The 71,633-nt window shown below is 42.8% G+C and overlaps 1 protein-coding gene across 2 annotated transcripts; it reads left to right on the top strand.

Moving 5' to 3' along the window:
- The first annotated feature begins 27,136 nt into the window (after positions 1 to 27,136).
- Gata6 (GATA binding protein 6) lies at positions 27,137 to 57,022 on the top strand. 2 transcript variants are annotated; one of them, XM_071602671.1, is made up of 7 exons: positions 27,137 to 27,206; positions 28,748 to 29,913; positions 34,439 to 34,605; positions 38,040 to 38,165; positions 39,056 to 39,143; positions 39,238 to 39,341; positions 55,694 to 57,022. In XM_071602671.1, exons 2-7 carry the CDS (start codon positions 28,785 to 28,787, stop codon positions 55,859 to 55,861), a joined length of 1,782 nt encoding a protein of 593 aa, XP_071458772.1. In that variant the 5' UTR covers positions 27,137 to 27,206; positions 28,748 to 28,784; the 3' UTR covers positions 55,862 to 57,022. The 2 variants fall into 2 exon arrangements, with proteins under 2 accessions (XP_071458772.1, XP_027791552.1); XM_027935751.2 differs by lacking the exon at positions 27,137 to 27,206 and adding an exon at positions 27,318 to 27,398.
- Positions 57,023 to 71,633: the final 14,611 nt, after the last annotated feature.

Here is a 71,633-nt window from a genome sequence, read left to right as displayed (position 1 = left end):
CCTGGGCAACAGAGACTCAATCTCAAAAAGAAAAAAAAAATGTAATAACCATTTTAAAATGTGCAGTATTTACAATATAGAGGATCCCCCCCTCTACCATTGGCAAATGTAATGTTGAAATGCATGTGATAAGGCAAAGAGTCTTATGATGGGGTAAGCACGTGTGTCTCCTCTTCAGGGATGGCCCTCCAATCCGGTTAATAACCCCTCCAGCCAAGGATCATGACCTTGAGCAAAGGAATCTGATAAAAAATGTTCAACAAGAGTCTCTGGGAAGAGCCAAACCAAAGACATACAGGTGGTCTCTTTGGAAAGAGCGATGCTCCATTAGTACCTAGGAATATGGGTGGAATGCCTACAACCTTGTCTTTCCAAATTCCTGGGTGAACTAGTGTTTCGGAATGTGACCTTGTTTGGAAACAAGGTCTTTGCAGATATAATCAGGGTGAGAGTGACTGGATTAAGTTGGTTCGAAATCTGATGACTGTATCTGTTTTTGTCTTTTCTTTTCCCAGTTCTGGAGATTAAATTCAGGGAAATGCTACTACTGAGCTTCCTGGCCAGGCCTTTCTTTTTTGAGATACTGTCGTGCTAAGTTGCTGAGGCTGGCCTCGAATTTGTAATCCTCTTGCTTCAGCCTCCTGAGTTGCTAGGATTATAGTTGTGTGCTACCATACCTGGCTGACTTGGTTCTTATAAGAAATTTGAGGGTTGGAGTGCAGCTCAGAGGTAGAGCACTTGCCTAGCATGCGTGAGGCCCTCAGTTCGATACGGGAGGTATGTTAGAGTAATATCCAAGCAGAGGCATAAAGTTTCAGTCCCAGGAGAGAAATGAAAATGAGGAAGCCAAGCCCTAGAGAATTTCAGGCAAATTCAGTGAAGTTAAAAACCATAGCTCAGGGGCTTCCCCAGAACTAACTTCCTTGGGAAGTAGCCCAGTGACTGGGTCAGATTGGTACATGCGTAAAAAAAAAGTCCCCAAGCACCTATGACCCAGGGGATGCATGTGAAGTAGTTTTATGGGATAATGTTTGGAATTTGGGCTCAAAATTAAGGGAACATTCATTTTTCTTTATAAAATGCCATAGGAAATTTTGGAAAACAGGAAAAGGAAGAAAAAACTCCCCACAATCCTCTAATTTGCATCTTGACTTTGAAAGAAAGATCGTAGGGTACAAACGCTTTCCCATTTTGCTATGTGATTTCTCATAAGTAAGTTTTTCTTTCTTTTCTTTTTCTTTGTGGTGCTGGGGACCTAACCCAGAGCCTTGTGTAGGGTGGGCAAGTGCTCCACCCCTGAACTATGCTCTAGCCCAAGCATAATGTCTAGTGGTCAAGTCCACAGAGGGTGACCTGTAATGAGCTGTTCTACTGCTGGAGGGTCCGGTTATGCCTGGGTTCTTCCTATCAAAATTCTCTTTAATATATCTTCCCAGCCTAAGATTTTATGATTTTTTTCTTTGGCAGAAAGCATTGCAAACCATTTCGCAAATTATCTTCTTTCTCTGTGTAAATCCTCTTAAGAAGTACCTTGTGCTACTTTTAGTCAGATGTCTGTTTATTTCCTCCATTAAAACCACAAATATGATTTTAAGAAAGTTCTAGCTAGCCTGGTGTGGTGGTGCACACCTGTAATCCCAGCAGCCCTGGAGGCTGAGGCAGGACGGTCTGGAGTTCAAGACCAGCCTCAGCAACTTGGTGAGGTCCTCAGCAACCCAGAGAGACTCCGTCTCTAAATAAAAAATAAAAAGGGCTGAGGATGTGGCACAGTGATCAAGTTCCTCTGGGTTCAATCCCTGGTACTAAAATTTTAAAAATGAATAAATAAAATAAAGTTCTATCTAGTTGCCTATCTTTGGTAGGTTTTCTTTTCAGTTGTACAAAAAAAAAAAAGCAAAATCGGTATGAATAATTCCTAGGTACCCTTCACTCAGATTCCCCCCAAAGCTAACAGAGTAATGATCTCAGTGCAATGATCTCAGCATAATGATCAAAACTGGGAAATTAAGCTTGATACAATACTCTTATCAGATTATAGACCTGATTTGGATTTCTCCAATTGTTCATTTTCCTGGATCCTTTTAGATATACATGACAGTAGAGTATATTTTGACATATTTCTACAAACATGGAGTGTATCTTATTCTAATTAGGACCTAGTCTCGTGGTTGTACATGATGCTCTAGAAATTAATGAAGGAATCACAGTCAGATTCTCTGTCCTTATTCTCCTTTAATCTAGTACAGTTACTCAATCTTTCTTTGTTTCTTACAACCTTGACACCTTGGAAAAGTATAGGTCAGTTATTTTATAAAGACAACTTGGGTTGTCTCCTATTTTCTCATGGATTTTTTTATGCCCTCACAGTGAGGTTGGATCTCTCCCAGAGCATCTGTATCAGGCGGTATGTGATATAGATTCATCTCATTACAAGTAATGTTTATTTTTATTTATTATTTTATTTTATTATTTATTTACTTATTTTGGGGACGGTATTGAACCCAGGGGCACTTAACTACTGAGCCACATCCCAAATTCCTTTTTATATCTTTATTTTGTGATAGGGTCTCACTTAGTTGCTTAGGGCCTCACTATGTTGCTGAGGCTGGCTTTGAATTTGCTATCCTCCTGTTTTAGCCTCCCAAACTTCTGGGATTACAGGAGTGCACCACTGTGCCCAGTTTAATGTTAATTTTTAATCATCTGGTTAAGTCCTTATCTTTCAGGTTTCTGGACTGTCAAGCTACTATTGTTTCCTTAGTAAGTATTATAGGACCCTTTTTTGTAACTATGTACAAATCTTGTTTTTTATCATTATTTCTCTCTCTCCTTCTCTCCCCACCCCCTGTTAGGGGGTCTTGTGGTTTCCTAGGCTGGTCTTAAACTTCTGAGCTCAACTGAACCTTGTGCCTCAGCCGCTCGAGAAGCTAAAACTACAGGTACATGCCACTAGACCCCACTGACTTCTCATCACATTTGGACTAATTTTTGCTTTCATCAGTGAATCTTCCCTGGATCAATTATTACAGTGATTTCTGGATGGTGGTTTTCTAATTTCACTGTAATATGTTTAGTAGGGGTACTATATCTTGAAAAGAAAAGAATATTAGTCTACTGTTCATTCTGTGTTGTTCCTGTTATCAAAACACATAGGGACCCTCAAAAGTGAGATGTCCAGACACAATGCATCCAGATGAAGGAGTCTCTGATTAACTTCTCTTGCAGTGCTGGACATCAAACCTAGGGCCTCGTACATACTAGACAAGACTCCGCCACTGAGTTATACCCCCAGCTCTTTGCCTTACTTTTCTTTTGCAGTACTGAGGAATGAATCCAGGTTTTCACATGGTGGGTGAGCATTCTACCACTAAGCTACCTTACTAGCCCTTTTTATTTTCTAAATTTTGAGATAGGGTCTCACTTAAGCTGGTCTTAAACTTCTGACCCTCCTGCCTTAGCCTCCTAAATAGCTGAGATTGCAGGCCTCTGCCACTTCATCTGGGTCTCTGTATTAACTCTTGATGTTCTGAGTCTTCCTGAGCAATTATAGATCGTTCTGCCAAAGAATCAGAGGTTCTTTTTAAATATGTCATTTATCCTTAATCATCACTGTTAAGCAATATGGAGGGCTAGGGTGTAGCGTACTTGCTTATAGCTTGTGCAAGGCCCTGGGTTATATCCCCAGCCCTGGAAAAAAAAAATGATATGGAAATAGTAATGCCACTTCCTCTCTACAGATGAATATACACTGTCCCAGGTCAGAACGGGCACAGCTGGGGCTAATTTTCAATGCCCAAAGATTTTAGTTCCTATCTGGGACTTCTCTAAAAATTACATTACTTCTATTTGTAAACAAATAACATGATATGTAAAAAAGATGTTTTTATTGATTGATTGATCAATCGATCTATCGATTGATTGATCGATTGTGGTGCTGGGGATCTGGCCATACAAGGATTCTTCCATTGAGCTATATCCTCAGACCCAAATGAAGCTTCTTGCAGATTTAAATTATGAAAAGCATTTCTATCTCAGGTTAAGCCAGGCACAGGGGAACATGCCTGTAATCCTAGTGACTCAGGAGGCTGAGACAGGAGGATCACCAGTTCAAAACCAGCCCTTGCAACTTAGTGAGACCCTCTCTCAAAATAAAAAATAAAAAGGGCTGGGGACATGTAGCTCAGTGGTTAAGTGTCCCGTGGGTTCAATTCCTGGTACATAAAAAAAAAAAAAAAAAACAAATCTCAGGCTGAAATTTTCTTTTGAATGGGGATTGAACCCAGAGGTCACTTAACCACTGAACCACATCCCCAGCCCTTTTTTTGTATTTTATTTAGAGATAGGATCTCACTGATTTGCTTAGGGCCTTGCTAAATTGCTGAGGCTGGCTTGAAACTTCTGATCCTCCTGCCTCAGCCTCCTGAGCCACTGGGATTACAGTGTATGCCTCTACATCTTGGCTTGACAAATCTTAAATATGAAATCTTCCATTCCTCTGGAGTGATTATGAGCTTCTGGTTAATTGAAGGTTGTCATATATAATAGGATCACAACTCTTCACAGAATCTAAACACAAAACTGAAGGAGAAGCATTTACTTCATTAAAATTGGACAGTATCTTACATCAGTATGAACAGCAACTATCATTGCACAGACTCATTAAAAGAGATGCAAATTAGCTGAGCTTTGTAAATTCATCTTTTATGTTAATTCGTTTTCTTGTCATTTATCCCCTTCTCCCTAAAATAGCATGGAGGAGAAAAAAATTAGGTTATTTGGAAGTTCTGGTGATTGGAATCTTGGATTTTAAAAAGCTACTATTAGACCCATTGTTAAATGAGCTCCTTTTCCTTAGCATAACAGCCCAATGGGGACAGCAGGCTTTCACACCCATGCACACAATTCAGACTCATTTTGAACTCTATTCTCAGTGCAACACCCCTTCCTGGTTGTTGTTGTTTTGCTTTTAAGTCTTTTGCTCCCAGTGTGTGTCCCAGGCCTGGCACCAAGTAGGCACGGGATAAATATTTGCCAACTGATCCACTGACCCACTGATAGCCAGACTGACTTCACACCCAAAATGAGTGCCCAGCCTGGGCTGTCCTCAATTCCCTGAAGTGTTTTGCTCATTTCAAAAAATAATATCTGCTTGTAAAACAAACTCTGGCTGGGGATGTGGCTCATTGGTAGAGGGCCTGCCTAGGATGCATGATGCCCTGGCTTTGATACCCAGCAATGAAAACAACAAACCCCAAACAAAAACAAAAACAAACCAGAAAATCAGTAGGAATGATGGTAGAAGGAATCGGACATTATTACCTTATGCACATATATGAGTTCATGACCTGTGTAACTCTCATCATGTACAACAGACGAATAAGAAGTTATAATCCATTTATGTATGATGTGTCAAAATGCATTCTACTGTTGTGTATAACTGATTAAAACAAATTTTAAAAAAACAGAAAAATTACATATAAAAAACAAAGCACAAGACAAGCATTTCCCCATTCACTAAATATTCTTCAAAACCATGCTTTTAAGATCAATAGAATGATATTCTATGAATTTGCTATATATAACCATTCCCATGTTGTGGAATATATAAATTCTTTCTGATTTGTTATCACTAAAATCAGATTGTAACATTACACAAAAACACTCTATTAAAGCTGATTATCAAGTTACTTTGCAAAAAGGTGATATCCATTCAAGTACACTTTGTAGTGGCCCATATATTGCACATGTTGACAGTTGAGAAATGAGGCTTTACAAACAATCCCTTCTATTTAAGCAGCCTCTAGTATGATAAGAGTGAACTAACCTTTTCCTCCAGACTTAACTCTGGGCGCTTGTGCAGGGAAGGGTAAATCACAGGTGAGTAGATCATTCAGAAAGATTACCTTGAAACCTCAACCTAAATTTAGACCAGAGCATTAGCCAAGAAAGCATTCACCCTTTTAAAGAAGCCTATGACAATGAAATCTACCATTCTGTATGAATAATGTGCGCCAATTAAAAAAAATTGGACTTTAGCTTCAAGTCACCTAGAACAATCTTTCAGTTATCAATAAAATAATAAATTTGATATATAAAAAGCTCATGAGATAAAGCCAAGAACCTTTGCCAAACTAGACCTCTAGAACTTCATAGACCTAAGAACAGATTCCCAAAACTGAACTATTAATAACACAAACAAGTAATATCATTATAAGCAGGTTGATGTCACTTAGTGCATGACTCCACATTAAAACCTATTTTCTCATAAAACAAAAAACCTGTTTTTTTCTTCCAGTGCCATGGTGCACACCTGTAATCCTGGCAATTCAGGAGGCTGAGGCAGGAGGCTCACAAAGTTGAGGCCAGCCTGGGCAATTTAGCGAGATCCTGTCTCAAAATGACTCAAAATGAAAATAAATTAAAAGGGCTGGGGATGTACTCTGTGGTAAAATGCCCCTAGTTCAATCCCCAGTGAGAGAGAGAGAGAGAGAGAGAGAGAGAGAGAGAAAGAAAAATTATATTCTGGTACTTGTCTTTTCCTGCCAATATATATTCTGCCACAGAGCCTGACAAACTATAGATGTCAGAATGGGCTTCATTAAATCCTATTGCAGGTGCTCTGCTTCACCTGAGCTCTAAACCCAGCAGATATACATCTCCTTATTTAGTCAGCATTTAAAATGACTGCAAGCCTTTACAAATATCTAAAGTGGTATTATTGCAGTAGACTGGCTTAACTATTTGAAATTTAACTATTAATAGGACAATTTATTTCTAGGCTTTTAGTTGAGCAAAGAGCTAGCTGTATTACTTGGCACCCTGGGGAAAGATAGAACCCTGGGCTCTGAGCCAGTCCCTCAGTGGGAAACCACCACATTAGAAAGTGGGATTTGGGGAGGATGGGAAGAGTGAGATGGAAAGCGGCCCTCACACGGGACAATTTTGCTAAGAAGCCTGAGTAACTGGCCCTTTCTTTATTTTACTTTTGTGTTGTCATTGATTGTCAGGCATCCAACTGTAGCATATTTTCTAATCACAAGGCCATTTATTATGTCTTACAGATTAATGGCTGGCGAGTGAACACTGTAACCCCCATAAGTTAAAAAGAGAAGGAAGGTCTGGGGGTGTAGCTCAGTGGTCAAACTTTTGCCTAGCATATGTGATGACATGGGTTTGATCCTTAGTGCACCGAGAGAGAGAGAGAGAGAGAGAGAGAGAGAGAGAGAGAGAGAGAGAGAGAGAGAGAAGAAAACACTCCAGAGAGTTAGGCAAACTTACTTTTATTAATGTGAGGGTAGTCATAGTAAAGAAAGCAATGTTGATTTCACTTTCTTTATACATTTCTTTGATAGTTTTATGGTTAACTTTGCTAAAGAAAAAAATAAAAAGTTTGTGTATGGTACTGGGGATTGAACTCAGAGTTGGTTTTTTTCCTGCTCTTTTTATTGGTTTTGGGACAGGGTCTTACTGAATTGCTGAGGCTGGCCTTGAACTTGTGATCCTCCTGCTTCATCCTCCCCAGTCACTGGGATTGCAGGTGTGTGCTACTATACCTGACTAACCTGGCAAGTTCTTGATGTAAATTACCTGAAAAGACATTGTTAACAAGTGGGTTCAAAAGCCACCATGGTTTCCTCCCAAAGCATGCTGGGAAGTCAGTGGGCACCAAAGCTACTTTCACAGGGAACAAAGAATAAGTCATGCTTCCAGTGCTCTTCTACAAGGAAGTGGAGCCGAGAAGAAGGTAGAAGACTTCTAAATGACCCAGGAAAAGAGACATGCTTCTATTGACATTTTCCTTTTAGTGGCAGATCCTGAAGTTCTCAGCAGTACTGCAAATTTATGTGGTTGGGATTTGAGACAAGGAGTGGGGTGTTTATGGTCCAGGTTCCTAGGGGATAAGGATAGAGTGTACTCTTGGGATGGGTGAGCAGAAATAGAATCTTTCCATTCCTTCTTCTCCTCTCCATACTGTGTGCTGCCCCTGGTAATCTAGTTTTCTTAACTTTGCCAAACAATACCTTTTTGCAGTGGTCAAGGCTGGGGACAACCAGGAGAGCTGGTTTGGTGGACTTTGTTGGTTATCTATTGTTCCCCTTCAGCCATCTTGATGAACCAACATTTTAATTTTAGTTTACTTCATTGCCCATGTACTTTTCGGGAGGAGATCTCAACCTGACCTCAAACCAATCAGCCCATTCCATTTCTGAGTTAAGGTCATTGGCTCAAGGGTGGATATACAACTTACAAGGTCCAGTCAAGGTGAATCTCAGAATTCCTCCTTGGGATCCTAGGACCAAGGTTTTTCCCTCTCCTCCTCTGGATACCAGGATGTGAGGGAATAATCATGATCCTTTTGCTACCCGGGAAAAGCAACCTAAAGAGGAAGTCAGAATATGGGAGAAGCACATGTATGGATGGGGCAGAGATGGGAACAGGTGCTCTTAGAGAAGCTGACGTAAGGGTATGCCATTCTGAACTGCCAGTCACAAGAATGTCCACATGACATTTATACACAATGGAGTATTACTCTGCATTAAAAAATGACAAAATCATAGAATTTACAGGGAAATGGATGGCATTAGAGCAGATTATGCTAAGTGAAGCTAGCCAATCCCTAAAAAACAAATGCCAAATGTCTTCTTTGATATAAGGAGAGTAACTAAGAACAGAGTAGGGTCGAAGAGCATGAGAAGAAGATTAACATTAAACAGGGATGAGAGGTGGGAGGGAAAGGGAGAGAGAAGGGAAAATGCATGGAAATGGAAGGAGACCCTCAGAGTTATACAAAAGTACATACAAGAGGAAGTGAGGGGAAGGGGAAAAATAATACAAGGGGGACAAACGAATGTCAGTAGAGGGGGCAGAGAGAGAAGAGGGGAGGGGAGGGGAGGGGAGGGGGGATAGTAGAGGATAGGAAAGACAGCAGAATACAACAGACACTAGTATGGCAATATGTAAATCAATGGATGTGTAACTGATTTGATTCTGCAATTTGTATACGGGGTAAAAATGGGAGTTCATAACCCACTTGAATCAAAGTGTGAAATATGATATATCAAGAACTATGTAATGTTTTGAACAGCCAACAATAAAAAAATTAAAAAAAAAAAAAAAAAAAAAGAATGTCCACATGAATGTCCTTATTGTTTAACCTAACTAGAGAAAATTTTCTCTGTCTTGAAACCAAAAAAATATTCTGACCTTTAACAGAAGATTGGAAGTGTCTTCCCACATCCATCCCTGGGGGCCATGTCTTCCATCAGACACCATGTTATGAATGGGAGTCAACTGTGCACATTCATCTAGAATGCAGATTAAATAGGACAGGCACACTTGCGGTGGATGATAGTAGGAAACAATACTGTTCAGGCATCGAAGACTGTAGAGGGAGGGCAGGAAGGACAGTATTTGGGGTTCTAACCATCATTTATCCCTTTCTGTCTATGGGAAAATCTGTTTCACATAAGCAACATACTGGTGCTGGGGATTGAACTCAGAGTTGCTTTTTCCCCTGCTCATAAGCAACTTAGAATGAACTTTTGGGGATTCTCTGGAAAGAAGTGAGAGACTATTCTTGACATTGTGGAACAGAAGTACAGGTGAAGTCAGGTGGGTCTGGGCAGCATGATAGGTCCCTACCTGGAGTGCATCTTAGTAGGTTGAATATTTTGTTCTGACAATTGAAGAAAAAGAACTCTGTAGTTCAGAGATTTTGCCCATGCCATTCTTACAGTGTCCTACATTTCACCTTGTATGACAGTGTGTTTGTCTGGGCCTCTTTGCCCTGTATTTGGGTGTGGATGATTTTCCTCATATAGGTCACCAGTTCTCAGACTGCACACTTCCCCTACAAATGAGAAGAAATCTGGATTGCCTTGAACAAAACAATGGAAAATATGATAGGTTGGTTTGTTTGTTTGTTTTGGCTGCAATGCTGGGGAGAGACCCAGTGTTGGGCATGCTAAGCTAGTACTTTTCACTGAGCTATAATACCCCCAGTCCTTCTTTTATTTATTTTTAGCTTTAGTTTTTTTGGTACTGGGGATTGAACTCAGGGGCACTCGACCTCTGAACCACATCCCAAGCCCTATTTTGTATTTTATTTAGAGACAGGGTCTCACTGACTTGCTTAGGGCTTTGCTTTTGCTGAGGCTGGCTTTGAATTGGAGCTCCTCCTGCCTCAGCCTCCTCAGCTGCTGGGATTATAGGAGTGTGCCACTACACAGGCTCTTCTTTTATTTTGACACAAGGTCTCATTAAGTTGCCCAGGCTGGCCGCAAACTCCAGAATCTCCTTTCTGCCTCAGCCTCCTGACTTGTTGAGATAACAGATGTGTGCCACTGCTCCCAGACTAAGTGACCATATTCTATGTATTTAATTTTTTATTCGTATTAGGAATTGAACTCAGGGGTGCTCTTCCATTGAGCTATATCTCCAGCCCTTTTTATTTTTATTTTGAGACAGAGTCACTAAGTTGCTGACCTCATACTTATGCTCCTGCCTCAGCCTCCTGAGTTGCTGGGATTATAGGTGTGCCCCACTACACCCGGCTGAGTGATGGTATTCTTAAACTGAGTTCAGCAAAAGCGAAAGAAGTTTGACTTTTCACTTGATTGAGCCCTTCAGAGCAACCCTTGATTTTCTTGTACTTTTCCTTCTTTTGATGTCACCTCATCCTTTTTCATTTTTTGGTAGGTACCAGCGATAATCTGATTTCTTTATGCTATAACCAATGGCCAAAAGGAGGTCACTCTTGAGACTGAAAATTGCTCCTTAATATTAGAATGATGAGAGCAAATGAGGAGTGGGTGTCGAGCACTGAAAACAGACGTTATCTCTGTGCTGCATGTACATGGTGCTAACGATATTTTTGATGATTAAATTCTTACTCCTTGGTCCTATTTGCCCTTAATTCTTCTTTTAAGGTGCTCATTCTAATAGGCTTACTAAATGATTGAGTAATGCAAAATGCTCAATACAGACAATGTAATATTTTAAAAAATGGCTGAATTAAGGAGAGAAAAATGTGCAGCATATATTCTTTTTTAAAAAATTTATTCTGATTTATTATACATGATGGCAGAGTGCAATTCCTTTTACATTACACATATAGAGCACAATTTTTCAAGACACTGAGTGTATGCAAAGTATTTTCACGCCATTCGTGTCTTCATGCATGTACTTAGGGTAATGATGTCTAACTCATTCCACCATCATTCCTACCCCTTTTTCCCCTCCTTCCCCTCCCTCCCCTCTGCCCTATTTAGACTTTGTCTATTCCTCCCATGCTTCCCCTCCCAAGCTCATTATGAATCAGCCTCCTTATATCAGAAACATTTGGCTTTTAGTTTTTTTGGGATTGGTTAAGTTCACTTAATATGATTTCTCCAACTCCATCCATTTACCTGCAAATGCCATGATTTTATTCTCTTTTATTGCTGAGAATATTCCATTGTATATATATGCCACATATCCCTTATCCATTCATCTACTGAAGGGCATCTAGGTTGGTTCCACAGTTTAGCTATTGTGAATTGTGCTGCTATAAACATTGATGTGGCTATGTCCCTGTGGTATGCTGATTTTAAATCCTCTGGGTATAAACTGAGGAGTGGGATAGCTGGGTCAGAGTGGTTCCATTCCCAGTTTTCCAAGGAATCTCTATACTGCTTTCCATATTGGCTGCACCAATTTGCAGTCCCTCTAGCAATGTATAAGTATGCCTTTTCCTCACATCCTCGCCAACACTTGTTTTTATTCTTAATAGCTGCCATTCTGACTGGAGTGAGATGATATCTTTTTGAGTAGTTTTGATTTGCATTTCTCTAAATGTTAGAGATATTGAAAGTTTTTTTCATATGTTTGTTGATTGATTGTATATCCTCTTCTGAGAAGTGTCTGTTCAGTTCTTTGGCCCACTTATTGATTGGGTTATTTGTTTTCTTGCTGCTAAGATTTTTGAGTTCTTTATATATCCTAGAGATCAGTGCTCTATCTGATGTGCTTGTGGTATAGATTTGCTCCCATTCTGTAGGTTCTCTGTTCACCTCACTGATTGTTTCTTTTGCTGAAAAGAAGCTTTTTAGTTTGAATCCATCCCATTTATTTATTTTGGTTTTAATTCTTGCACTACAGGAGTTTTATTAAGACAGTTGGGGCCTAATCTGACATGATGGAGATTTGGGCGCCTACTTTTTCTTCCATTAGGTGCAAGGTCTTTGGTTTAATTCCTAGGTCCTTGATCCACTTTGAGTTGAGTTTTGTGCATGGTGAGAGATAGAGGTTTAATTTCATTTTATTACACATGGATTTCCAGTTTTCCCAGCACCATTTGTTGAAGAAGCTATCTTTTCTCCAATGTATGTTTTTGGCGCCTTTGTCTAATATAAGATAACTGAAGTTATGTGGGTTAGAATCTGTGTCCTCTATTCTGTACCATCGGTCTATAGGTCTATTTTGGTGCCAATACCATGCTGTTTTAGTTACTATTGCTCTGTAGTATAGTTCTAGTTCTGGAATAGTAATGCCACCAGTTTCATTCTTCTTGCTAAGGATTGCTTTAGCTATTCTGGGTCTCTTATTTTTCCAGATGAATTTCATGATTGCTTTTTCTATTTCTATGTGGAATGTCATTGGGATCTTGATTGGGATTGCAATGAATCTGTATAATGCTTTTGGTAGTATGGTCATTTTGACAATATTAATTCTGCCCATCCAAGAACAAGGTAGATCTTTCCATCTTCTAAGGTCTTCTTTGATTTCTTTCTTTAGCATGCTGTAGCTTTCATTGTAGAGGTCTTTCACCTCTTTTGTTAAATATATTCCCAGGTATTTTTATTTTATTTTTTGAGGATATTATAAATGGGATGGTTTTCCTAGTTTCACTTTCAGCAGATTTGTCACTGATCTACAGAAATGCCTTTGGTTTATGGGTGTTGATTTTATATCCAGCTACTTTGCTGAATTCATTTAGCTTGCCTTGCATGCACAAGGCCATGCGTATGATCCCTAGTATCGCAAAAAAAAAAAAAAAAAAAAAAAAAGTGGAAGCCTGAGGAGTAAAGGAAAATCCCTTCTGCAATAATAGCTCCTTTAAAGATCCATCATACAGTGCCTGGGACCAGGAAATTTCCACAGATAATTTTGTCTGCACTAGTATTATTAAATCTGAAAATGACATGTAAGAGAGCATTTGATAATAAGCTCTGCTCACTATGGATTCCTTCCAAGAGCCGATGTTCAAACTTTCCACTTTAGGATTTTATTTGAGAGGATGAGGAAGAAGGAAGTTGAAACTTAAAGAGATCATTGTCAGTTGGGTGCTGTGGCCTACGCCTGTAATCCCAGTGACTCAGGAAGTTGAGGCAAGAGGATCACAAGTTCAAGGCTAGCCACACAACTTAGGTCCTCAGCACCTTAGTGAGATCCTGTCTCAAAAACTAAAAAACAAGCTGGGGATGTAGCTAAATGGTAGAGCACCCTTGGGTTCAACACCTAAATGCAGCACTAGGAAAAGAGAGAGAGAGAGAGAGAGAGAGAGAGAGAGAGAGAGAGAGAGAGAGAGAGAGAGGTCATTGTCTTTAGTTTGGAAGGGTATGTTATGGATAATTCCAGAATTTATGCAATTTATGCTTTGGACTTGAAGCATTATCGGAAACTGTCAACATTAAAATGGTCAACAATTTATTCCACTGGCATTTAGTGAATTCCATGTGCCAAACACTGTGTCAGTGGGAATGCAAAGATGAATGAGATATGATGGGCGCCCCTCAGATCTCACACACTTGGGTAGCAAATGGACATATTTGCCCATTTTTATGATTGGTTTTAGGCAGTTGGTAGTTTCCTACTTCTGCATCCTCATCCCTGAGATGGAGACCGAGGTGTGGTGGTGCAGGTTTGTAATCCTAGCTGCTCAGGAGGTTATAGTCAAGAGGTTTACAAGTTTGAGACCAGTGACACCTTGTCTGAAACTAAAGGTTTGGAGATGTACCTTAGTGATAGAGTGCTTGCCTAGCATATGTGAGGCCCTGAGTCGGTGGAGCATACCTTCTTCTACTCCCACTCTCTGCTCTGTTACTGCTTATTGTATGGTCATTGACAAGTAAGGTTTTTTTTTTTTTTTTTGCCGGGCAAGGGGGGACTGAGTATTGATCCCAGAGGCACTTTACCACTAAGTTATATCCCCAGTCTTTTTTATTTTGAGACAGGTTCTTGCTAAAATGATGAGGCTGGCCTTGAACTTGCAATCTTCCTGCTTCCCTAGTTGCTGGGAATACAGGCATGACCGATCATGCCCAGCAACAAGTACCCAGTACTGCAATGAAGAAAGATGTAAATGGCTGGGTGTGGTGGTGCACGCCTCTAATCGGAGCAATGCCAAGCAATGCTGGAGGCTGAGGCAGGAGGATCACAAGTTGAAGGCCAGCCTCAGCACACACCAAAAAAAGTAAATAAATGAAAGTAGAGAGATAAAGTGGCAAAGGGATTAACCTCAGGCTAGTCACGAAGAGACCTGAGTTAGATGAGGTGACTTGCTCTCTGGCCAAGCTGATGAATTCTTCAGGCTTTTATTTCTTCCTTGGACCCTCAGGATAACAGTAGTACTACCTTAGATTACATTACAAGAATGACATTGAAATAATCCATGTGAAGAGCTTGGCTCATAGAAAACACCTGGGAAATTTTAGCTGCTGTCACTACTACTATTAGTATTACTATCTCTTAAGTATTCAGAAAAAAAATCCCACATTTGAAATAATTGGCACACTTGCCATTGTGAGGACAGCACATTGGAAGGAAGATAAAATGTTTTCATTTTCGAATCAGGTCAGGCATCATGGAGTTATTGTCTAATGCAGATCCAGCTCTGCAGTGAGCATCCATTATTTAAAGATGGCAAGGAGACTATATGTATTTGTGATCCTCATTATTTGAGTTCTATATTTGCAAATTCTCCTACTTGCCAAAATTTATTAGTAACCTTCAATCAAAACTTAGGTGCTTTCATGGTCATTCTGAGATGTGTGCAGAGCAGTAAAAATTTGAGTTGACCAAGAAGCTTGTTGCCACCAGGACTCTCTCTGCCTTCTCCTTTCATTTCTCCTACTGTGAACAGGTGTGGTTTTCAAAGTCTCTGGGGTGCCATACTCCTTGCATTTTTTTTTTTTGTTGTGATTTTGCTGTTTGAAATGGCTCCTGAGTATAGTATGGAAGTGCTGTCTAGCTTTCCAAAGTGCAAGAAACCTGGGATATGCCTTATGGAGAAAATTCAAGCATTCGTGAAGCTTCATGCAGGAATGATTTCAGGGTTGGGGGTGTGGCTCAGTGGTAGAGCACTTGACTAGCGTGCACAGCAGGCATGAGGCCTGGGTTGAATCCCCAGCACCTAAAAAAAAAAAAAAAAGGAATACATTACAGGTTTTTTTTTTTTTTTTTGGCTATGTGTCCAAGTGTTAATGAAGCAAGGTTGATGAAAATGTAGTGACAGAGGCTTGAAGAAATTAACTCTGTACTTTCCTTAGACACAATGTCTCAGTATTGACTGAGTCAGTGGGGTACAGGGAACCAGGGATTCTATGTAGGAGTGGCAAGAGTACTACTCTCTGGAGCGTCTGGGAGGTATTGAGTTCTGGACGGATGGACAGAGAGAGACCCCCAAAGACCACAGTAATGTCATCCCCATTACCAAAAACACATTAAATGCTCGAATGTTCAGGATGTACAGGACCTTGTACTAGCTGTTGCCCACCAGACCCCCTGAGCTGTCTATCAGGAAGAAAACAAAGAAATCAACGCATTGATTACTGCTGGCTGTTGGGTTAGCAAGAGGGAAATGATCAGAGACACGCACATAGAGCCTTCAAAGACATTGATAATATTTTATTTCTTAAATTGGATGATGGCTACACTTTGTTTCAGTATCATAGACCACACATCATAGTCAGATAGACTCATATATATATTCATATTTATTAATATAGTTTCAGGCTGTTACATGAGACAGAAATGACTTCCAACTTGTTTTGATAACAATTACTTTGATCTGAGACAAAGTGATCCTCTTTAAAGCTCCATGGTCTCTGAGACCGAAACTCTCTATTTTGCTGTCATTTGGTGCAACATGTGGCTGTTGTCCCCTCGTAGTACATGACTGCTTCAGTACCTGCCATCGCATCTAAATTCTATCCCACAGTTTGAGAAACAGAGTCAGGCATGGTGGTGTACGCCTGTAATCTCAGCAGCTCAGGAGGCTTAGGTAGGAGGATTGAAAGTTGGAGGCCAGCTTCAGCAACTCCACTCAGTGAGAACCTGTCTCAAAATAAAATAAGGAAAAAAAAAAAAAAAGAAAAGAAAAGAAGGGCCCAGAAGGTAGCTCAGTGGTTGAGCATTTGCCTAACATGTGCCGGGGTTGAAATCACAGCACCCTCACCCCCTACATGAAAAAGAAAGAACGAACAAATGAATGAACAGGTGGGACAGTGAGGAGGATTGGGGTGAGAATCAGGCCTCAGGAGATAGAGAGAGGGACTTCCAAAGTAGAGGTGACGACTCATCAGTCAAGTCTGAATGCCAGGTAGATTTACTTGCTGCTCCAACATCAGGGTCCTGCACTCAAATCTCTGCTTTCTGGGAGGCCTGCATAGTCCAGGGAAGAGATGGCCAGGGACTGGAGAGATAAACAAAAGTAAGGTAAACAAAAGTAAGCAACAGTGGCTTGGGATTGATTTGTCAATGGCCTGGGTGTGCAGAGCAGGGCTGCTGGTAAGTGAGAATTACTATTAGCGGCAGTCTTCGTTTGTTTTCTGTGGCTATAACTGAATGCTGGAGATGCAATACTTTTTAATAAATAAAAGTTTGTCTGGCTCAGGGTTCTGGAGGCTGGGAGGTATAAGAACTCAGGCTTGCATCTGCTAAGGGACCCTGCAGATGACATCTGACACAAGGTTGTCACATGTCCAGACAAGAGCCAGCCGCTAGCTCTGTTCTCTTTTGCATGAGCTCATGGAATCCTAATTACCCCTCAAAGCCCCACCTCTGAAACTCATCAACATATGCATTTTGGGATCAAGTTTCCAACAGGTAAATTTCGATACACACCCAAACCATAGCTGATGGCACATCCAGGAGGCTGGTGATGTTTCTAGGTCAGAGAAGTGAGGGGCAAGTTTACGGAGAATGTTCCATGAGTTCTCATGGCCATGCATGAGTCTTCACATATGTGAATGAGGCCCTAAGAAACTCAGTACCAAAAAGAAAAGAAAAATTCCAGCTTTGTAGAGCTTACACTCTAGTATTCTGTACTAGTTTTATTAGTTTTGGGTCCACTCTAATGCCTAAAATCTCACTTTCATTTGCTTTGAGAGATTCAGTCATTACTTGGCCCTCGTACTACCCAACAGTGATCTCTTTGTTGGAAAAGGTTTTCATCCTTGAGGCCCATCTTCTAGTGAATGTACTCAGGGATAATTTCCTTCCTCATTGGCAATTCTCAGGACCACCTTCCTACCTCACAGTTTTGAACCCTTGATGCCTTCCCTATTCTCCTTACTTCCCTCTCCTTAACAAATGACCTGAAATAGAAGAAGTTCATGTTTTTGCTGGGTGTGGTGTCACATGCCTATAATCCCAGTGGTCTGGGAGGCTGAGGCAGGAGGATCTCAAGTTCAAACACAGCCTCAGCAATTTAGAGAGGCCCTAAGCAACTAAGCGAGCCTGGTCTCAAAATTCAAAAAATGAAAAGGGCTAGGGATGTGGCTCGGGTGGTTAGGTGCCTCTGGGTTCAATCCCAGGTACAACCCCCCCCCCAAAAAAAAAACCCAAAACCAAAAACAAGAAAAAGAAAAGAAATTTATGTTTTTACCTATCAAATATTTCAAATGGCCTGCCAATCCTATGAATCAGCTACTGTTACTACCACCCTCTTTTTTACAGATGAGGAAAATGAGAAGTAGGGAGATTAAGGATTTGCATAAGGTTGCATAAACTAAAGAGGGACAGGGAGATGCATGGCTGAGATTTGAACTCATGCCTGCAGGCTGCCTATTTCATTGATGCCAGAGAATGTTGAGGGTTTTTTTGGTTTGTTTTGTTTTTTGTGGTGCTGGGGATGGAACCCAGCACCACTGAGCCACGCCCCCAATCAGAATGTTGAGCTCTGACAAGAAAGATGCCTTTGAAATGGAAAGGTGGACAGCTTTACTAGTGTATCCACAGGGTGGTTTTTGGCTGGACTTTGCTGGGCCCAAGCTCCAAGGTGGTCAGTCTTTTAAAAGGATGGAATATTCACACTGTTTTTGTTGGATAATTGCATGCCTTTAATTTGTGGTAGTATAAACAGAGTAGTAATCTAGCTTAGAAGTAGCCAGAAAAAGTTATTGGATATTATTTGCTTAGGTAGAAATGAATAATATTATGATCAGGAAAAGGTAACTTTGTAATATATTCTAATGAGCATCTCCTGACCAGACAGGTTTAAAAAAAAATGCCTTGTGGAAGAGGTGACAACTGCTTCCTTCCCTGATTAATATACTTGTTCCCTTAGATATTATGACAGTTAACATCTTAAGGGGAGATTGTAATTTTTTTTAAATTTACAGACTTGAAACAGTGATATCTCTCTCTCTCTCTCTCTCTCTCACACACACACACACACACACACACACACACACACACAGATAAATGCTACTACTTAAGGTGTCTACCTTAATAAGAAAATTCTTCTCCTTCTTTTGGTGGTTCTGGGGATTGAACTCAGGGCCTTGCATGTGCTAAACATGCATTCTACCACTGAGCTACAGACCGGAAAATTCTAATACTTCAAGATACATGCAAATGTCAACTCATGCAAAAGAATGACTTACTTAGTAAATATGAAGTTCTCATATAGGATCCATATTGAGAATAAAGTTGTCCATCCTTGGTGGTGGCTTTTGGTCAGTGTAATGTGATTTAGTGTATTTCTATATGTACAAGCACAGGATAAATTATTTAAGATAGCATTTTCCATCAGGAGATATTTCAGTGGCTTGAAAACGTGAGTCTAAGTTAACTGTTCGGCCTTTGGAGATGAATCATTCCATTTGTTTGGCCCACTGGTAGAGTATTTAGATTAATGACTAAGTTTGTATTTAACCTGACAGAAACCAAAGAGCCAGATCAGATAGATGCACATGGTCTTCCTGAAACCCTGACAGAGGACAGAGTATGGGAAGGAGCATCCGAGTCATTAGTTTGTGATGAATGTTTGCAGAAAGTAATATTTCTGCCATTTTATGGATGGAGCAACTGAGGCACAAGAGGTTAAGTGCCTTGCCCTAGATCACAGGCGGTTTGGTAGATCCAGCAAAATCCAGCACTCATGCAGGCCCTGATTTTGCACTTGATTTTAAACATTTGTAAATGTTGCAAGTTACAGTTCTTGTATTTGCCCACAGGTAGGTTATAAACTAGATGCTGACAATCTGCCTAGGGGAAGGAAGCTACCAAGGTTTGCTGTGGAGAACAGCAAATAGGAGCTCAGGCTTCCTGTCCCATGAGCATGACCCTCCTGGACCGGCTGGCTCTTTGCTGATCCCCAGTGGCTTCTGTCCATGAGGATTCAATCAGCCTCAGGGGCCGGCTGGCCAGGGTGGGGGGCAGGAGGACTGTGACTCTGGGAGAGCTGCAAGTATTCAAGGTCTTGAACTTTATCAGGTTTGAATGTGTGATTGTGAAAGTAAAGAGCAGAGAAATGACAGCACTCTGTAAATCAAACGTAGAGAAGATCAAGACTGTCAAAGAGAGAAAAACAGGCTCTGTGCACAAACCCGGCTGGAAATCTACAGCGGGGAGAAGACTTTTATGTTCCCTCCAGATTTTGCTTTCTGGAAAACAAATCTCTTTCTCTGTCGTTTTTTCTAGAGAAACAGTATTCTTTGTTATGTTTCACAGATTTCTCTTTTAAAGTATTCATTGTTGAGGTTTAGATCTTGTTTTAGAAGACAAAGTAGAAGGAGAGGAGGAAGAAACCAGAAAGAAAAATAAGATGGAAAATATCTGAAGTGGTCTAGACTTTTCCCTATCAATAATGTGTTCTGGCTCAGAGGGTGTAGCTTCGTGGTAGAACATTTGCCTAGTATGGAAAAGGCCCTGGGTTCAATCACCAGCACCAAACAATAAATTAAATAAATAAGTTAGGATCAGATCAATTTACTTAGTTCTTTTTCTTCTTTTTTCCCCCTAATGTCAAATGCTAGTCATCAAGGCTGCCCTCCTTAATGACTTTCAGTTAATTCCATCCTATCTACTCCCAGTGAAGGTACTGCAGAGGGCTGGGATTCTTCTGTTGGAGCAAGAAGAAGCCTCAAGATTACTATCTTTGTCCTATGGAAGACACTGGAGTCTGCTGCTGGTATTTGCCAGAAACAGCAAGGAATGTTTCCTTGTTTCCTCTTCAAAGGAAGCAAAAACAAGTAAAGGACTTATGCCCCCACCCCTGTGCTTTCCTACCAGAATGTAATAAATGAAACCTTCACTACTGCTACTCAGAGGAGGCTTAAAGTCTCGTGGATGGTGGGTCCCAAAATTAAATAGGCACTCGAAGAAGTTCTTTCCCAGGAACTATTTTAACTCAGGGAATAGTTAGGTTATACGTGACATTGCATTGGGCATAGCATGCAACTCTATTAGTCATAACAGATCCCACTAATACAGTGTTTACTATGTGCCAGGTACTGTGAGTGCCTTCCATTGAAGACATTTTTTTTTTTTTTAAATCTTGTCAACAATCCTGTGAAAGAGGTACTTTAATTATCCTCATTTTACAGAGGAGGAAACTGTGGTACAAAAAATTAGGCAACTTGATTACCACAAAGCAAGTGGTAACATTCAAACCCAGGTAGGCTGGCCCAGAGTCCTGTGCTGATCCAGTGGCACCTAGAAATTTCATCAATACATGAGCCAGAGTGAATGCCATCTTTTCAAAACCACCATGAAGCCTAGAAAAAAATCAGTACTCGAGTGTTTTTCTAGCCTTCCATCTTGGAAGCTGTCTGTGGAACTTTGCCTAATAGGCTTTATAGAGGTGCCAACCTTCTAGACTGTAAACACTTCAAAACTAGGACCTACCTCTTATTTTTTTTCTTCATGCAGTGCATACTCAGTGAATGTCAGGCAAGTGGCAGGAAGCTGGGGGCCTTTATAATGGTAGACAAGTCTTCCGTCCTAATTCTCTGCATATTTGCAACATAGCTGAAAAGAGAGGTCATATTTCTGAGTGTCCAATGTAGCAACTTTTAAGAATTTCTTGGGTACTTTTTCCTTCTAAGATCAACTCAAAGAGGGGTATATGCAATGTAACAAATCTCCAAAAGCTCATTTCCTCTACTTTTCTGCTTCTCTTTAGCAATTACTGGTGCTTCTTTGAAAACAAAAATGAAAACAAAAACACTACCAAATGGCAAGGAAGATCTCTGAGCCAAGAGCTCTGGGGCAGTGGTAGCTGGACCCTGACCTTAGACTTGGCATGACTGTAGCAAATTCCAAGAAGGGCCCAGTTCCTACCTGCCTAGGGTGTTGGGAATTTCTGTCTCTTTCACCTTCTTAGGAATATAAATGGTACTTTTTCTTCTGATGCCCTGATTGTTCCCATCCCTAGAAGCTGTATTAGGGGTACAGATTAGATAAAGGGGATGATTGTGGAGTTCACCTTATTTGGAGGGGACCAGGAGAGAAGAGGGGCATCTTTAACTTCCTGTCTCAGCATGAGGTGACAGACATCCTGGATTGCCTTTTGGAATTAAAAGTCCTGTCTCCAACATTTTCCAGAGAACTGTTTTGGAGAGTAGAGGAGTGGGAAGGAGTCACTGGCAGGGACCCCAAGGGGTCTCAGCTGCACCTCCATGCTCCCCTAACTTCTCATCTGTCCTATTTCAAGGAGGCAGAATAGGCTTCTGCTTTTAGTGGCCTGGAGTATGGGGGAATTCTCCATCTACAGAAAGGGAGGAGAAAATATCAAAAATACTGGAATCTGATTCCCCAAGTCCACTTTCAGAGTCCTTGAATCAGGAAACTTAACTGGATATTCCCTCCCTTTGGTGAGGAAAGCCATTGCTCCAGGAGCAGGGCCTCCACCCAGCTGGCAGCCCCAGGCTTTATGTAGCCATGCCAGTGGTAATTAATAATGATAATAAATACCACACTTCATAACCAAACCCAACCTGAGCATGACTGAATGATTGGACCTCTGCCTCCCACCTGCACGCTGTTAGCCTGCGAGTCCACACCCTTAGTCTCCGGCGAATCCAACTGCCCAGTTCCACCCACAAGGTCCTGCGTGGGGTTCAAAGGACAACCTGTTCACCACCACCGCGAGATGCGGGGCACCATAGTGCTCCTACGCAGAACCCCAGGGAGTGGGATGGGGACTTAGGGGGTGCTCTGGCTTTGTCTTTACTTAATTTTGGAACATAATCAAAATAGGACAGTAATTTAGGGCCCGATAACCTCGCTTTAGTTTTTCAGCCAAATGCAGGAGGGGAGGACGTTTGATTCAACAACCCCAGCTCGGACCTGGAGTCCGCAGCTCCCAGGGGACCCCAATGTCCGTCCCGCCCCCAAGTCCTGGCATTCCTGATCGAGGTGGCCCGGGCGTCTCCACTCCCCCTCCTCCAGCGGCCACTAGTCCCCCTGGGCCTACCCGAGCTCTGCGGTCGCCGAAGTCGGGATCGCAGGGTCTCTGGACTCAAGCAGGCCGCGGGGAGGGAGGCCGGCGCCGGTGTGGAATTTCTTTATCGGACTTTGAGAGCTGCAAGCTTCTCCTTCGCTTCTTTAAGCGATCACAGAAAGACACCTTTCGATCTTTTGTCAGACATCTTGGCCCTTAATAGCTAAATTTATTTGGTTTAAGCGGCCACGGGAGAAGCAGGGAGGGAAGATCTTTCGTCGGTCATTGGGTGGCCTAGATAACAAGCTTTAAGGGAGAGGGGAAGAAGAAAGTAAAAAGGTTAATGGATGCGGGGTGGGCGAGCGGCGCCCAGCGTGGGGCTTTTATAGCGACCCTCCCCGGGTCGCCCCCTTATCGCGGCCCTAACTTACCCGCAGCGTATGAAGTACATTAAGTCACGTAAACAGCGCGCGGAGAGGAATGCCACCGCGGTGACCTTTCGTGCGCCGCTGCAGTGAGCCCACCTCCGCGCCGTGCTGGCGGCCGCCGGCGGCGCGCGGGGTCGGCCCCGGGCAGCGCCGGGAGAGGGGCCGCCGGGTCCCGCGCACCCTGGGACGTGATTCCCACCGCCTTGGGGACCTCGGCGTTGGGTCTGCGTGGTCTTTACCCCAAGCCACACGCGGCGAAGGGGGGGGGGGCGGGGAGCCGGGACAGGGAGTTGGGGCGACCTTCGCGCTTCCGCCACCACCTGACATTTCTAGAATATGTTGGATTTTTTTTTTTTTTTTGAGAATTAAAAATAAAAGGAGGGAAGGAAAAGAGGAAAGAAACAAAAGGAAGGAAGAGAGGGAGAGAGAAGAAAGAATAAGATCAGAAGGAAGGAAGGGAGGTAAGAAGGGAGCAACGAAGGAAAAGAGAACTCTTTGCCTGTGGGGACTCTGGCCTGCGCTAGACTGAAGGTCGCTGAGAGTAGGGGGACAAGCCGTCCGGACCCGGCGACTGGCGCCTGACGCTGGGGGTTGGGGGCGCGCCAAGGTGACCCTGTGTCTTTGGACGAAAAGCGTCCCAGGGACAAAATGGATTATGGCATAAGCGATAGGCCCCATAAAACCGGTTTAAAAAAAATCTTTAGTTAGAACCATGTTTTCTTTTCTCTCTCTCTTTTTTTCCCCTCTCTTTTTCTTTCTGAAAAGGCGCTGGAACGACAATGAAATGACAATATAAGGCACTTGATTTTGCGGGGGTAAAGGTGACGCAAGTCTTTGCCTGGGTCTCGCCGCTCCTCCGGAAGCAGCGCACCACAAAGTCCCCAAACACCCCTTCCGTTTTGGCAGCAGAGCCCCCGCCCCCTGCCCAATTGGCTCTTGTGTTCTGGTTGGATTCGAATCGCGTCTAGTGGCGTGGCGCGGCCCAAATAAATCAGCCCTCGGGACAGGCCGCGCCCCAGGGCCAGCCCTCTCCAAGGGTGAGGAGTAAGGCTCGTTTTTTGGAATGGTCGCTTTTGGGGTCTAAATAGTCTTGAGATAAACGGTTTCGTTCAATATTAGCAGGTTCCTAAAGAGGAGACAGGAGAAGCGAAAAGAAAAAAATATATTTTTTTTTAAAGAAAAAGAAAATAGGAGGAAAAAAACAACAAGAAAAAAGAAATTCTTAAGAGAATTATCTGTTTATGTGGGCACTATTGGGTTTTATACAGCTCTTGGGTTCCTCCTTAGTTTGGGGTGTGCCTCTTTCCTCTGCACCCCGGATTCTGCTGACATTTCAGACCGGATTAGAGGAATCTCAGTGCCCGGGGCCTGGAGCCCATGGGGGCTGTCTCGGAAAACCCGCCTCTGTCGGTGGGTGTTTGTCCCCAGCGCCAAAGTCTTTGCCTCGGAAAAAGGCAAATTGGGGCGGCCAGACAACCTGGTTTTCTGTCTTAATCGACTGTTCAGGTTTAATAGTTTTGTTTTATTTTAAAAATAACTTATATGGAAAGCATTTCTTTATCCATTCCCTCGTTTGATTGGAAAACCAATGTTTATTATAAAGAGGTATAACTTGTGGCCTGAAAAGGAACAATTACTTATTTTTCCCTTTGGTTTGGGCATTCTTAAGTGATGGGGAATATTAAGGTAAAAATGCTGGGTTCTCTCTTGAACCCTTACAGCAGTCCGAACATTGTTGAATTGGTCAATATCCGTCCAGCAGCTCACCTCTGTCGCATGGGCGCCGAGGTCAGTGCGCCCTCCTAATGCTGCGGGGGAGCTGCAAGAAAGGCAGGACAGTGGGGGTTAGCTATCTCCCAGGAAATCCACACCGATATCATCATATTTGCAAATATAAAGAATCATAGAGGATAGGTAGGAATCAAGCTCGTGCCAGGGCTTGATCTCCTCCGGGGCTCAGCTTGGAGGCCATTCACAGCATGGATGCAAACCTAACCAAAGCATTTATTTTTTTTAGCAAGCATGGACTTTAAAAAAAATTTACTTTTAATAGTAAATCTGAGAAACATTTCAAAAACAATTGGACTCAAAGGAAAATAAATGTCCAGAACATTAAAATAACCGCTCACAAAAGAACTCTGCAAAACCCAGTCCATTTGGTCGGAACTCAGCAAAGAACCGAGTGCAAGACATCTGAAGCCATGGTGGGAATTGAGCGGCCGGCCAACGTTACTCCGGTAGTTGCATTCGATCGAACTCAGGTTAAACTTTAAAGGCCCTGGATCCTGCTCCGGTCACCAATCTCTCCATTCCAGAGTTTTCTACCTTCAGCGTTTCCGAAATGTGGCCACGCTGAAACTGGGAGCCGAAGTAGTGATTGGGGGAGGCAAAGAGGAATGTAATAAAAGTGACTAAATTGAACGAGAACGGTTTATGGACCTTCTCTGTAGCAATTTAAAATTCAGAAGTGTTTAGCAACAGTTTACAACGAAGAATTTAAAAAATGGAGAATTTTACCCAACTTCCTAGAGTCCGCGCCCCCCCCTCCGGGTCAACGCGAAACTCTTTTCCCCTCCCCCGTCCCCTAGGGATCCACAGGTTCACCACTCACTGTTATATTGCCAGGAAACCTACCCTTCGCAACCAGATCTCACAATCAATCGAAACCATATTTTACAATGCACCTATCTATCCCTGTTCAACTCTGATTAGGTTCCTCTTCCTTCCCCAATGAAAAACAAAACAAAACAAAAACACACAGCCCAAACGCTTTCAGGGAGACTGACCTTTGGAAAATCATTTATTTTGATTTACCTCGGGGGTTTGTGTAAAAATCCAATCCCACAAGACAACTCCTTCTGCTTAGTTAAATGCTCTCTCCGCAGCCTTCTGGGGTCACGCCTGTCGGAAGAAATCCGTTTTGTGAGCGAAAGGGAGCGAGACATATATCACGGCTCCTGCCGCGGACGAGCCTGCGGCCGTGCGACTCGCTGCTGACAGATCGGCACTGATAACCCAGCGATGTTCATTTCCAGTCCCTTGGCTGAGGACCGTATCAGTTTGTACATAGTTGTGATAATCTTTTGGAGGGAGAGAAGGTGTGTGTGTGCCTGCGCGTGTGTGAGGATGGGGGTGGGGAACCAATATTTTGCGCTGTGTCCAGGGAAGGTACCACCCCACCCCCTTTCCAACTACTTATTTGCAACCTACCTGATGCCCAGGAAAAGCTCTGAGTAAACATGACAACAAAACTGAACGTGCGCTCTAGGACACGACTGGAAGGGAACCCCTCTTCCATCCTGCGCATCGCACAGCCTAACCTTGCCGTACTTGACAACTCCAGGGTTAAAAGTTCCCTAAGGTTGGCTAGAGAGTATCGTCGAAAACTTCCCGAAACTTCTCAGGAATTTAGTATATATTTTAAGAACTGGGGAGAGGTAGGGAGTTGGACATCCAGGCCCCTTCTTTCTCAAGTCCTAGGAGCCCGGATCCCCAAAGGCCACTACGACCTGAGCTCTAGCATCCCGAAATAGGGTCGGGGAAAGTTTAAGGTCAGTTACACACAACTGCGGAGCAAAAACTTATTTAACGTGGAGGGAGGAGTGAGGAGCGCCAGAGAAGCAAAGCACTTTCCCGGCTCATTTTGGGGGGGCGCTGACCCAGGAGCTGGCGCGCCCCTCCCTCAGCGGTGGCGGCGCGAGACAGGTTCTCCGTGCCAAGGTTCCCTCCCCTACTCCAGGGTGTGTGTGTGTGTGTGTGTGTGTGTGTGTGTAACTGGGGGCGCGAGAGGGTGCTCTGTGGCAGGATGGGTGTGGGTCGCCAGCCAGGTCAGGCGTTCTGTCGCCTCCGCCCCTCCCCCGGCTCCCTAGGCTCGGCGCCCCCTGGGTGGAATCTCCCCAGCTACGGGGACGGTGCTAGCCACTCAGCCCACGCCCGTAGGCTGCGCGGCGCTTATTGTCTGCCGGGGCGGCGCGCTCCCCTCCCCCCTCCCCTCCCTCTTTTCTCTCCTCCCCTCGATCCCTCCTCCTCCTCCTCCTCCTCCTCTTCACCTCCGCGCCCAGCTGCTTCCAGAGCGCAGTTCCGACCCACAGCCTGGCACCCTTCGGCGAGCGCTGTTTGTTTAGGGCTCGGTGAGTCCAATCAGGAGCGCAGGCTGCAGTTTTCCGGCAGAGCAGTAAGAGGCGCCTCCTCTCTCCTTTTTATTCACCAGCAGCGCCGCGCAGACCCCGGACTCGTGCTCTCTCACCGGCGCCCTCGGCCTCTCTCCGAGCCCGGGAGCACCCTCCGCCGCGGCCGTTCTCCATGCTCAGCGCTCGCCCGAGGTTCGGCTGCTTCCTCCTTTGCTTGTTGTCTCCCTACTTTCCTCCCTTCTACCCCTACCAGTCGCGGGCCTCTCGGCCTCCGGCCCTCTCCCGCCCGCGGTCGGCTCCGAGGGTGTCTCCCTCCTCCTCTCTGGGAGGGCTGCAGCGGCTCCCAGGTTCCCGGGACACCACGGACCAACTTCTGGTGTCTTTTCCTCTCCCCTAAGTACTTATCTGCGCGCAGCCTTATCTCCGAGTTATCTCAGTGCAAAGGGGCGGGAGCCGGTAGTCAGGCTGGTAGAGAAACTTCTTTCTGGCTATCTTACCCGGGTCTGTGTGTGGGCATTATAATTTTTAGTGTGGTTATCTCTGATGAGCCGAAGCGATTTGGAAAAGCAGCCTCGAGGAGGCCCGCCTGGCAGCTTTTTGCTTCCTTCCCCACCCCCTCTAAGTCTCCCTGTCATTCTTCCTGCTCTCCCCTTTGGGGTGGCCTCGACTGCGGGGCGGTCTCCCGCCCCCTCCCTTGCGTTTTCCCCTCCTTTTCTCGGCTCTCTGCTCCACCCCGCTACGTCCTATTCCGGAACGGTCTGGCCTTTCCCTGGCTGGGGATAACCGCGGGGTGGGCCCGGGTGGCCCGGCCGGCGTGAGATCGCGCGCTGGTGGCTGCAGACGCGGGCTGTGGCTAAGGTGTGCGGGCCCGCAGGGACGCCTGTGGGGCGTGAGGCTCCTGCCCCATAGTTTTTCCTTACTATTCCTGCCAGGAAGATCTTGAACTGCCATCCCAGCCCTGGCACCCCAGTTTCCCTATGCTGAGTGCATTTCTCTGGGGTTTGTGTTGGGTCTAGTCGGCACGGTTCGGAAAGCTCTGGGGACAAGCGGCGGTTTCGTTTTCAGGAGCAGGTTGCCTTCCTTGAGCTAGCGATTTCCACTTGGAGAACAGGGAGGCATTCCCGGAGAAGGGCACCCTGAGTGAGGCGGGATGAGACACGCAAAGCTACTATTCTTTTGTGTGTCATCAGCCCGGAGGGAGCCACTCTGGGGCGGAAGGAAAACCTCGGCCAGTTTGGCGGTCACTCCTAGCATCTGGCGCGCGTGCAGAGGAAGGATGCTGCGGAGAGGGTGGGCAGAGAGGGCTAGGGGGACCAAAGCCATGCGGGTGAAAGAAGGAGGGTATCCTTGGAGGACCCTGTGGCTGCTGCGCAGGCTCCATTCTCCTCCCTCCTCGACGCCGGGGTCCAGAGTAGAAAGGGACCTTTGAGGGATCTAGAAGAGCTAGAAGAAGGAGTGGAGGTGAGGTGGTGCACTGCCTAAACCTTTAGTAAGGCCTCTTTATCTCTTTTACCGTCCCTGCCCTCCCAACCCCGCCTCAGGAGCTAAAAGCTAGCTAGAAGCAGCGCCGGACCGTGGATGGCCTTGACTGACGGCGGCTGGTGTCTGCCGAAGCGCTTTGGAGCCGCGACTGCGGACGCGGGCGACTCCGGGACCTTTCCATCGCGGGACCTCTCCACGCCGCCTTCCCCCATCTCTTCCTCGTCCTCGTCCTCCTGCTCCCGCGGCGGGGATCGTGGCCCCGGCGGCGCCAGCAACTGCAGGACGCCACAACTCGACACACAGGCGGTGGCGGGACCTCCGGCCCGCTCGTTGCTGCTCAGCCCCTACGCCTCGCACCCTTTCGGGGCTCCCCACGGACCTTCGGCTCCCGGGGTCGCTGGCCCCGGGAGTGCCTTGTCGAGCTGGGAGGACCTGTTGCTCTTCACTGACCTCGACCAGGCCGCGACCGCCAGCAAGTTGCTGTGGTCCAGCCGTGGCGCCAAGCTGAGCCCCTTTACACCCGAGCAGCCCGAGGAGATGTACCAGACCCTCGCCGCCCTCTCCAGCCAGGGACCCGCCGCTTATGATGGCGCGCCCGGGGGCTTCGTACATTCTGCAGCAGCTGCAGCTGCAGCCGCGGCGGCAGCCAGTTCCCCAGTCTACGTGCCCACCACCCGCGTGGGTTCCATGCTGCCAGGCCTACCGTACCTGCAAGGCGCGGGCAGCGGGCCCTCCAACCATGCGGGTAGCACGGGGGCGCACCCTGGCTGGCCCCAGGCCTCAGCCGACAGTCCCCCATACGGCAGCGGAGGCGGCGCGGCGGGCGGTGGGGCCGGGGGCCCTGGCAGCGCCGGCTCCGCCTCGGCGCATGCCTCTGCGCGCTTCCCCTACTCGCCGAGCCCTCCCATGGCCAACGGCGCAGCGCGGGAGCCTGGGGGCTACACTGCAGCGGGCAGCGGGGGAGCCGGCAGCGTGAGCGGCGGCGGCGGGGGCAGCCTGGCGGCCATGGGCGGCCGGGAGCACCAGTACAGCTCGCTGACGGCGGCGCGGCCGCTGAACGGGACGTACCACCATCACCACCACCACCATCCGAGTCCTTACTCGCCCTACATGGGAGCGCCATTGACGCCTGCCTGGCCGGCTGGACCCTTTGAGACTCCGGTGCTGCACAGCCTGCAGAGCCGCGCCGGAGCTCCGCTCCCGGTGCCTCGGGGCCCCAGTACAGGTAAGGGTCGCGCCGCAGTGTGGGGGTGCGTGACCGAGGTGCTGGAACACAAGGGGGTCTGGAGCAGCTACTTGACTGGTGTCCCGGAATGGATTTGCAGGACTGTGGCAGAATGACCAGAGACTAGTGTTTTTTATTGTGCGAACTATCCCAGTTTCTTTCTAGGAAAAAGACTAACTTGCACTTATGTGTCTCTGAGTCTTGCAGAAGTTGGGGGGTCTTTGATGAATATTGAGTGGGCAATTGGGAAAAATTGAAGTTGGGAGGGAACTGCCAGAGCCTTGCCTTGAGTTTTACCGCATACCCCAGTTTGGACAAACGGAATAGTGAGATTCTGCTCTGGGGTAAGTTTGGAGGAAATGTTAGGTGCTTGATTTACTCTCTCCCCAAATACACACGTATTTATGTACAAGCACTGGTGTGGTGTATTTTCCTCTTGGGAATGGGGATTGAATCCAGGGGCGCTTTACCACTAAGCTACACTCCCTGCCCGCTTAAAAATATTATTTAAAAATAACATTGCTTAGTTGCTGAGGCTGGCCTCAAACCTGGCTGCCCTCCTGCCTAAGCCTCCCAAGTGGCTGGGATTACAGGCCTACACTATGGGACTAGGGAAGAAGGTATTTAAACAAGTTCCAGGAGAGTAAAGGAACCCGGGATCCAGTGGACATTCCTGCCCCCTCAAGTGAGAGGAAAAAGATGAGAGGACACCTAGATTAGACAGCCTTGTGACTTTATACTGATGGTCGGCTAGTGGATATGTGTTAGGGTGGGTGGGGGTCTGGGGCTGCTACTTCCACGTGGCCAGGCTGGGATCCAGGGATCCAGGAGCAGGGCCACCTATTTTATTCTTCCTCCAGAGTTTAGCCCACCATTTTTGCAGTTGTTCCATTCATATTCTCATTCCTGTGTCTGGGGACCATTTTAGGATAAAGTGGGAAAACAAAATTGTCAAATACGGAGAAATAGAGAAATACCTTATTTTGGAAAGTGTTTGGTTCTGCCCTAGCAGGAGAAGGTCTGAGTCAGATTGTTTGACTGCTTTTCTCAGCCCCAGCATTCTGAGTCCTTGGTGCATTCACGGGTCTTTGATTTCACCTGTTGTTTCTAAAGAAAAGCAGAACTTTTACTGTTTGTTGGAGGTGAGTTGTGGGGAGAACTCAGCAACAGAAGTGACAAGAAAGGAGGCATATCAGTCCAAAGTGTCCTATCTTGGTGTCTTTTGTGCCCCAAGTCTGGGCTTCTCCTAGGAGCTTCCATTTAAGGATATGGAGGACTTTTAGGGATTCTAATTAGGTAAAAAGGGGCCTGAAAGTGAAAGAAGGGATTTGAACAGCCCCCCTTGTAACATTAGGGACAGGGCAAGACTTTTTGGTAACAAGTGCTTTCTCTCTCTTTCTCTTTTCCTTGAGGTGCTGGAGATTGAACCCGCAGCCTCAAACATGCCGGGCAAGCACTGCTCTCCTCTAAACCACATCCCCAGCCTTTTTTTTTTTTTTAAACATATAGGCTTTTTCATTTTAATTTAATTAATTTGCCAGGTACTGGGATTGAACCCAGAGCCTGGCACTGCCAGGCTAGTGCTGTACCACTGCACATCCCCAGCCACTCTTTTCACTTCTTTCAAGACTGACCTAACTTCTCCAGTCCTGCAACGATGGCCCTAGGGACCATCTTTACCAACAGTATGCGGAGCAGAGGCAGAGGACTCTGCTGAGATTTGCCCTGTTGGGTTAGGTCTTGAGAGATCCAAAGATTGTCACCCTTTCTTCCAAAGAGGAACCCATGTTTGGCTCCCAGAAACAGAGAGACTGCATGTAAGGGATCTTCAAAGAATGAGAAGCGGGTGGTGGTTAGGTTGTGAAGCTGCGGTCCTGTTGAGAAAGCGGTAACTGCAGTTTGAGCAGGATCCTGCAACTCTGCCTGTTGATTGACATACCCTAACTTGATCTCCAGATTCCTTTCCCCCAGGCTTCTAACAGGTCTCGTCAAGGTGGGGGGGGGGCGGGGGGAGAGAGAGAGAGAGAGAGAGAGAAAGAGAACACAAACACTCTAGTCTTCAGATGTTGACAATAACTTGATTCTGTATGAAAAATCATTTTTAGAGTATAATGTGGTCGCAGGCAAGTTAGAGGTTTCTTTTGGTTTTAAACTTAGCCTATTCTTTTCCTAATTTTTACACCTTCTGGGCTTGACACTATAAAGAAATCTGCAGACAGAATGTTTAAAAAAAAAATCAGGGTTGGAGGTGAAGGGATTTGAAACACCCAGATTTTGCAGTCTTCTAAGAAAGTAGGAAGCATCAGGGACCAAGTCAGTATTTGAGGTGAGAGGGTGAGTGGCCCTAACTTTGCTTGTCCTCACAGGTGTTCTAATGCCAGCTTCTATCTAGATTTCCTGTTCTCTTTTAATTGACTTGAGCAAACATCAGGGCTAAAACCTGAGTGCTGAGCTTTATCAAGCTGTACAGTTTAGAGGCTTTTGGAAACCCACTCCCCCTACACCTTTCCCTGATTGTTGGTGGATGGGTTGGGCTCATTCTGGGATGAGCTCTGAGTACTCACAGCCCCTCATTCCCTGGTTCTCAATTCCCCAGAACTGTGCTCCATTTGCTGGGTGATGGAATCTGTCACTTCCCAAGAGCATCTCAAACAGCCATCTCAGGAGAGCAGATGCAAGCTTCCAGCACAATTAGATTTTTGCAAAATTTAGGCAGTGTCCCGCCTCTCATTTAGAGTTAGAAAAGTCTACCTGCCTGGGTGTGAGTAAGAGGTAGAAAGGGAAGGAAAGAGAGAAATTTTATTTAATTTAAAAAGCAAATTTCCTAGATTTTATTTTTCCAAAAAGGACTTTAAATTTTTGTTTTTGGATTTTCAGGTAACTAAAGAGGTCTACCTGGGGAGTTCACACTCTTTTCCAGGGAATCTGTTTTTATTGTTCCCAGGAGAGGGGAAGAGGCCAGGCACCTAGCAAGTCGGGTTTTCCAGGGAATGCTCCACTCTTCTATGGAGAGGGGCTCTGATAGGTAACATTTTAAAGTCAACAACAAAGACAAATACCTTGTTTAACTTCAGCGTCCTTGAAGTCCTGAGGATTTTACTGATTACCGCAGTCAATAGTGGCTTTTAGGGCGGAGAAGAATAAATCTTTGTGATGTGTTGTAAGTTGCAGTATCCCAACGACAACTTTGAACTCGGCTGGTGTAGGATGCTAGTTTAAACCTAAGAAATAACTTGAAATGAGGAAGGCCACTTGTTTTGTAGGGTAAATATTACTAATGGATTAAAGCATTTTAATGCTAAAGTCATGCTCAAATGTCTTTACTGCACAATCGCTGGTAGAAGCAAACTATCAGCTGCAGGAGAATGAGAAGGAATAGAAAGGTTTGCTAGCACACTTCATCTTCAAATAAAACCTCAAGTGTAATATTTATTTACTTTAAACAGTAATTCAGAAACATGCTTCACGAATGCAAAATTAGAACATTTGAACCCTCTATAACATAAAGAGCCCTAAACAGTAGGAAACATTTGTTTTTCAAGAGTATATTTAGTAAGTACTTATCTAATTTTAGAGGATATTTATTATTTCATATTTAACCTTCTCAAAGGGAAGTAATAAATGTACAACCATTTACCCTTAATTCAGATTTGTTTTTAATTAGCAGATCTAGGGTACTGCAAATTCCAAAATCCAATCAATGATTAATTAATGTAAAGTAATCACATTTAGAATAGATTGCATAAATTAAAATTTTAGTGTAGAAAAAAAGGTGGTTTTATTTATCGCTGAGAAGTTCTTAGTAGTTTCTCAACCAGTATTGACCTTTTGTAAAAAAAATTTCAGAATGGAATAAAAATATTTTAGCGTTTGATCTTTGTGGCAAGTGAATAAAACTTTTATCTCAGCGCCTTTCCCCCCTTGAGAAGACCTGAGTTACTTTCTCAGTGACGTTAAGTGTCTTCAGAACGGTACTTGTACTTTAACTCATCTATTTTTTATTGGGGAAAAGCCGTGTAAGAAGGAAAGGTTGTAGACTTAGAAAATACTTTAAAAATTACTTGATAAATATAAGGCAGCGTGTCCTGGGGCATTTGTGGGTTGCAGCAGGGGTGAGTAATCATTGTTAACACTGCGTCTTGCTCGGTTTAGCAAGCGGGAAATTGTAATTATGATGAATTTTAGTTTTAAAAATCGAGGGGACAGCCTGAGAGTTAGGGGTCAGGCTGACCTTCCTGTAGCTCATCTCAGACTCTAGCACTGCCCACGACTTTCCCGGGAATTTCTACCGGGGGCACCGCGAGGGTACAGAAGTGTGGGACTAATGGTCAGCAAATCCACGGCGACACCATCAAGTTCCCGGCTTGGCCGCCGAGGGGAAAAGCGCGATCCCCAAGGGCGCAGGCGGGGATGGCGGCAGCGCACCTCCCGCGCTGGATGTGGGGTCCCGGGGGCGTTCGGGTGTTTGGGGAGGCGCGGGCCCCGCGCGGCCTCACGGTGCTTCTTGTCCCCGCTCTCGCCGCAGACCTGCTGGAGGACCTGCCCGATAGCCGCGAGTGCGTGAACTGCGGCTCCATCCAGACGCCGCTGTGGCGGCGGGACGGCACCGGCCACTACCTGTGCAACGCCTGCGGCCTCTACAGCAAGATGAACGGCCTCAGCCGGCCCCTCATCAAGCCGCAGAAGCGCGTGGTGAGTGTGAGCGCCGGGCGCGCCCCGCGGGGACAGGTGCGGACTCTGAGGCGGGAGCCGAGCGCACAGTCCCATACGCACCAGTCACTCCCCGGCCTCCAACCCTCGCCCGCCGGCGCCCCCGCGGAGGTGACCCCGAAGCCACCAGGGAAGCCAAGACAGGCTTTCCTCCTTTGCCTATTGAAAACGACATTTCTAAATGGCAAGAAAGGAAGGTGCTGCTAGTTTTTTTTTTTTTTTAAGTGCAAAAAGTATTTACATATCTCGCTACTTGCCAAAGCAGCGAATTAATTCTCGAGGGATACACAAGACATTGGGAATGGCTAACAAAGGGGGTGGAAAACGGAGTAGACCTACCCAGGCCAGGAGAAGGAAGCTTGGATCTGGTTTGGATTTTATTCTGGGGAGACCATGCTCTCTTCCAACACCCCCTCCGCCAGTATCCGCCTCCCTCTGCTCCTTACAGAGCGCTCTGGCTCCCTTTTACTTTGTTCTTTCTACCTCTTTACCCGTCTGCCGCTCATCCTGGGAAAAAGGTTTATCCCTCTAGGTTCCTGATGTCTTTGGATTGCCCTGTACTCCAGTGAAAATTGATTTACCCAATCCTTGGTAATTTTGAAAAAACAAAACAAAACAAAAAAACCTACCCATACATAGTACTTGAGAATATGTATGTTCTCAGATTAAGGATTTTCACCAAATGTGATCACGTTTTAATCATCTTTTAAAGTATGGCGATGCCTGATTTTCTTCAGGCATTAATCTCGCATTGTCATTGTTATGCGTGCGTAGTAAGAGAGGGTATACATTATTATAGTGATCAGAGAAAATAAATTAAATCTTCCAGGAACCCCACTTTAAGGCTAACATTTGTTTAGCCCAAATGCTCAATAGTATAAATGCCTTTAAAAGTAAAATATTTTACAGTTAGATGTCAGTCATCTTAAGTATCCAAGTAATTTATTTAATTGTTATACTCTAATTAGCAGAACAAATGCTACACATGTTGTTTGTGTTAAATAGATTAGAGTGAAATTGCATCACAATGTAAGTCTGACACCTTAAAGAGAAGTAATTAGCTTTACGGTTGGTTTGTTTTTAATGCATTTAAAATAAAGTGGCTGGCATTAATTTAATGAGTGTATGTGCCTTAAACTTGTTAAAGCCTCCCACAGCTTAGAATTTTAAGGGGTCCCTTTCAGTGTGTGACTCTCTAAGGTTATTTTTCTTATATGCATCCTATTTAAAATGTAGTCACTGGAAAATATTCCAAGGAAGTTCCTTGTTTTCACATATTAGACAACACATGAACAATGAAACTATTATTAATTCTGTAAAGCTACATTGAGCTAAGCACTAGTTGAGCTCTGAAGGGTAACATTTTGTCAAGATTGAGAAAAAAAAAAACCTTGTTAAGAGTAGCCAATTTGGGTTCTAGTTGAAGTATGAATTTGATCTAGTGACTTTCCTATGTAGATAGTGCCATTTATTTTTGCACATGTAGCAGTAAAAATAACTGTTACTAGCAAGAAACCCGTTTTTAACATTTTTGAATCGGTTTTCTTGCTTTGTGGCAGGTGTTTTGATGGTAACCAAGGTCAGCCTGTATGCTTTGTAAATGAGTTATAAATGATACCAATTGTAGGGTGTGTCATTATCAATTAGTTCTCCTTATGGGCTTCTTATATATGGTTTTGATGGATCTGACTTCATTCTCAGAAACAGAATGTTGAACCCAAGTTTGTTTAGCCAGCAATACAGAACCAATCACTGTGAATTTGAACTTGCAATACATTGCAAAATAAGAGATTTATGGTGTAACTTGAATTCCTTGTCAGTGAGGAATATAACTGAGATCACTTGTTACAAGGAACTTTTATAACCCATTCACCTTCATTTCACATGTTTATGAGGACTGGCTTCACTTATGATCTGCAGTTGACAGTCATAAAGTTCTTTGTTATAATGGCAAATTCTGATAACAAGTTTGCTTCACATTGGCTCCAAATTCCACTGGAAACTGTCATAAATGGCCTGTTTGTAAAGTGAATCTTGCCATCCTTCGTTTACTGATTCACATTTATGGAGAAAAAAATAGTGCTTGCCTAGAAAATGGTTTTCTTTTAACCATAAAGCAGCTCCAATGTGTAAGGTTTTGTAATGTTCTCAACGTTCAAACAAAGCAATTCCCTATAGTTTTCCTATCCGCCAAATATGATCATTTTAACCATATTCTAAGAAGTCAGTGCTATCAGTGCTAATTTTTATAGTGCTAAAAGGCTCACTAGTATCTGTTTTTACAAAATAACTGTAAAGAATGTTACTAAAGTAATACAGCAGGATGCAAAATGTAAATGCTAAATTAAATGTCATTATTTAAATTTTCCAGCAGAGAGTTAGACATCTCTGTTTTCTAATCTGGGAATATTTGATACAAGCTCAATTAATATTTTTGTTGTCCATTGTTTAAAAGAAGATTAAAAGAAGAAATTACACAGTATTTCTAGCTCCCCAAATCTTGTTAAGCTTCAAGAGTAATTTAAGACAAGTTTTAATGGCATTTTAAATTTGATAATTGAAAAACAAATGTTATGTTTTGTCATTCTGGGGAGGAGATTATACTAGTTTAAATTCTCCTTTATAATTCATTTGTAGTAATTTAGAGGAAATGGAGCATATTTCTTTCCAAACGTTTTAGACTTTTTTGCTAAGATCTGCTTTTGTTCATGTATACAGGTCTTTTTAAAGTTTCTGGTTGATTTCCCTACACATGAATGAAAAATTGACTTGGTTATCTCAGTTTTTCAGGTGGACACTATCCAAAGCCATTTAGTACATGTAGCTGCTTTGTGATTGTATTTCATGACTGATGTCTCAACCTATGATAGTAGAGCATGACTCTCCATGGTGGGGGGGGACTCTCACCTTAATGTCCAGTTGTATTGATACTTTTGGTGCATTTCAGAATATAACTCTTACTTGGCAACTTTTAGGAAGTCTTCTAGTTTCCCTTTAAAAAACAGCAGTAAGTGGAAAACTAAATTCTTGGAGAGGCAACTACTGTTGAAACTCTCTGTGTGTGATGCTGGGGAGAGCTTTGCATGGAGTAATTGTGTGACTGCTTCCCAGTTATTCATTCTGTAGTTTACAAGGACAGGCTGGAAGAGCAAATCGAAGGTATGGCATCTAGCACCCTGTGCAAACCTAGTTTCTTGGTTCAGGGAACTCAACCTAATTATATTCCAAAATTTTTTCTCAAGTGATATTTCATTTATAAATATCATTATAAATATTCATTAATACATTAGGAACATGCAGAGCAAAGATGGGCATGATATACAGGTGTATATATGGGACACACATTACAGTTAAAATTCCTCAACGTCATGTATATATTTCCATATTTCCACTTACTTTCTTTTGTTCTTTTATAGCCTTCATCACGGCGGTTGGGGCTGTCCTGTGCCAACTGTCACACCACAACCACCACCTTATGGCGCAGAAATGCTGAGGGTGAACCTGTGTGCAACGCTTGTGGACTCTACATGAAACTCCATGGGGTACGCCCTTTATTCTGTATATCCCTTTAGTCTGGTTTCCATTACAAAACATAATCAGCAAATGAAAGGTGCCAAAGTGAGAAATTTGAATGTGTAGATAGATGTACCTCTTTGAATCTAAGAGGCTTTCAATTACAATATGTACCAGTAAAAAACAAATTGCTGCCTGTTAATCACGAACACTCATCATGAGACACATTCCAATTTTAGAAATATGAAAATGTGAAATGTGCATTTTAAGAGTTGATGACGTGTTAGTAACTGTTTAAGCTTGTGAGCGAGAAAGCCAATGAGAAATGCACAATAACTAGTTTACATCTTAAATTTTTTAATGCAACCAGAGACATTTGTACAAAGGAGGAATACACTTGATATTTTAGTTAGAATGACTTTGTCCTTCATTTTCAAGGACTACACAAAATATTACCTCAATCACACAAAGAAAAATGACTTACCTTGTAGGAGGAAGAGTACATGCTCTCTTTTTAAAATAAAAAACCCAATAAATTTCTATTGTATAATTAACAACATCATTTCAAACAATAATCTTTAAGTTGAAACAATTAAATTCTCCTTGGTATCCTCCCCCCCATTCCAGCATTTTGCGAAGCTGGGGATCAAACCCTTGTGCCAGGATGTAGGCAGGCACTCCATCACTGAGCTGTCTACCAGTGGGCTTCATCCCTTAGCCCAGTCATCCCCTTTTCTCTGAAGGAATCTTTACATTTGATGGGGAAAGTGTAGTCTTGTGTTCTTGGATCTATGGAGTATATACAAAAATGGTTGATGCCAAGTTCTTTTGCATGAAGGCTTTTAGTACCAATGTTGGGTGTTTAGTTTGGTTTTCCTTCCATATAATACTTATTAAGGCCTATGTGGACATTTTTTAGGTGCCTCGACCACTTGCTATGAAAAAAGAGGGGATTCAAACCAGGAAACGAAAACCTAAAAACATAAATAAGTCAAAGACTTGCTCTGGTAAATATAATAAAATGCCCTTTGATTGTAAAGTATTTGCCTACTGTCACAGTAAGTATGTGTGTGTTTATAAAGTTCATTTTGACTCTTGCAGGTAATAGTAATAATTCTGTTCCCATGACTCCAACTTCCACCTCTTCTAACTCAGACGATTGCAGCAAAAATACTTCCCCTCCAACACAACCAACAGCCTCAGGGGTAAGTGTTAAAACAGAATAGACTCCTTCAACTTCGTGGGTTGCTCTCTAGTAAATTATCTCAAACTTTATCTTATCTGGCAGTACAATAACCTAAACCAACAGTTTAGTTAGTTGATACCTAAGAATAGTTTTTAGAGGAAGTTACATTTAAATGTCAACAAAATGACAAACTTAAGTACTTTACAAACCTCTTAATTAAGATCTCTATCATTTTTTTTTTTATGGTTAAATTAACCCAAAGAAAAGCAAGAACTTTTGAAGAGCTTTAAACTGTTTTATTTCTAGGGTTTTTTTTTTTTTTTCTAATCAGAGTTGCTTCGCTCGCTATGTGTATTTCTAATATAGATCAGGAAAATTGCCAGGCCTGTGGTTCCACAGGTCCTGGGCCCATGACATTGAAGTTGCTTTTGCTTATGTCAACTCTGGCTGTCTTTCTTTTTGTTTCTACCCAAAGTGAAACTCTTCTTAATGTGTTCTGGGCTTCTGCATTCACGGATCTTACTTTCCCCAACCTTCTTGCTGGGAGACCTTTCTGCCTTCATTGTACACAGGCCTAATTCAGTCACTGGCGGCAGCAGCAGCGGTGGGGGCTGCCTGGGACAGGAGATCGAGGGGTCTTTGTGAATATCACAGAGTTAGTTTCTGTGGAGCTATGATCAAAATTGCCATCCATAAGTAAAGAGCATTGTCTTACCTTAATGTTTCCCAGATTCACCTGGAAAAAACCACCTGGCTTTACCTGAGACCTCAGTGAGGTCAAGGGCAAGAACTCAGACAAGCAGAACTTTTTTTTTTTTTCTTTTACTTTCTGTGATCTCAGGAATGAACCCAGTGCTAGGGAAGTGCTCTTCCACTAAGCTATATTCCCAGTTCTCCCGCAGGACTTTAAAATGTGCCCTAGTGATGATTCTTAGGTTTACTCTAAGATTAGTTTAATTGTTTTCTACTTTTAGTTTTCTTCTAAAATTGTTCGGGGGCACTTAAAAATACTACAGATTCCTGGGCCCTGCCCTGGATTTTTGAATCTTAAGTCTCTAGGGGTGGGGCTTGGAAATTTGTGTCTTTGAACAAGCGCCCCAGGTGAAATTGAAACTGCTACCCTGGAGTCCTTGGGGAACCAGGAATCTAAGGACCTCTCCGCCTCCCCCACTCTCCCCTCCCCTGTCATATTTTTAGCTGACTTTAACAAACAAAAATGATGCTTAAAATTATATTTGCTTTTTCTTTTTGTTCACCAATACAAATTCTCTTGAGCTTTTTCTTTAATGAAATAAAATATCTAATTAATTTCACAAGGGAAAAAACTTTTCATTTGTCACAGACATATGTTAAAGAACCTTTCTAGAATTGATAAAGTGTATTTTTTTTTTTTTTTTAGCAGGAGGATCTAAGGGGTAAATAGAATTAGTTTTACTTGTGGGAAACTAAAAGGTCAGAATTATTTAATCCTTGGAGGCAATTGTACAACTGAATGAGGCAAAATGGTGTTTCAGAAACTAAGGTATTGAGGGAGGCTAGGTTTTTGGCCTTAGTGTCTGTGTCCTATCTCCTATGAGCATGCTGCCATCTCCAAATCTCTGTAGAGTGTAGAAAGAGCCTAATTTAAATGATAAATGGCAAAGACACATATTTGACCAAGAATGGGCTTTGGGTTCTGGATGACTTTGTAGGTGGAGTCTGGTTTGTTCTTGTGGTTTTGTGATGCAAAATTTCAAAATTGGCTTTCAGCAAGTTCAATCAGTTGCCCTCCAGGGAAAGGAGGGTGAAAGGCACCCAAAGGAGCCCTAGTCTCTTTGGTGTCCAGGACTCTAACCTGGGACTGAATTCCTAGAGGTAGCTTGCAGGTCAGTGCCCTCCCGGATGAAAGATTAACTCCCCACTAGAGACCAGGAGGCAAAGCAATTGGGATTTTTCAGGTTGGGGGAGTTTTGAGAGTAGTTTTACACAAGGTCTTTTACTGTAATCTTCATTCCTCCCACAGCCCAGGCAGCCTCCACGAGACCCTGGAAGCTAGCGGTGGCTGGTGTAGGCTGCAGGCTGGGGGGCAGTGCCTGAAGATGAAGCTGGGCTGTAGAATTTCCTGGCAGCATTGCCCTCCCACCTGCCCATGCCCCTGGACTTCTCATTCAGAGGGCACAGGGCTGACACCCGGGCTTGCAGGTTTTCCTCTGATGGTGTTGTCTTATCGTGGATGTCTCCAGATTACTACCTTACTTGGTGTTGTGTGTGTGTGTGTGTGGGGGGGGACCAGGCCTATTTAGCAGATGCTCATCTGCTGGCTTCATTTGGAAACCCTGTCTCCCTCTATGAATAATTGCAGTGGGTGGAGTGGTTTTGCCAGAATGCCTGAATGTGCCTGTATCTGATGTCAAAGGGCAGCTGGGTTTGACTGGTCACCTATAATTGTGTAAAACACTATAGGTAAGGAAAATCACAGAACCCCACAGCAAGGTTGAATCTGGGGTTTAGAAAGTGAGTGCATCATACAGCGCTTTTCATTGGCTTAGGGTTTAAACCCTGGATCCATCCCACTGACTTCCAGTGCTCTGTGTGACTGTGGTAGAAATAGTAGTGCCGATGCCCCAGTTTTATGGGTCTACCAGGCTGCCAACAAAGGACAATCAAAGGCACACGGTCAGTAGAAGATGGGGACCAGGGACCACGCATCTCACCACTGAAGGATGTACATGGCAATACAACTGCCTTTCCTAAGTGACTGTGAGTTACTGTAAGGAAGTTGAAGAAAATGGTTCCAGAGGCCTATGTCAAACCCTGTGTTCACGTAAATCCCCACTTTGAGAAACAAGTTGCAGGAGATCCCTAGTTGGCATTCTCAGCAGGCTTCTTGCTTGTGGGCCATTTAACATGTAGGAACAGGTTTGTGGGTTCTGTTGGCCCAGGTAAAAGGGGCCCCAGCAGCCGAGTGTCCTGGAGGGAGACTGTTCTAATTGTCTGTTGCCATGAGCAGTTGGCACTGAGAGAAGCAGGAATGGAGGTGTGGGCAGGATTCCTAGCACAGGGCAGGTAAACTTTGAAGTGTCCTAGAAATCATTTTTGCCCATCTCTGACACTATTTCTCTGACTAATTTTTGGGTCTTGGCTTTATGTACTTGCTGCTGATTTGTGCTTCAACAGACCTCTGCTTGGGAGAAAAGGAGACATTCCTTCTAATAAGTCACCTGGTTGATGACCTGGTCACCTTGACTCAGTTTCTCGTTGTTGCTGTGTGTGTGAGGTGTGTATGCATTCGAGGTAGAGAGAGAACAATTTATTTTCTGCTTGAGATCAGGAAGACTCACTGCCAGGTAGCCTAGTATTAAAATATTGCTGTTTTTGTTCCTTAAATATGTTAAACTTAATTTTTGATAGATGGCTGGTTAATTTTGTGAAAAAAAAATCTAGTCTTTCTTTCTGGCTAAAATTTTCATATTGATATGGATTTACTGAAAACATAATTGACTGACATAAATAGACATCAGATTTCCTATGGCATTTATTCACTATGGAATATAAGGATATTAAAGTATTTTGAGTTCCCTTTTTTTTGGTTATTGTTATTTAGGAGAAAAACTTGATAATGTATTCTATGTTAGCCATTCTCAAATGAGATTTAATAAGCATTCTATAAGTTTTCTCATCCGTCTATGGCTTAAAACTCTAAAACTGTAGGATATTTTATGTAAACTTTATAGCTCAGTCTCCTCCCATCCCGTTTTCTTGAGGTACTGAGTAATGAATCCTGAGGCATTTTACAACATCACCAGCCCTCTTTTTTTTATTTTTATTTTTTATTTATTTATTTTTTAAATTTTGAGACAGGATGTCTCTAAGTAACTAAGCCTGGCCTCTAACTTGTGATCCTTCTGCCTTAGTAGTTAGGATTCTCCCAAGTAGTTAGGATTTACAGGAGTATACTACAGCACTTGGCACTCCCCAGATTTTATAGATTAAAAATGTCTTTCTTTATTTCCTTTGGGATAGGAGAGAGTAATTTAGGGATGAAATTATCACTAAGACTTAATAACAGAGAATAGGTAGTCACTGAACATACTTTGCCTAAAAATAGTTTATATAAATAATTACTTAAAAAAATAAAACCTTCTTAGGTTGATGTTAAAACTGCAAATATAATTGAAGTCATCATAATGTGTAATACTGAAATAAATTTGGAGATGAAAAATATGTGACTAGCCTTTGCTTGTAGTTGTTAAGCATTACTGTATGGAAAGCAGTTTTTTTTTTTTTGGTGGGGGGAGGGATACCAGGAATTGGACCTAGGGGCACTCAGCCACTGAGCCACATCCCTAATCCTCTTTTTAATATTTTATTTTGAGACAGTATCTCACTAACTTGTTCAGGGCTTTGCCAAATTGCTGAGACTGGCTTTGTGACCCTCCTGCCTCAGTCTCTGGAGTGGCTAGGATTATAGGTGTGCCCCTCGCTGGGAGGCACTGTCTACAAATGAGGAAACGAGGTCCCATAGGTCCCATGCCTGGGATTGGTCATAGGTGGGGGCAGGTGTAGACAGATCTCACTGCTGGTCAGATTTGGATATGCTGAAATACTGGAGGAGGCAGTGAATTCTGGTTGTAGACTGTTCCCCCACCAGTGCTGATATTGAACCTAGGGCCTCGTATCTAAGTTAGGCAAGTGCTCTACCTCTGAGCCACATCTCTGGCCCTTGACTACAGAGGTGGAAATGCCTTAACAGGAGTAGAAGGTATCTGAACTAGTTGGGTGGGACTTGTTCAGGGAAAAGTGAAGATAGAGTGTGCAGTACAGTAGGTGTAGGAATCCATGGTACTAAAGGGTGTAGGTTCAGGGTGGCTGGAGTGCAGGGTATAAGAAGCCAAAGGCAGGACATGAGTTTGCTCAGTGAAACAGGTGGAAAGAAGATGTATGGCAATATTTCAATCCCATTCAAGTCTCCTGAAAGCAGGACCCAGACTCTGCTCATTTCAAGTTGATGGGCTTTGTCTAACCCCAACTTTGGTGATAAATGCTTTTTCTATCTGTTGGAATTCAACAATGAAAACATCCTTAATTGTACCCAGGGGCTCTCTACCACTGAGCTATATCCCCTTTTATTTTTTTTGAGACAGGGTTTCACTAAATTGCTGGGGCTAGCCTTGAACTTGCAATCGTCCTGCCTCAGCCTCCTGAGTTACTGGGATTACAGGTGTGTGCCACTGTGCCTGGCTTAATTGAGAGTATTTTGACAATTGACTTAGTAAGCTCCTGCTTGTTCCTTTCACAGGGAAGGTTTTTCTTTTCACGTCAGTGGAGAAAAATGTTTCCCCAGTGTTGATTATATGCACTGACCTCACGCAGAAATTTTTCTCTCCATGGGCAGAATGGCTTGGGTGGCTGCCTGGGTCACTTCTTCTACTGGAAACATAAGGCCTGGTGTGTTTGAGAAGAAGTAGGTTTCCTCACTTTTGTGTTTTTTATTGTTAACAGTTGGGATTACAGGTGCTTTATAAGGTCTTATGAAGAAAGCTTAGGCACTTTGTAGGCTAATTAGGAAAATTGCTTTTTAGATTTTATTTTCTGTATGAACATTTGCATCCCAAAGAGGAAATTAGAAAATATCCACTTTGGTCCTATAGCTTACTATTCATTTCTTCCTGAAAAAAAGCATTCAATTTGGGCTGGGATTGTGGCTCAGTGGTAGAGTGCTCGCCTAGCACGTGTGAGGCCCTGGGTTCCATCTTCAGCACCACATAAAAATAAAATAAGGTATTGTGTCCAACTATAACTAAAAAATAAATTTAAAAAAAATGCATTCAATTAGTAATCAAAATTAGGAAGGTTTTTTTTTTTTTTCTTAGCAAATTTTTATTTCACTTTCTTTCTTATGCTTTGGCATCATCCTAGATTTACCAGGGCATTACGATTGGTCACAAGATAAAGACCCTTAAAGAGCTGAAAGGTAAATTCAGGAAGGACTTAGGTTGCACTGACAGTGTGAGTTGCTTTGCCTGGGCTGGGGCGGAAAATTACTGCTTTACTCGTTGCTCTTTTGCAGTGCTGGGCATTGAATCCAGGGCCTCACACATGCTAGGCAAGGGCTTTAACACTGAACTACTCTCCCAGCCCTGCTTTACTCTTTTTTTGTTGTTATTTAATTGATACTGGGAATTGAACTGAGGGGTGCTTAACCACTGAGCCACATCCCTAACCCTTTTTTATATTTAGAGACAGGGTCTTGCTAAGTTGCCTAGGGCTTTGCTAAATTGCTGAGGGGGCTTTGAATTTCCTGCCTCAGTCTCCGGAATCCTGGGATTATATGTGTGTGCCACTAAGACGGTTCTGTTTCACTCTTCATTTGAATATTCTGCAAAACTCTTTGGAGAAGCCAACCACTCCTGGATTAGTCTTTTATCATCGACTCACTTATAAGATAGTAGGGAGGTGGGAAACTAGTTTCTATCAAGTACCTTTTATGTGCCAAATGCTTTAGGTGCATTTTTCTCTTTTAACCTTTCTTCTGAGTAAGGTACTGATCAGGCCCAAGGACTGTGTCAAATTAAGAGACAATGCTTCCATTTGGACCCAGGTCAGACTGATGCAGAGTTAGCATTGTTCCCACTAGAACATAGAGATTACTGTGATCTTAATGCATCTCTTTGAAATCTTTAGAGAGAAGAAATAATGTTTTCTTAAAAAAATTTGACTAATTTTGATTACTAACTTCAGGATCAAATATCCTCCCAGTAAAGCAGATGGGAAAACAGTGACCAAGTATGTAAAGCCCTTAATACAAATTTTCTTATCAATATTATACTTAGAAATAAAATGTAGTGTAGGACTAAGAATATAGCAGGTAGATGATAGGTGGAAAAAATGCTGTTTATTATTAGTAAAATTAGTAAAATTATTAGTATTATTAAATAGTAAAAATTCTGTTGTCGATGTACCTGATATGGTTATAACAAGGTTCTTTTAAAATACAAGATTGCAATAATAACATCCTCCTAGTGGTGTGATTTAAATTTAGACATAAGTTTTGTAATTTAGGCTAAGTTGTGTAACTTTTCAGAATGTTTGAATTGCCTTCAGTTTTTGTGGACTCATTAAACAAGTATTCCTTAACAGGCAAGTATCCCTAACCCCCCGCCCCGCCCCCCGCCACCCTTTCCAGAATTTTATGGTCCAAAACACTCTTTTCTAAATGAATAATAATAGTAAAAAAAAAAAAAGAGTTAAAAAATCATTAATCTCTGACAAGGGTCTGAGAAAGAGTTGCGGTTAGGTATTATTATTGCCTCATTTATAAACCAGGATCCCGAGTGACTCCATAAGGTCACAAAACAAGCCTGTGTTGAAGCCGGGACTGGAACCGACGTCTCCTGCCTCCCAGTCCCCGTCCAGGGCTGTTACCCTTCCCTGGGAGTTGACCAGTCATCACAGTTATTAATATCCCACTTGCCACATGCTACAAGCCATGAACATAAATATTTTTTTGGCATTTTATCTTCATGCTCCTCGTGTGTCAGGCTCCCTTTCTGTCTCCATTCACACCCCCTTCTAAAAACTCACATTCCTGTTTGAACACATTGGCCTTCACATGAAAGTCACACGTCACCCTAGCAAGGAACGTTTCAGCATGCAGACTTTGTATACTTTCATTTTTCATTTTGATCTCAAGGCTTTTTTTGGACGTGTGTGTGTGTGTGTGTGTGTGTACGCACATGTACTAAGGAGAATGATAAGAAGTAGTAATACATTGTACCATATTAATAGCTAATGGCTTGGTCTATATGTTAGGAAACAGTAAAACTATATTGCTCTTTAGCTTGTAATATAATATATATGCTCCCCAGATGTAACACAGAACTATGGTTTATATAAGTGACTCATTATTACAATTTGGAAGTCAGAGTACTAGGTAAGGAGTAAGTGTAAGCAGAAGTTATTTGCCTTTCCATTTGGCTTCATCTCTGATATTCTTTTCTTTGAAAATTATAGATTTTTATTTTTATTTTTTGCAGTTTCCCCCACCTCTGTAAAAATATACAAAATTGTCACAAAACATGAAATAATGTTACGGGAAAACATGACCAAATTTAAGAAATCTGGCTTAGGATGCTCTGAAATGTTATTGCTAAATGAATCTTCGAAGAAAATGAATTCCCTTACTGGAACCAAAGTAATTTATTATGCATTTCATGGGTGTCTGCCAAAAGAGTTACTAGCAATATGAAGATCTAATGGATATGAATTAAGTACAAACTGGTAGCTCTCTTTACGTTTGGAGCTACCTGTTAATTTTCTCTGAAACTTCAATAATTTAGAAAGGCACCTCCAGAGACAGGTGTTGTCAATAGACAACACGTAGTTCAGCTGCTTACCATATGGGGCTTTATCAAGGTCCAGTTCTCAGAATTTTTGAGAACGAGCACCAAAAGGTTATTTTGACCTCAGAATTTTAAGAACCATTTAAGCAAATAAACAACAAGGCCTTGATATCCATGTCGTGGTGGGGGTAAACAGAACCACAGGTGAGTAACTGCTGGGGTTTCACTGATCACCAATGGCTTGGTGGCGTGCTGTCTGCTTGGGTTGCTGGCATCACAGGATTTTACCTGAGCCAGGCCACACGCTTCAGAATCTTATTATTATTATTTTTTTAATTGAACACAAAGACTTTACGTTTAAAACACTCAATAAATTTAGTTGCTCGATTTGTAGCGGTGCCTGTCTTGTGGCCTGAAGTTCAATCTGGGGTCCGTGGATTAGCTGCTGAAAGGAAACAGATTCAGGCAGCCAGGAGATAGCTCCGCCTTGGTCCGTGCCATGATATGCCATGATATGCCATGATAGCGAACTGCCAAGGTTTTCTGAAGCCTCTGTTTTCCTTCTATGGCAGTGGGGGTAGGGAGGCGGTGGGGGGTGAGTAATTCTTGTTCTCTGGCCCTTAGAAGTATTGTGTGGTATAATCAGGAGATGCCTTCAGACCTCTTTGAAGAGCAGAAAGAGTAGCACTACTTAAATTTGATCATGAATTAATAGTGAATTAATCATGAATTAATAATGATGTGTTTTATTTGTATGGCTTTTTTTTTTGTCATCCCAAGACATTAGAAATAAATCCTTACCTTCCTAAAGGAGAAATTTAGAGATGTAGAGTTACTGTGTTAAGAAGGAACCATATTTTAAAGCTTTTTATTTCTCTGATGCTTGGTACTCTCCCAGTGCTTTCTGTGGTGAGAGAGTGCTTTGTGAGTGCTACTTGGTCCTTTGACCATGGTTGTGTTTTCTGTCATTGTGATGGGAAAGATGAAAATACTCAGCCAATCTTCTGAAAAGCCAGCTTTGTTACAAAACTAAAGATTATAATTCACCAGGTTGCCTCAGGATTCTTGACCATTTCATTTGAGGACTAAAATAAGAGTATTCCATTCTGGTCATTTCAGAAGATAAGCCTTGAGCCATGGGACAGACCCTCCCCCTGGCCATCTATCTATATTTGAACATCAGCATTTTGCTGATAATTATAGTGGACTGGTAAATTTGGAGTGCCCCTAATGCTTGCTATTTTTTTTTTTTTTTTTTTTTTTGGTCTGGGTATTGAACCTAGGGGTGCTTAACCACTGGACCTATTTTCCCTCTATCCAAACTGAAATGAGCCTCATTTTTGTAGTGGAAGTGAAGATCTCCATAAAAGCCTTGTCCCTGTGCTGGAATTCATAGGCAGCTTTTGAGGAAGGCAGCTATAAAGCCCTGCAGGAGCCTAACATCCCTAGCCCTTTTAAAAATATTTTATTTACTATATTTTATTTAGTGTCAGGGTCAGACTAAGTTGCTTGGGGCCTCACTAAGTTGCTGCGGCTGGCTTGTCACTTGCAATCCTCCTGTCTCAGCCTCCCAAGCTACTGGGATTACAGGCGTGCAACACAGTGCCTGGTCATCCTTGCTGTCTGAGTGTGCACACATGCATAAAACACTCTGTTCCTTTGCCCAGAACGACTTGTGGGTAAAGCGTCGAGCCCCCCTCCTTGAAAAGGGGCACCATCCTGTGGCCGAGATATAACTTGGCCCCGGGGGTGAAGGGCAGCCAGAGAAATCCCCAGTAAGGAATCTGCTAAACTACAAAAACATCATGAAACTGTTCTGCTGAAAACTGAGTCACATCATCAGCTAAAGGTGACAGATTCTTTTGCGAGAGAAGGTGCTCAAGTTCTCTTCCTTTATTCAACTGTAATGGGAGAATCCGAGGATCTTGTTGTGATTGACGATTTTCACATGTCCTTATTCCTGTATCTTTCCTGTCACGTCTGTGTCTGGACCTGTTTCCCCCTCATCCATAGAAACTGAAATGAGCCTCATTTTTGTAGTGGAAATGAAGATTTCCACGGAAGTGTTCCCCTCTGCTGGAATTCACACGAAGCTTTTATTTTGAGGAAGGCCGCAGGAGTCTAACCTAGAGGTTACAAAAGCAGAGGAGATTTGTCTGGCAGGCAGGGATGACTGGCTTCCCCTCCCACCAAAAAAACCTGTGGGCTGGGGGTGTAGCTCAGTGGAAGGGTGCTTCTCCCAGCACGCACAAGGCCCAGGGCTTGATTCCCAGCACAAGGAAAGAGCTAGAACCTCAAACTCACTTAGATCCGTGTAAGAAGGGCCATTTAGTGGCCATAGCCTGCTGGGAGTTCTGGAGGCAGTGTGATCTCCATCAGGGTCTTAGCCCTGAGAATGACCACACACTTACCTGTACACAAGCCGGAGAACCCACTTTATCCTTCTGGAAAGGATATGCCTGTAAAAAAAGAAAAGAGGGCCTACGGTTTCCCTTTTCTGTCTCTATGAATCCCCACAGAGGCCGAACTTCAGTCCATCTTTCAGGGAGAAGTCAAGGAAAAGAAAGAGGAATAATATTGTTGAGTAGCCTGTTAGAAACATTTTTTTGGGGTACCAGGGATTGAACTCAGGGGCACTCAACCACTGAGCCACATCCCCAGTCGTATTTTGTATTTTATTTAGAGACTGAGGCTGGCTTTGAACTCACAATCCTCCTTGCCTCAGCCTCTGGAGCCGCTTGGATTACAGGCAGGAGCCAGAAACTTTTTTAATATTTATTTTTTAGTTCTAGGTGGACCCAATATCTTTATATTTATGTGGTGCTGAGGATCGAACCCAGGGCCTCACGCATGCTAGGCAAGCACTCTACCTCTGAGCCACATCCCCAGCCCAACCAGAAACTTCTGTTGGACTTTTAACTACATGTGTATCAAATCAGAAGTTTGCTTTTTAGAGAAGTGTCCAAAGTCAGTGAAGGCTTATTCTCATAGGAGGCAATCTGGGTGATCTACAGATAACTGTGCCTGCTTCACAGGCTGGGGCATATTTTCCCAATCTATAGCAGCCCAGCTTCTCCCTGGAGTCATTTCTTCCTTTGGGAGGGAGTTTTCCAGCCCAGTGGCGCTGCCTGTCTCCCACCTACCCTGGCCTGCATGCAGTGCTAAGCCCAGGCTGGGTCTGGTGCTGATAACACATTCTTTCAACAGGAAGTGCCTCCATTTTCAGTTGTCTGTGGGAGGGTGGAGGGCAGATAAGCTGTGAATGGAAACACAGAACAGATTTCTGCTCCACCCTCATATTGCACTTTGATCGGGAGGGAGCAAGGCCCTCTGCCTGGCCCGAGCTGCCTGCCCAGCCTCGGGAGGAAGGATGGGTCAGCTGCTGGGCATTCCGTAGAGCTCTTCTCTACTTTTGTTCAGGAACATTTGTTTAGGTTTGATTAGGTTTGTGGTGTGTCTGCTTTTGCTATGTTGAGATGTCTGCCATCTGAAGTCCTTTGAAGGGTTTAATTAGATGTGGAAAAACACTGACCAACTGAAATTCTTACATTTTTTTACTGTGTGTGTGTGTGTGTGTGTGTGTGTGTGTGTGTATGTGTACTGGCTGCAGAGCATAACGAGCCAGGTTTCTTCAGGAGAGTTGCTGTAGTAACATAGACCAGTTCTGATCCCATGTTCCTCTGATGCATGGATGTAGTGTTTTCCGTGTTTTGACTTGGCTGCAGTGTGTTTCACATGTGCATACTTAGCCAGTTCCCACATGGAGAGATTTCAGGGGTTCCTGGGGCAGCTTCTGTCACTCCATTCCCTCTGTGAGTCCCCTCACTCTGATTCCTCCCTAGTTTTTCAAGTTAGTTTATGACCCTGCCCTGGTTGGGTTGACCCTTAAGTGCTTATGCATATTTCTGGTACGAATATCATTTAATTTTCCCTGAAGTTAGATTGTCTTAGCTGCATGTGATGGTACATGCCTAAATCCCAGCAAGTCAGAAGGCTGAGGCAGGAGGATTGCAAGTTTGAGGCCAGCCTCAGCAATTTACAAAGCCTGAAGCAATTTAGTGAGACTCCTGACTCAGAATAAAGAAAATAAAAAGTACTGGCGATGTAGCTCAGTGCCTTGGTACAAAAACAAAACAAAACAAAACAAAAAACCCAAACAAACAAGCAAAACAAAAACAACAAAAAAAACCTCCAAGATAAGGTAAGCCGTAGATTTGGCTCCCTAGTTGTTGTGCCTCCCGCTGCTCAGCCTCTAGAGCCGCTGGGATTACAGGCTCCTGGCACTGCTGCTCATGGATTCCCTTGTAGTACTTGACGCTTGTGCATGGGACAAAGAATTCATATCCTGCTGGTTTTCATTTAACATTCTATGATTGGATTTTTCCATTTTGTTACATGATCTTATAATTTTTAATAATTGCATAATCGTTCATTGAGAGTGTACCCTGCTTTTCCAAATCATTTCCATGTTATTAGACATTAGATTGTGTCCATGGCTTCCACTACCAGGAGAAGCCTGGCAGTGGCTGGCTTCCTTTGTGGAGATTTTCCTTTCTCTTAAATGATTTCCTTATAAGGGATTTCCATAAGTGAAGTTACAGGGTTAAGCCGTGTTTAACTTCTTGATGGCCCTGGGCACTACTGCTAACTGCCACCCTCTGTAAGGCTTGTACCAGACTCTATAGCCCCACTAGCTATGGACAAGGGGACTGGGGTACTCACCTTACAGTAATATTTCACATTTAAATATTATTATATCATCATTTTAAGGTTATCAAGTCATGGACACAAGTTCTCTTTCCATTTCCCCCCCCAATTCTGGGCATCCAACCCAGGGCCTTGAGCGTGCTAGAAAAACTCTCTACCACTGAGCTATAGCCCCAGAGATCACTCACATAATTTGTGGTTTGTTGGCTCATTGACCATATGTCTGACTATGGTTCTGCTATAGAGCTTAACTTTTAATCTGAAGAAAGAAAACAGTAGTTATTTCAACAGGTGGCTTTTGGGATAGTTGCTTAGGTGAAAGAATAATATCCTATGTTAATAAGGGCTTTATACGTCAGGTATTTAGCTCATTCTTATAACGACCTTATAATGTAGGGCCTCTTATTTCCATTTTGTGAGGGCACTGAGGCACAGAATGCTTGATGCCAGTCCTGCTCAGTTACCTCTCCGACCTGATCACTTTCCATGTCCTTGCTGAACCCTTCTGTTCCAGCTGGCTTCTCTGCTGAATAGGCCAGGTGCCCGCTGCCCCACATCCTGCATGTCCTCTTATTAGAACAATCTTTTTCTCACCAGTCACATTAACTTCCTCTTTGGCTTGTTCAGCACGATAGGGCATCCTGCTGAGGATGTCACAAACATGAGCTCAGTTAATTGCTGCAGTCATACCTGTGGCAGGTAACACGAGGACCCACATGTAGAGGAGGCTGCTGCAGGAGGTGACTGCACTCAGCAGGTGACCTATCCAGGGCATGACTTTGGAGCTCAGGTTCATTGCCTTCGCCCATCACGGAGGAAGCCTCTGCAGTTCCTTTTCTGACTCTTGTGCTACTACTTCCTTGTCTTAGTGACTCACGGGCCACGATAGGCCACTGAGTGGTCTTGCTCTGTCTAGTGTGGAAGTGTCCTGGCTCTCCCCGAAGCCAGGAGCTCCTAGTTCAAGTGCAGGGCTCTCAATGAGGGCTTTGCTAACAGTGTTCCTGGTTGCTGACTGTGTGGTGAAGTCAGCCCTCTACTGTCTTAGTACCTCTGGCTGTTTCCGGTGGGCTACTTCCAAAATAGCACTTGCCGTCATTTAGTCAGAGACCTGCAGATGTGCTTTTATGGAAGAGGTAGATCTATGCAAGGCTGGGTCTGACATCAATCATTATAAGGGAATTTGCTTTCTTTTAATCCATAGTTCCTTTTTTTTTTTTTTAATAGTACTAGTACCAACGCAGGAAAAGTGCTCTCCAGACAAGCTACATCCCCAGCCCTTTCTTTTCTTTTTCTTTTTTTCTATTTTGAGACAGGGTCTCTCTAAATTGCCCAGGATGACCTCAAACTTGCTATTCTCCTGCATCACTCTCCCATGTTGCTGGGATTACAGGCATGCACCACTGTGCCCGGCTTGATAGTTCCTTTTAAAAACAAACCATTCTTTTGTAATTGAATATCATCCTTTGGTTTATTTCTTTGGGGGTTAAATCTGGTCCTGCATTGGATTTGCTCATAGTGGGAGATTCTGGAATTAAGAGCTAACATTAATCATGTTTATAAGTATAACCAAATCCTGTGGGTTCTGTTTGTTTGACAGGATTTTGCAGTTATTTCAAAGTTTTTGCAAGAATCTATTTTAAATTTCAGACATCTCAATAACTTGGTGAAAATCGCCTTTTTTCATGAATCCAAAGCCCTTGCTCAGTTTTTGTTTCTACATTTGTGTTATTTAAAGTTTGGGTGTGGGGTACCATTGTTCTTAATTTTCATAAACCCTAGTTTTGCTAGGAAAGGGGAGGATCAATTGGTACCTGTGGAGGACGTTTGGGTGGGCATAGAGCGAGTTGGGGGACTAGAACTTCCAGGCTTCTCTCCTACACTGTGCCTCTGCTTCATAGAGGTGTTGTGAGAAGCAAAAAGCCAACCAGATCTTGCTTGGAAAAAGGAGTCCAGTAGGACTACATTTGCTTCTTAGGCACGAAGGCTCATCCCAAGTGCATTATTCAGCTCTCCCGTGTCTGGTGTTCTGGGTTTCTCTGAAGTGGTTGTAACAATCAGGTAGCAGAGAAATCTGTTTGCAGGATTTAATTGGATTATGTATGCAAAAATGTAAAAAAAAGTTTGAAAAGTGAATGAAACATTCTATTTGTCTAATAAATATTCTATAAGGTATGAAACGGAACCCTAAAAACTTGGAAGCAATTAGGAGCTTCTGAGCACTTAGAAGGAAAAATATGTGATTAAAAGAGTACATAGTTCTGGCTAGATTTTTGAGAAACTCTTTCAAATGCAACTGTTTCTCAAACTGCAGCCTAAACCAATTCCAGTTATTTTGGTTTGATTTTACTCAATTATGGAATGTTTAATATTTGGCTCTTCTCTATTGGATGGGAGGAATGAATGAAATGGGAAAGGTGAACTTTTGCCTCAAGAAATAATGGCCGTACTCATGACAGATAGAGGATGTTAGCATTTTCTTTACGACGTGGTCTGCTGCAAATATGGCCTGTTCTTGTAAAGACTTAAGGTAAATGAGGTCGATATTAAAATCTGTCTATGCATGGGTTTATTTCCATGAAGTCAGTGCACAAAAATTTCATGCATCAGGGAATGTTGAGCTGTGTAGCTTTCCTTTTTAGACTTTGACATAATCTCTGTGTGTGTGTGTGTATGTATGTGTGTGTCTCTGTGTCCGCAGTGCTCTGCATTTTGTCTTTCAAAGTGATTAGATTGTGTGAGCATCATTTAGGCCATGCAGTGTTTACCTGTGTGGTTTGGTTTATTTCACTGTCAGAGATCTTTGAGTTTGGCACGTTTATAAATAGGATTCCTTCAGTTCCCCTTTTCCTTGCCTAGTTCTGCAGCTTGCTGAGTGGTTAGTTACTGAGTGCTCTGAAGTGAACAGGATCAAAGCTTAAGTTGCCAGGGTCAGGTCATTGGCACAGTGAAGCATCTTGTGACATGGTGACAAGCTCCTGCTTGTTCCGGGTAGGGATGAGCGAGGCAGACTTTCTTTCTTTGTCCTGGGATGCTCCTGAGAACAGCCCTCATCCTGGCTGCAATGACTTCTCCTTTGTTTTGTTTTCTTACTTTTTTTTTTGCGGGGGGGGGGGAGAATAAATTGAACCCAGGATCCTTAACTACTGAGCCACATCCCTACCCCTTTTAATTTTTTATTTTTGAGACAGGGCCTCGCCAAGTTGCTGAGGCTGGCCTGGATCCTCCTGCCTCAGCCTCCCTGGAATTACCCTGCTCATAGGTGTTGAACTAGCAGGATTGGGCCAGCTGACAAAGTGATGCATAATAACCATTTCTCCTTCTCTCTGTCCCCCTGTTTTGCCAGGCGGGTGCCCCAGTGATGTCTGGTGCAGGAGAGGGCACCAACCCTGAGAACAGCGAGCTCAAGTATTCAGGTCAAGATGGGCTCTACATAGGCGTCAGTCTGGCCTCACCGGCCGAAGTCACATCCTCAGTGCGACAGGATTCCTGGTGTGCTCTGGCCCTGGCCTGAGCCCCTCCCGCCAAGAGGCAGGGAGGGCTCCACCGAAGTCCTTGCATCTCTTATGTCTGATTTTTGTCCAGCAGCCCAGATGGTGGCAACGATGCAGACAGAACATTCCTCCAATGTGTGATTTCTGTGCCTTTGTTTTGAAAGAGATATATTTCCCCATGAAGCTTGCTAAAAGAATAGAAGATGCGACTCTTCCGGGGAAGGGCTGGTGCAGCAGGAATATGGCCTGCTTCATCTAGCCAGGGCCACCTCCAGCCAGCCTTTCTTTGGGTCAGCTCCTGCATAGCTTGCAAAAACTGGGACGAGGGCCAGGGCCTTGCCTGCTAAGGAAGATGGACAGAGAGTCTTGAAAACAAGGTTTTACGTGCATTGCCCCCATGTGTTTCTTCTAATCGATTTTGGTTATTCCAGAATTTATTCATACCCGTTCCACACGCAGATTTCACAAATGTTCATGGAGAAGATCATTGGAGGCCATTTGGTACACATCCTGGAGGCTGAGTGGGTTCCTGGAACTCTTTGTCAAAATTCCTCAATTTGCAAGGCTGCATAGTAAACTCTAATGTACACTGTGACTGACATTTCTCGAAGTTCATCTTGTGTGACTGATCTGAGGTCAGTCGGAATTTGTAAACAGGGTAGCAAACAAGATATTTTTCTTCCATGTATACAATAATTTTTTTAAAATGTGCAATTTGCGTTGCAGCAATCAGTGTTAAATCATTTGCATAAGATTTAACAGCATTTTTATAATGAATGTAAACATTTTAACTTAATGGTACTTAAAATAATTTAAAAGAAAAATGTTAACTTAGACATTCTTATGCTTCTTGTACATCCACATCCCATTTCTATATTCCCAATAGAAAAACTATTTCAAGAACAAATCTTCTCTCAGGAAAATTTGCCTTTCTCCATTTGTTAAGAATTTTTATACAAGAACACCTACATACACCCTTTCTTTTACTGTGGAATACGTGCTGGAAAAAATTGCAACAAAACTTTACTACCTAACAAATAGCATTTGTAAATATTCTAGGCATCTGTAAACACTCTGATGAAGTCTGTATAGTGTGACTAACCCACAGGTTGGTTTACATTAATTTTTTTAAAAAATGGGATGTCATATTGAAAACTATTTCACCAGAGTTTTAAAAAAAAATAAAAGGGTATTGTTTTTGTCCTGTACAGCGAGTACTTTCCCTTTTACTTCATTTGGATGCTGCATATGGTTATAGAACTTCATATAAAACAAAGGCACGTGGTGTCTGCAAGCTGTCTTTTTTTTTTTTTCCAAAAATTGTCCTTTGGAAGCTATTGTGTACTTTGGTTTACTTGAAGTTGGCACATGGAGTTAGTTGTCACTTTCCAATTGCACTGGAGACAATTTTATAGGTGAAGAGGACCCACTATTGAATGACATTGTCTGAGATATCAGCATTTTGTTTAGAATCAATGCTTGAAAAACATTTTCCCAAGTCCGGGGTGTTTTTTCCTTGTGAATGAAATAGGCTCCGTGGCCCAAGAACAGAATGGGTTCCTTTATGGTTCCGCTGTTTTGTAGAGAGCCATGAAGTCTCAAAGCTCATGCAAGCTCACAAATGGTCTGAACGGCCTGTTTGTTTTTTCATTGTTGGGTGGATTTCAGGAAATCAGAAGTCAGTTCCATAATACGAAATGGTGGTATTTAACTTGGGCTCTTTTGAATGTGAGGCATTTTGAACTTTTTTTTTCCCATGTATTTATTAGAGCCATTCTGTGAGGTTCAGTCTGAATCTTTAAGGGAATCTTCCTTAATGGGAGATGCCTCTCTATGTTAAGGAATGGTAGGTGATGCTGGTGGCCAGACTTGGGCTGGTGTATGTGCTTGTGTGTGGATCTGGGGATTTCACGGAAATCCACAGACACCCTGCTCTAACCCCAAGGACTAGAACAGTGGTTCATAGTGCTGAGAATGGAATTAGACCTTCAAATCTCTTCAGGGCAATGAACCAGCTCTGTGAACTTGGGCCAGTTGTCCAACTTTCATTTTTCTAATGTTGTAGAATAAGGCAAATGGAGTATAACTCATGGGCTAACCTGAGATAATCCATATAAAGTACACAGTGCCTGGTACATAGTAAGCATGAAGTGTTAACTTGACTTTGGAAGGCAGTGGCAAGAGCTCTCACAATGCGGGTGCTTTGAATAATATCTTAGTCTCAGAAGTTTATGGTCTCTCAGAGTCTAATGTCCCTTAGGTCACCCGCACTTCTTGAATAAGGCTGAGGAGAGAGAAATGAAGGATTCTCTCAACCCAGGGGGTTGGCAGAGTTGGAGGGAGGTTGCCTGAGAGATTCCAGTCTGCCTGGGGCTGATAGTTTTATAGAACAGGGCTGCTCTGACAGCAAAAGAAAATTATTACCCTCATGAACTGATTTTTTTTTTCTTTTCTCTTACGGTTCTTATTACTTTGAGTGCTTTCTGGTGGGTTGGGAGTTGTTAAAGTTAATGTGCTTTGATAAAATTAATATGCTTTGACTGAAAAATGAATTTTTCTGATTGTGGCTTCCAAATAATCCTTTTTTTGGGGGGGCTGGGGGTGGTCTTAACTATTGCTCTTTTCCAATCCTAAGATGTCATTAAATTGCTAAGTCCCCTTCCTTTCTTTTAGAATACAAAGTGAGAAAAATTCTAGTTGTCATGAAATAAATTACAAGAGGCAGAAGAAAGGGAAGGGGCTCTTTTTGTTGTCTGTCCTAATACAACAAACTCTCCTAATCTGGGCCTTTTAAATGACGACTTTCTTACCTGTGGTTGCATAAAGCAAAAGTTCCATAATTGGTTCCAAATATACAATCTCCACACGCCTCCCTTAAAGTATGTCATACAGAAATAAAAACCAATGATCTCTTATGGTGCTCCTTAGCTTAAGAGATCCTTAGACCCATTAGTGTGGGTTACAGAATTTATGTCCTTTGTCACCCTTGGGCTGATGTTAGACCATCTTACATAAGTGAAGGCTCTGTCTGGAGTCTCTCTCTTCAGGGCCACTTAATGTTGCTTCCTGGTTCCTATGGGAGGGTCAGGAAAGCAAAGGGAGCCATTCATTTCCCCCTGCAAATAAATTAACTTCTTGCTCATGGGAAATGTTTTCCTGAGGCCTTGGAAATTTGATGTAATTTCAGATCATAGATAAATTAGCTGCTGGGAGGGCAACTCAGTGGTGGCTCTGCTGGATTCCAGTTTGGGGCCTTGTGGTGGCTTTGGAGTATTAAGTTTTACGGGCCCACATTGTCTACGGGTTCTTGCATCCCAGTGACTCAGAAGAAAATATGAGGGGCTGAGTGTGAGGGAAAGAGGAGGCAGAGAGCAGACTATCATTCACAATCAGGCAGCTCTGGCGAATTTTTGTTTCTGGATTGAATAATAAATCAGTCTGGCAATTCTAGTTATCTCTTGTTGCTTGGAGGCCCTAATTAGCAGTCAGGAATTTGATTACTTTATTTTTTTTGATACTGATGATTGAAACCAGGGGCCCTTTACCCCTGAGCTAATCCCAGGTCCCCTTTTTTATTTTTTATTTTGAGACAGAGTCTCAATAAGTTGTTGAGGCTGTCCTCAAACTTTTGATCCTCCTGTCTCAGCTTCCTGAATCGCTAAGATCACAGGAGTGCACCACTATGCCCAGCAGAGTTTGATTATTTAAGTGGGAAACAAATATAGAATAATTTGTTAGACAAAATTTTTTGAAATAGGATCTGTGGGTCAACCTCTGGTACCTCTGGCTGTGGCTACCTGAGGCCTTGCCCTGGATCCTGTGTGGCTGAACCTTTAGCAGCTGGGCTCTGAGCAGGCCGCCTTTGACTGACCTGCAAGAAGATGATAGACATTATAGGACACGGAAGAGAGGAAATAGGAAGTTTTCGTTGGTTCAGCTACAAGATATAGGTAGGCTGAAGGCCTACGTAAGTTCATAGGGACCTGGTATATATCATTTCTAGTCTTCTCAAACAGATCCTAAAGGACAGTTGTTAGCATGCTGCAGATGCATGTTGAACCTCTGAAACTCACATCTGAGTGAGTATCCATGTTCCCCCAAGTATCCTACAGCATCTCCCACATCTGCAGGAGCCAGATGACAGCTGGTACTATACTGTTCTCAGCAGCTGTCATAGGGAAGTAAGTGACTGTTACATAGGTGATATTGCTATTTTAGTTAAAGAGAGATGTATTGGGCTTGGTGGCTTGCTTTGTTTTTTTTTTTTTTTTTTTGGTACTGGAGAATGAAACCAGGGTCCCTTTACCACTGAGATGCCACATCCATAGTCCTTTTTATTTTGAGACGGGGTCTTGCTAAGTTGCCCAGACTGGCCTCAAACTTTCCATCCTCCTGCCTCATCCTCCCGGGTTGCTAGGATTACAGGTGTGCACCTCCATGCCTGGTACTTATTTTTTTTTTTAAAGAATGAACGTTTTAAAAATGGTTAAATTATAACAATTACAAATGAAATAATGTTTGCTTAGTAGGAGTGTTTGCATTTCAGTTATTAGTGGTCCCCTCTGTTAAGATAATTATCTAGATATCTAGTGACTTTTGGACAAAGTGTTTCCTCTCTCTGGACCTCCAGACATCCAGCAGTGTTGTCTCAGAAGTTCCTGCCACCTTCCTTTGCATCCCATGGTCCCAAGGCAAATTCTGTGTTTAGTGATGGTGTGTCAAGTGATGTGGTCTGAATTTGAGGTGCCTCATGAGTAGGAGGGAACTGGAGTCTCCTATCTCTCTTCTTGCTGCCTCACCTCCTCAAGAGATGGTCTGTGGAGACCAAGGCCACAGAGGATGAGAGTCCTGGTCATATTCATGAACACGGGGATGGTAAGAAGTGCCATTGCCTCAACACCCAGCCTGTTTGGTCTGAGGCTCCTGATACAAAACATACAGCGATACAAACCCAGACCGGAAAATGGAAAAGTCTAGTAGCACCACAGTCCGTAGAACAAGGAAAAAACAGTTTTGCTTTGCTTGGCCCATTGCTTCAATATCTTGTGGTGGGTTTTTTTATTTCTTGGAAACACCAACTTTTCGTTGTTTGCTTTCTGTGCCTTCTCTTTAGCTATTCCAAATTTTTCCTCTCTCTTTCCTCCCACTTCCGCAGACTTTACTCATTTTTTTTGTGAATTCTTGTCCTTTAACACTCCAAGACTGAGACAATAATGGTAAATATTTAGATAGCACTTCCGATGTGCCAGTTTCTATACAGGGTACTCCACCTGCTTCCATGGGTTTTAACCAGTATTTTTTTGGTGAATTCTATTCCTTTAATGCTCCAAAGACTGGTCTGAGATAATAGTAGCAAATATTGACATAGTACGTCCCATGTGCTGGTTTCCATACAAAATGTTTCACATATACCAACTGATCTAATTTTTACACTGAGTAAACAAGGCAGCACTCTCCCCATTTTACAGATGTATCTACTGAGCACAGAGAAGTAAAGTAACTTGTCCAAGGTTCTACAGCGGCAGAGCTGTGATTGGAACCCTGAAGACTGGCTCCTGAGCTATTCTTAATCACTACAGAATATTGTCTTTTCATTTTTATTGAAAGATGATGAAATGGAAGAAAGAACACAGAGAGAAAGCTAGCCCTGCTTGGGATTTGAGGCTATGGTTCTCTCTTCTAACATCTCAGAAATGCACAGTGGTGATTTGCTGACACAGGTATGCCTAGATTGAAGAAAATTAGGTCACATGCATATTTCCTCCAGTTAGCTATAATGTTTAACCCCTGTTTTATTTTGTTTGTTTGTTTGTTTGTATTTGAGTCAGGGTATTGCTACATTGCCCAGGCTGGCCTCAAATTCCTGGGCCCAAGTAATCTTCCTGCCTCTCCTGAGTAGTTGGGATTACAGGTGTGTGTTCCCGTCTCTGGCCTAGGTATTTGCTTTCTAAGTGCCTGGTTGTTAGCTGGATAATGGTGAGTTTGGAGGTTTTCTCTATCTCTGGAGCAATTCCCTTCTCTTTTTCATGTAACTTCAAGTAAAGCTTGTGATCTTCTTATCTAGCTTAAAAAATTAGGGGAGAGCATTTTGCAAAATATAGAAAGATGGAGGAATTATTAATAGTGGCTAAAACAGCACCAGAGAGCATGAGGAATACCTCATCGTGGTGTAAAATCTTTCTGTGCTCAGCTGTGCCAAAGAATTTTTTTTTTTTTTCAGGAAAACTTGCGTAAGATTTTGGCAGTGGTGTCTTTGGCTTTATCTTCTTTGGTGAGTTTTCATTACTGCTTACATCATTGTTGCTATTATTACTTTGATAAGTGTGCATTACCAGTGATGCTCTGCGCCAGGGGTTCACCAACTCCTGTGTGCACAAGAATCACACACAGTGCTTATTTAAAATTGCATGTCCTTCAGTCCTTCCCCAGAGAATCTGGTTTTATAGGCTCTGTGTCATGGTGATGAAATTGCACATTTTGGCTTTCACATTCATCAAATTTCTTGGCTAGTACAAAATTCAAAAGTCAAAGATTGGAATGCAGTGGAAAATAATTGTCTTTTCCACCCTGGTTCTCCAGCCATTCAGTTCCTCTCCCAGATGGAACTTCAACTTCTTGCATAGGTTATTGTTGTTAACTGGCAGTGCACACATAAGTGTATACAATTATCCATATTTCACTCTATTTTTACATATGTGGTAGCATGTTATAAACATTGCTTTGCAGTTTGCTTTTCTTTCTCTCAGTACACCTGTGTTCATTATTTAGATCAGCGCCTGGTGCTGATCTGTTCAAATGATGCTGCAATAAATATGTGGTGTCTGTGTCATTTTGCACATATGTAACATATCTAAAAGGTGAATTTTTAGAAATGGCATTCATTACTGGGTCAAGGGGATCTCCTTTCCATTTAGATAGTTATTGCTAAATAGCTCTTCAGAGATTGTCTCCTTTGTACTCCCCCTGGCAATGTGACACTGTCTGTTTTCTCTTAGTCAAATGAATTTCTTATCAAACAGATCTTTGTCAGTCTTGTATCTCTGATTTTTGTTTTGCATTTATCTTATTGTGAATGAGAGTGAACAACTTTTCCTGTGACTAAGAGCCAGGGGTAGTTCCTGTTCCTTTTGGTGAACTCTTTGCCCATCTCTGTTTATATCTTCTGCCTCTTTTTTTTTTTTTTTTTTTTTGATTGGGTTATTGGCCTTATTGACTTGTGAAGTTCTTTGAATGTTAAGGAAAGTAGACTTTTGTTTAAAATATATTTTAAAGATATGTTTCTTTTCCTGGTTTTTCCATTTGACTTTATACTTTTAAAAAATTATGTTATTTTCTTTTTTTAAGGTAATTCAATTTGTCAGTCTTTATGGCTTCAAACTTCTGTGAAATATTTATGAAGGCCTTTCCCATTCTTCAGATTATTTTTATTTTTATTTTAAAGAGAGAGAGAGAGAGAGAGAGAGAGAGAGAGAGAGAATGAATGAGAATTTCAATATTTATTTTTCAGTTTTCGGCGGACACAACACCTTTGTTTGTATGTGGTGCTGAGGATCGAACCCGGGCCGCACGCATGCCAGGCGAGCGCGTTACCGCTTGAGCCACATCCCCAGCCCCCCAGATTATTTTTAAAGATCTGTTTTCTTTTAGTATTTTTATGGTTTTATTTTGGAGGTTTGCAATTTTTCCATATGGAATTTTTGTTGTTGGTTGTTATGATGTGTAGACTATATATTCAATCTTATATTTTTGCAAATGGCCACCTAATTATCTCAGCATTATTTCTTGAATAATGCATTTCCCTTCTATTAATTAAAAAAAGGGAATAAAAATATGAAAAATCTCATATGAATATGTATTCTTATGTAACTTCTTATGTGAATATACATATATATATATATATATATATATATATATATTTTTTTTTTTTTTTAAGAGAGAGAGAGAGAGAGAGAGAGAGAGAGAGAATTTTTTTTTAATATTTATTTTTTAGTTTTCGGCGGACACAACATCTTTGTTTGTATGTGGTGCTGAGGATTGAACCTGGGCCGCACGCATGCCAGGCGAGCGCGCTACCGCTTGAGCCACATCCCCAGCCCATGTGAATATATATTTACTACAACTATAGTCACTATTTTTGGATATTCTATTCTGTACCAATGATCCATTTATTCAGTGCTTCAATACCATGTTTTTTATTATATTTTATAATGAATCTTAATATTTAGAGGATTTGTCATTTCTCATTAATCTTACTTAAATTTTTGGTCATTATTCTTATTTATTTTTTAATACAAATTTTCTTTTCTTTTCACAGTGCTGGAGATTGAACCAGGGACCTTATTCACAACAGACAAGGGCTCTACCACTGAGCTACGCCCCCAGCCCTCCACATGAACTTCAGAATCATCTTGTTCAGTTTTAAAAAGTCCTGTTGGTATTTTCATTGGAATAATATTAAAGTTTTAGATTAGCTCATGGAGGATTAGTATCTTTATTTTGTTAAATCTTCCTGTCCAAGATAAAGTATGACTTTTCATTTGTTTAAATCTTTTCCTGTGTCCACTAATATTTTAAATATTTTTTCATACATGTCTTCTGCATGTTTCTGGTTTTATAAAGTTTTTATAAAGTTTTTTTCTAGGTGTTTGATGTCAGTATAACTTCTAACTCATTGTTGTGTCCATTAAGACTATTATTAAGCTTCTTCCTCAGAAACATTCTGAATTCCCATATCTTTCTTCAGCCAATTCTCTTGTGTTTTCTGAGGGAATTGGCAGTTTATTTGTATGGCTGGTGGTTCAGGTGTTGGTGGAAACTGTGCTCTTGATGTTTGATTAAGGAAATAAATGTACACCGTATACTGCAATTACTCAATTAAATTATGGATTTATATAACTTTAGAGATTGACCCTTTCATCCTTTCTGAGGTCCAGATGAGAAAATTGAGCCTCAGAGAGGTTAAGTCTTGGATGATCAGTGTAGAACCTGGGTTTCTAGACTTTGTGACTCAATAGCTTGGGCTCTGGGTTAGGCTAAGAGGTCAGTATATGAAACTCAAGAACCAAACACCATGAGCAAAAGCTTCGACTTTGGCAAAGACTGGTAGCTTCTCACTACTCTGAGCTATGCTCCTTTATTAATCGGTTTAGGAATTAACACAATCCTGAAACTTGGGCCAGAGTTGATTTTCAGAGATTGCAATGTCTCCAAACGCTAGCTCCAAGTTTCCTCAAGGGAGTAGCGCAAATGACCATTGGTCTCCAATGAATCATCAGGCTGCATTTGCTGGAATGAATGAACCCACTGTGAGAGCAGGAAATCAGGACAAACACCTACACTTGCTAAATCAAACAGCTTCCCTTTCTGAGTCCCTGGAGATTATTTGTCACCAAATGGACAGATCTGCTCTGCAAAGTTCTTACAGGCTTCACAGCTTGTAAATAAGAGGGTGCATTCCTCATGCTCCCCTTTTGTTTGAAGCTGGCAGAGGGAGGACCTCTGGCTCCAATCAGCAGGGATGACCAGTAGCTGGGCCACCTGGGAGAGAGTGGTGACTTCATTTGAATAAGCTTGGTCGTCCGCTATACTTTATTCAGAGGACCCTAGATGTTGAAAACACAAGGCATCTTATACATGGAAAACCATGTTGGAAGCACCTTCATGTTACCTGTGGTATATTGGAATAGATTGCTATGTATTTAACACTTCTCATAATTCATTATTTATATATGCCTTTTTGGTACTCTTTTTTTTTCCTTTTTAATTTGGTGGTGCTAAGATTGAACCTAGGATCTCATCTGCAGTTCTTTCTTGTACTCTTACTATCGTTTGTTTTTATACCAGGACTTCCTTTTTGTGGCTTTGTTTGATCTATTCTTCCATTTAAGTTTTGTTGGTTGTTTGAATCTCCAACAAAAATCTCTTACTTTTTGATACTACTCAATTCAGTGGTATAATTTCCATTTGGGTCCTTCCAGGAAATACCTCCTTTCCTTTATAAATGGGTTAAAGATACTTTTATTTTAGAAGTGACCATGAGAAGTCTTTGGCCAGTGTTTATATCTTGAATGAGGGCATCTGATGGATCTGCTGCCCCCCAGTTCAAACTTGTTTTTCCTTGATTGCTTTGTGGGACATTTGACACTGTGGCCCACTCTGTCTTTCCTGAAACCCTTTCTCCATTTGACTTTCAGGATGCTATAGATGTATCAGGAGTATGAGGAGGTGGAAAGACCATGAATTTGCAGTCATGAAAATGTGGGTTTGAATCTTGATTCTGTACACCAACCCTGAGGCTTGAACAAGTTACTCAATCTCCCCAGGGTACAGGGTTCCCTCCTTCCCTTTTTTTATCCTTCCTTTCCTTTATGCAATCCTCCTGCCTCAGCCTTCCCAGTCTCTGGGATTGCGGGAGTGTACCACTGTACCCAGCTCACAGGGTTCTCACCTCAAAAAGAGGGCAACATTGCCCATCTCACATCCTGGTCATCAGCCTTGATGCTCTACCCAGCTTCAGCTTTGTGAATGTTGGAGCAGGGGTTGAAATCCTGGGCATGATGCTAGGATAGACATTCATTGAATAAATGATGTCATGTGCACCTGCCATGACATCATTTATTCATGTACAAAGTATGAGTGTTCTCTAGGGAGACAAAACCAAGGGGAAACACACACACATACACACACACACACACAGGCACATATGTTTACAAATATGTAGATAGACATATATTTTGAGGAATTGGCTTATGTAATTGTGGAGGTTGGTAAGTCTGAAATCTGTCATTCAGGCCAGCACGAATCTGGTGACTCAGCTAAGAGCTGATGTTGGAGTCTTAAGTCCAAATTCTTCAGGGCAATAGTTTGGGGAATCAGGGAGAATTTCCATCTTGCGGTCTGGAGAATTTCTTCTTTGGGAAACCGGTCTTTGCTCTTATGACCTTCCACTGACTGATGAGGCTCACCATCACCATGGAGGGTAATCTTCTTTGCTCTAAGTCTATAATAGAAATATGAATCTCTTCTAAAAAATACCTTCACTGAAGCTTTTAGATTGGTGGTTTTGGACTAAACAATGTGGCACCATAGCCTTGCCAAATGGATACCTAAAATTAACCATCACATTCCATAAGCTGGGTCACTGATCCTTAGCAACTGGATTCCAGTTCAAAGTTAAAGGACGTTGAGGTGATACAACATGATGTGTGTGTGTGGGGGGGGGCTTAGGAATCTCTGTTAGAATTCTCTTAGGATCAGAGTTCTGTGCTATTTCTTGAAGCCTCCCTTGGGGTGCTTACTTAGGGGAAGTTAGGTAGAGGGTGCCATCCTGAAGCCCAGGAGCTTTCTTTGGCTCAGGTCTGGGTTTAGTTCTGCCTTGTGTGACCCTGGACAAGTCACTGGGTTCTTCTGGACCTCAGCTCATTCATCTTTAAAGGGGAACATTTAGGACTTGGTGCATTTTCTCTTTTCCTCTTTTAACACTGCTTTTCTCTGTTCCTCTTTTAGTACCAAGTTTGCAGAGACTTGTTAGGAATTTCTGGCTTGTGATTGCTTCACTTTTTTGGAAATAGCTCCATATTTTTAAGCAACATTAAGAATTGACATCACATGTTTATTGAGAGGAAAAGTGATACCTTTTTATCAGTGATGTGATGCTATCATTCATCTAGTAGTGCTTGATACATGTTTTTTGGATTAAAATTTTTTTAATGTATATCTCATTGTTTATATTCATAGCAGAAGCTCCTCAGCAATGGTAGATAGACCCTTTCTCTGCATCAGCTGTCTTGGTGTGTTAGCTTTGAGTCCCTATTACAAAATGCCTGAGATAATCAAATTAATAGTAGAAAAGGCTTATTTTGGCTCATGGTTCAGAGATTTCAGTTCTTGGTCATTTGGTCCTGTTGGTTTGGGCCTGTGGAAGCCCAGTACATTATGGTAGGAGCATGTGATAGAGGAAGCCTGTTCACCTCACAGTGGCCAGGAAGCAAATCCAAGGACAGGAAGGGGTTTGTGCCAATGTACTTCCAGGGCATGCTCCAAATGACCTAATTTCCTCCCACTAGCTGTTACCTCCTAAAGAGTCCACCACCTCTCAGTAGTGCCCCAGGCTGGAGACCAAGCCTTTAACATAGCAACCTTTGGGCAACATTGAAGATCCAAACTATAGCATTTGGAAAGAACCAAAGCTCTTCAATGAGATAGATCTGGATTTCCATTGTGGCTCTTCTACTTATCAGCTCTGTGAACTTGGCCAGAATTGTTAATTCCTCTGAGTTTCAGTTTACTCATCTGCAAATGGAAGTAATAGGATATCTCACAGAGTGGCTGTGAAGTTAAATGAAATGCTGTCTGTCAACTGCCAAGCATAATCCTTGACACAGAGTTAACTCAAAATAAAAATGAGTTCCTTTCTCTCCCCTTGGGTAGTTTCTGGAGTCCTAGAGCACTGTGTTGCCAGTAGGAAGTTCAAGAAAAGGGGCTTGGGCTGGGGTTGTGGCTCAGTGGTGGAGCGCTTGCCTAGCATGTGGGAGGCACTGGGTTTGATCCTCAGCATCACATAAAAATACATGCTATATTTTCAATTCCCAGCACCACAATAAAATAAAATAAATAAGTGAAGAATAAACTATGCCATTTCATTAAATAAATAAATAAAGGTGTTGTGTCTGTCTACAACTAAAAAGAAATATTAAAAAAAAAAGAAACTCACTTTCCCAGGTGTCCAAGTGTCAAGGAACTTATCTGACTCTTTTTTTTTTTTTTTTTTTTTAAAACCACATCAGGGTGTGGTCACCAGTGGAGCATGTCACATCTGAAAGGGAGGGTCAAGCCCTAAAGTGCTTTACTTAACTTTTAAAACAGACAGTCTGTACTCTAGGAAATCAGTGGTTCTTCCCTTCTAGGAAGAAATGATGAATCATTACAGGAAATATTGTTTTTTTCCCTCAAGTATGTTACCATTAAAAATAGAACTGTCCGTTGAGAACAATTTTGGGAGGAGCCAAAGTAGAGGTGGGTTTACTAGAGTTGAAGTCACCAGTTTTGAAAGTGTCAATTCCAGGCTTTAATCCATGTCAGAGTCTCTCCAAGACCTCAAAAGACTTGAACAGTATATTGAAAAACATTAATTAAAATGCAAGTTTATAGCATGTACCAGGCCCTGGGTTTAATCCCACCACGACAAAAACAAAATATTAATCCAAACAAAATATCTGCCCCTCCCCTGCATCATACTTTAAGACTTGAAATACTATCAATAATATGTGCGGAACATGGTAAATAATTTTCTCTCCATAACTAACTAAAAGCATAAAAGAAAAATCCTTTCAGTTTCCAAAGACAGCATGGTACAGGTGATAATGGATGTGTTGATTTATTTGTAGTAATCATTATATGGTGTATAGATATATCAAATCATCATGTTATACACCTTGAATATGTTCAATCTTTGTCAATTGCATATTTAAAAAAAAAAAAAAAGTGACGGTGTAAGAATTGGCTGGGCTGCTTGGGAGGCTGAGGCTGGTCCATACTGCTCTCTGTAGGACTGAGCCTGAGGATTTTTTCCTCCTTTTTCTAGAGAATCATTTGGGTTGGGCCAGTATGTACTCACCCCTTCTCTTCATTGGTTTCTTTCAAACCCCAAATGGCTGTTAATAACCATTAACCAATTTTCCCAAGTGGTGGTAAATTACCATTCATTAGTTTCTTTCAATTATTTCATTCTTTAAAGAGCTAGGCTCTCTCTTTTTCTTTCCTTTGAAACTGTTGGAGGTCACTTCAATATAGTCTTCATGCTGTTTATTTATTTATTGCAGTGTTGGGGTTCAAACTCAGAGCCTCATGCATGCTAGACCAGCATTGTACCACTGGGCCACACCTCTAGCTCTCTGAGTGTTATTTTTTTATTTTGGGGGTACCAGGGAATGAACCCAGAGACACTTACCCACTGATCCACATTCCCAGCCCGTTTTTAAATTTTTTTAATTTTAAGACAAGTTCTTGCTAAGTTGCTTAGGGCCTCACTAAGTTGCTGAGGCTGTCTTTGAATTTGCTATCCTCTTGTCTCAGCCTCCAGAGCCATTGGGATTATACATGTGTTCCACCACACTCAGTCTCTGCGTGTTATTTAATTGGCACTCTCCAAATGCCTGAAGTTGGGAGTCAAGATGCCCTTGGTTCCTCTTTTCTGAGTTGGTTACTGCTGCAAATCAGCAAAGCTAACATGGCCACTGGGCTCAACTCCCCTTTTGTGTGGAATAAGCAAAGCTGTTTCATCAGGGCTGATTTCATCCAAGGGCCAGTGGACTTGGGTACCGTGCTCTTGTTTTCCAGAGGGGGAAGGCCAGCTTCCTCTTCCCTCTGGGTCTCTCCCTGTACTGAATGCTTTCCCACTCTGAGGCCTAAGCAACTTCTTTAAGACTGACATTTATGTGGCGAGGGAAGGAGATGAGAGAGGGAGAGAAAAAACACAAAAGAGAACTCAGTCTTCTCTGTGGGTACCCCTTTAGTGAGGGATGGGACAAAAGGGACAGTCACTTGCTGCCTGTCCATGGGTTCTTTATGCTGAGAAAAGCCACTTCTTGTCTCTGGGCCTCTGAGGTGGACCCAAGGGAGGGATTGCTCTGTTCTTCTCACCTGATCTCTCTCTCCTTGGGGCACTTCAGGGAAAGGGTCTCTGGGCCAGCGTCACTCCTGAACACACAAAGGTTGAGTCCTTTTGGCAGACAAGGGCTGTTCACAAATTCTGTTCTTGGAGGTTTGTGCTCACATTCCAGCAGGGTCAGGAAACAGGAAGCCAAACAAAGGACAGAAGCACAGAGGAAGAGACCAAGAGAGAGCGGGACAAGGAAAGAGCGAGGTACTTTCAAATCGGATCCAACAGGCTCATCCTGCTGACTGTGTGTAGAGGAGGCAATGGGAATCGAGGAGTTTTCTTAATTTAATATTTTCATTTTAATGAGATACACACACAAAACGATACATATCATCCATATGCACAGTTTAAAGATAATAACAATACAAATACCCAGGTCCCACCATGCAGCTTCAGAGTAGAGTAGCATCAGTCTTTGAACTCTTCTTCGTGGGGCTGGGGTCAGTTTTCAGGTGCCCATGGCTATTTAGTGTACTGCCAAATGTCTGAATCCACCACACCTTTACATTTAAATATGTCCACTTATCACCTCTTTGGCATCCTCCAGATAACAACTGGTCTTGGTGATTTGAAGGATTTCTTTCCTCCCCAAAACCTTCCCACCAGCTTCCCCACAATCCTGGCCACCGCTGAGGACTTTCCCCAGTTTTGACTACAAAAAAGGATTGAAAGTGCACACAGGGAGACCTCTTCCTGTTAATAACATGTTTAGCTCCCCCATTCTTAATTTCTGTGGATACTAGGGCCAGGAATCTTTATAGGCTTAAGGCAGAGCAACTCCCCTACCCCCAACCCCCCCCCCCAACAGCGCAGATAAGATGTATCTAGTTTAGGGGTTGGGGTGGGGAAGGGATAGGTGGGTTGCCAAAAATGATTTTTCTTTCCCTTCTCCTCCTCCTCCTCCTCCTCCTCCTCCTCCTCCTCCTCCTCCTCCTCCTCCTCCTCCTCCTCTTCCTCCTTCTTCTATATAACCTTTTTGTATTTCGTTATTATTGATAGACAGTGTCTGGGAAGAAGAGAAGCTGCTCCTTCTTGTTTCTCTTTATGGAAATACAGGTTTCTTTAGGGCTATGCGTCCTGCCAACTCTAGGGCCTGAGCAAAGGACCTGGTCCTGAGTCCCCTATAGCTGGTA

Source organism: Marmota flaviventris, chromosome 16, assembly GCF_047511675.1.
Source record: "Marmota flaviventris isolate mMarFla1 chromosome 16, mMarFla1.hap1, whole genome shotgun sequence".
Taxonomy (NCBI): Eukaryota; Metazoa; Chordata; class Mammalia; order Rodentia; family Sciuridae; genus Marmota; species Marmota flaviventris.
The sequence above is the reverse complement of the archived record's forward strand: the minus strand, read 5'-3'. Positions and strand labels throughout refer to the sequence as shown.

What these genes read in the sequence shown, in the direction of transcription:
- Gata6 (XM_071602671.1), top strand. Translation starts at nt 28,785, where the DNA reads ATGGCCTTGACTGACGGCGGCTGGTGTCTGCCGAAGCGCTTTGGAGCC. An exon ending in TAAGTCAAAGACTTGCTCTG is followed by an intron (nt 39,144 to 39,237) that starts GTAAATATAATA and finishes TGACTCTTGCAG; the next exon opens with GTAATAGTAATAATTCTGTT. An exon ending in CACAACCAACAGCCTCAGGG is followed by an intron (nt 39,342 to 55,693) that starts GTAAGTGTTAAA and finishes CTGTTTTGCCAG; the next exon opens with GCGGGTGCCCCAGTGATGTC.